The sequence below is a fragment of the Strongylocentrotus purpuratus genome, unplaced genomic scaffold (assembly GCF_000002235.5).
Source record: "Strongylocentrotus purpuratus isolate Spur 01 unplaced genomic scaffold, Spur_5.0 spur5_scaffold_20, whole genome shotgun sequence".
Taxonomy (NCBI): domain Eukaryota; kingdom Metazoa; phylum Echinodermata; class Echinoidea; order Camarodonta; family Strongylocentrotidae; genus Strongylocentrotus; species Strongylocentrotus purpuratus.
This window is the reverse complement of record NW_022145606.1, coordinates 36,375,687-36,447,775: the sequence shown is the minus strand read 5'-3', so window position 1 is coordinate 36,447,775 and position 72,089 is coordinate 36,375,687. Positions and strand designations below refer to the sequence as shown.

General features: G+C 37.0%; 1 long non-coding RNA gene across 1 annotated transcript; it reads left to right on the top strand.

Annotated features, from left to right (window-relative positions):
* The first annotated feature begins 23,670 nt into the window (after window positions 1-23,670).
* LOC115927116 lies at window positions 23,671-44,759 on the top strand. Its single transcript, XR_004065425.1, has 3 exons — window positions 23,671-23,766; window positions 42,975-43,002; window positions 44,350-44,759. It is a non-coding gene; the product is annotated as an uncharacterized LOC115927116 (long non-coding RNA).
* The last annotated feature ends 27,330 nt before the right edge of the window (window positions 44,760-72,089 follow it).

Below are 72,089 nucleotides of genomic sequence, written 5' to 3'. Positions count from 1 at the left end.
CCTAACACCCCTGTTCACACAATGTAAATTCATCGTATAGATTTGTATGTAATGTTAAATGTTGTGAACTGGAAGAAAAACATATATCAAACAAATTTCAAAACAAATAATTTTAAAAAGAAATGGTTCAATTTAAAAACGGATATTTCTTCGGATATTTCTTATATCACATTTATTGAAATTTCAATTTGTCATTTTTTTAAAAAGATTTCTTTCCTTCAAAGTACTGTGTTCTGATAACCTTTGGCCTTTATTTAGGGATATGGTTTCTTGGTAGTTTGCATATCATTTGTAGATATCCATCCACGTATTTGAAGTGTTCGCATTTTTTGCCAACTTATAGTGATAATTTTGTTCCCAGAGGAATGCCGATTTGTTTTGTGGATAAATATGAATGAAGGAGTTGAACGTGTTTTCATAAATAAATAATCATGTTGGAAAGGGAATAATTTATCGTAGAGTTATACCATAATCGTAGCTATGTCAAAGCCATATAGCTGTTCAATAAGTAATTAATTGATATCTAGTCCGAACGTCGTATAACAAAACGTCGTAAAAACATGATATCAAAGCACGTGTTTGAACATCATTTTGAACGAAAATTCAATAAAGCATGACATCGAGATCCTTTCTATATAGTAATAACATCGTATCGTACAAAAACCAATGAATGCACCATTTTCATAATGAAATAAAAAATAATGCCCAAATCTTTGCTAATTGCAATGTTACAAATTACTTCATTCACATGTCATGAATAATTGTATTTCAATAATCAGAATACGAATTGCATAAAGAACATGTTGTTAACTATATTGCCTTTCTGTATACGTCCCTTGTGCTATACGAAGTCTCTTTATACGAACTTTCCTCTAGTTTGAAGAGGCCATTGAATCCGGCTGTGCCTGTTCGAGAAATCTGATGTCTCAACGTGATTATTGAACCATGGAAGTATCAATATTTGCTGTAAATCACAGATCCGCTCCTTTTTGTTTGGGTTTTCCCCCTTATTGTACTCAACTGGCATTTATTGGAAAAATCATTAGGTCATATTATTCAACCAACTATTTTCAATAATCATTTATATTTAAAAGTGTATTTTACCCAGGTCAGTCAACTGCAACACTTAGTACACGCAATTAAAGTCACGTTGGGAAGATGATGGTCTTTACTTGTTGCTGTGTTTCCTTGTCTTGTGTGTTTTTGTAGTTTTTAAAAATTGTACATTTCTATTAACATCATATTTCGGAGAATCTAATCTTATGAAGTTCCTGAACTTGGCTTTTAATTGCGGTAAATGTCCTACATAACTGATAATAATAATAATGATAATAGTGTAAACTTATAGAGCGCACAAACTGTCCAGGGACGCTAATGGCGTTAGCTCAGCCACATTCCTTGTTAATACATGTACAAGTAAGGTCATTGTAAATGTTGATTTGATAATAGAGTTATACTATCAGAAACTCAAAACCAATTTTGAAACATTTGTCACCCATTTCAATCGTCAGCTCTGCTCGATGGGCCCGGTGCCCTCCAGCTGCTCCGTTCACTGACAATTCAAGGGACTATCCCAGTCAGCACATGATTGACAGGAGCTCTAGCATCTGATGCCACCAGGCCCCACATGGGCAGCCAAGGAGACTAAACGGTGATAACTATGAAGTTATACATTAATTATGGATTTTAGTAAAATAAAAATATACAACTTTAAAATAATGAAATACTGGGTTACATATGGAATAGGTAGGTCTTAAAGGGATCCGGTAACTCTGTCTCAGATTCTGAAACAAAATCTTGGATTTAGCTCATGCTGCAATGATAATCAAAACCTTTATGTCAGTCAGGGACCCTATGACTTTTACAAGCCGATCGCTTGTCTGATTATCGAGACAATTATGATTGGAAATCGAAATCAAGTTTTGCGTTTTCCTAACGTTTTTCATAACACTACAGTCAAAAATTTGTGCATTATATTTGATTACATTACTAAAAGGAACCATTGGATGATCCTCATCGTGATCGTGCACTGTCATGTGAACTGGCCTTTTCAAAACCAGTTACTCTTCCCGATGGTTTTTTGTGTTCTGCTTTTTCGTGTATAAGCCCCTTGTGCTATACGACGTTTCCTTGTACGAACTGTCCTCTTGTCTGAAGAGGCCATTGAATCCGGCTGTGCTTGTTAGAGAAACCTGAAGTCTCAAAGTGATTATTGACCCATGCAAGTATTACTATTTGCCCTAAATCACAGATCCGCTCCTCTGCGTTTTCTCCCGTACTTGTTGTATTCAATTGGCATCTATTACAAAATTGATCATTTACCATCGACTATTTTCACTATCATTTATATTTCTTAAGTGTATTTTACACACGTCAGTTTAATGCAATACCAACAGGATAGCCAGGCTATGTTAGGATCTAATGTTCCCTACTTGTTGTTGATTCTTTGTAACGTTTGTTTTTGTATTAAAACTAAAATACAACTTCTATTACTTTCATATTTGGGAGAATTTAATCTTTTGAAGTTTCTAAACTGGGCTTCTAAAGGCGCTTAGTATCCTACAAAATTCGAAATCCTAACTCCAATCCTGGACACGAAACCAGTAGCGAGAGGAAGAGCGGGAGAGAGGAAGGGATGAACATGGCAATGATATATTACGTAATCCGAAAGAAAGATTCACGAGGAAGCACCATTAAGTACTATTTTTGGGTAAATCTTTACCATCAGGTTCCAGTCAAGGCAGACAAGAAAAATTCGATTTCATTTCCATTACGTTTCTCACGCCAAGGCCACATATGTGGTATTTTGATAATCAAATAATACGTTTTGAATGTGGTTGACAGAGATAAATTGATTTTCGCACTGTTGATGGTTTTACAAAACAAACGTGTATCCAAATAATAACCTCGTGTACCTACCTAGTGATTGAATTGAAAACCATATAGTATGATATCTATTGTTTCTCAGCCATTCACTACGACTGACTGGCTCCGTGCACATCGACTCCGAACTGACCAATTCATGTCCATTCGAGATAATGCAATTAACGTCCTGGTTGTTATCGATCTCTTGGCGTTCTTGTCGGTGTGACTAGCATTAAAACTCAACGAAAATCACGTAATACAAGCTGATAACTGCTGCATACCGATTCTAAAGCAACTGACGATCGGACGTTCTGCAGTAGTACAACAATCCTCTCTTTACCCAAGGACAATTTTCAGGTAATATTACTTCTTCTGTTTTTAGTAAGTCACACTTTTGTGTTACTTATTGTTATTCAATTTTGTTTAATGAAATACGATTGTATGTTTTAACAGGAAAAATTAAAGCTTTAGTTTTTGTTTACACTCATTATTTATTTTTATTGAAACGTTTTATTTGTTAGAATATTAACACAAAAAGTACAAAGTATGTGTTACATTTGTTAATTTGAAAATGAACAGTAATGGTCATGTATAGATCTATGAACTTAACTTTAAAAAAGACGATTTTATTCATTTCAACTCGATATATAATCTTAAATTAATCATTTATTAACAGAAGATAAGACAACACAAGACACAACATGAAAAAGGAAACCAGTATTTCTTTAAAGTCTTTGAGCCGAAATATAATGTTACACCATACAACTTTTTTTGGTAAACCTATTGATATCTTGCCAGTAGAATTGTTCGGCGAAATATAATGTTTACAATATTTCATTCTGGGAATAACATCTTGATATTCACATCGCAAAATAAAATGTTTGCAAAGTAAATGTTTATGTTCAGTAATTTAAAAAAGGGGAGTCAACAGTAATTATTGCTGGGAAAGTGAAAGAATCAAAGCCTTGTTGCTTTAACATACTGAACTGTTGGTTAAGACGAGTACATTTCTGGGTTATTTAGTCTTACAGCGATATGGTAAACTTGCTTCGCTATTATATTTAAGATTTCGTTTAAGTTTCAATCAGAGTAACTAGAAGGAAATTGGTTTTAATCTGTAAAGCAGAATGGTGATTTTGATTCAATAAGAAATGCTTTTTCTTCAATTTCTTTATTGAATAAAGATTTTCCGTCTCATCTGAACCATTTATTATTCAAATAATTTTGGTTGGCACTAGTATTGTGATCCTAGAATATTCAAACATTTTACATCAAAAGTACAGTTGAAAACATATTCCCCGCCAACTGGTGACAATAATTGTAAGCATATTGATTTCTAACCTGTAGAGCTTGAAGTAAAACCTTGATTGAGAGCATGAATTGAATGTACGAAATGAAATGCATTGCATATGCTTTTTGCAGAAGCAAAGTCAAACACACACACACGCGCGCACAAATGTTCGTTGATATTTGATATTCGATATTTGATATGTGTGGCATGATTAATTTTGTTAGGGATGTTATTTGGATCTGCAAAGACCGAATTAATACCCCTATCCCAATTGTTTTATTCAAACATCATATAAGCAACTTTGGCGCAAGTCGATTTTTGAACTCTCGCAAACAATGCCTCCTTTTCATCCAAGCGTGAACACATACCAAACACAAATTATACCAAATGATTTGGGATAAAGCACTCTTTCATAAGATGTATAATTTTGATTCACACTGTAGAGCTTGAAGTAAATGCCTTGTTTTCCTTTTAATTTTCTGAGCTTGCATAATCGATATAGTACAAATCCTATTAAGACCTCCCTCTTTATGATCTCACAGACACTCAAAGTTTAATTCTGTCTTAAACTCCCCTTTCAAATTTGTATAACACTTTGTTTTTATGGATAAACACTCAGGAGTTGAAACTATACTGGTTACATGTAAGACATGTTTTATAGCAATAGTTTAGACTTTAACTTTTTTCCGTATAATTTATGGCTTTTCACAGGTTCACCTGGGATTTTATAGTATTATTTGGAGTTGAGCAATCCGATCTTCAAAACTGTGGGATTTGTCAATTTCAAGAAATGTCAAAACATTCACAAATTCGATGTTTATTATGCATGGTGGATTCTGTACATGAAATTATCGTAATACTAATGCATTGCCATGCACTGTGGTTAAAGGCATGCCAACATAGAGGATTTGTTTATGTTGGGGGTCCGGACGAATTGCAATGAATTATTGATAATTATTGCATTTTCTTAATTTTTTTTTATATTTGTGGGAACGGCGACATACCCTAGCCCCCGCTGCGTACAGGCATGATTCATTGCCTAAGCAATGGCCTCGTTACTCTGAGCCCCCAGGATCCAAAACCGTGTCGATGTGCTATATTAGTGCCCTTTTATGAGGCAATAATCATCATTGCTGTCAGTTATGACTTAAGGACGTAGGTCCTCTAGTTGATTAGCATAGTAGCACACACATGCTTTAGAAGGCACGTAAAGCAAACACTCATCAATTATTATTCAATAAGACCTGAGAATGTATACTATAATCTAGATCTATTAAGAATAAATCATTGTCAAAATCATTCCTCAAATTGGGGTAAAAATAATTATTCCACCATTACGACCAACAGTGTATATTGAATCTGGACTATGTTACTCATCGTCTTTAGAAGTTAATTAACTATAATCCTGTATACTACACTTCAAAGAAAGTCTCAGCACCTGTTTATTTATGTACCTCTCGACATTGCAATAACTATTAACACACCGATCCCAAACACGACAGATGGAAACTGACAACCCACTCCCTTTAATGTATCTGTCTTCCACAGTTGTCGAGCCCTTGCAGTTATGGCATCAAAGACTGTTATCAGTATGCTACTTCTACTCGCTGTTGTAATCACAGCCAGTGCTTCTCTGGAAACTGAAGGCGAATCTGCGGTTGACCGCGAAACCTACATCCAGGAGCCTGGGCTAGATACGGTGAACGTGGAGGAGACCCAATCTGATACTACTGATACTCCTGGTAAGTAGTTCCAGTCATAGTACGTGAGGTGTAGTTCAGATACTAGCGAGTTTTCGCAACCGGAGACGCGGCCTTCTCCAATGCTAATCTTAGCGGGGGGTCGCACTCAGAGCGAAAATGTACGCGTAGCACCCATACCTCCGACGGTATTTGAGCCGTACTAACGTCGGGAGTCGAGCTAGCTAGTACGGGGTGGCGAGTTCATTGAAATATCCCGTAGTCAGCATTTGCGTCGCCGTGCGAAAACTCGCCATTACGCAGCATACTACGGCGGATTAGATTCTTTGTTATTATGACGAGAAGTGTACTACGCTGTAACTTATGACATATAAAGCTCGGTGAATATGCGCAAATCCTTTCTTGCGCATTGCTTCCGTACATAGGCGTTGACAAGCCGCGGCTGTTCTTTGGTTGGGAGAAGGTTTAGCACGTCGTTAGTCCAGATTTAGTCCGTTCTCTGTTTTTATTCTTCTATCACACGCATATCTCACAGACAGCGCGGTCTCTCCACTGATCGCGCAATCCACCAAATGGTTACATCTACTTTCAACGTTGAGGGTGTGTTATTTTATCAGCTGATTGGGCGCTCGACACGGAAACGGTACAGAGTCTGGACTAGCACGTCATGTGAACGAGCCCTAACATAGTGTCTGAACTGAGAGACTTTTTTGCCTGCCTGGTCTGCTGCAACCAATAGGCTCGCTACTCATTAAGTTTACGGAGTTATTACACAGTCAGGAACTGAGAGCTAGGCTCCGTTCTAAAAATGTTAGGAATTGCATTTAAGTGTGAAATTAAAAGATTCATGAATATGGAAACAGTGACGGATCCAGATATCCCGCAAAGCAACAACAACAATAAGGAGAGGAAAGCGCAAAAACAAAATGTGAAAAAGGAAAGGAAAGATTGGACACAGAAAAAGAATGGAAGAACACAACCATGGAAGGAAAGAAAGAAATTCTTACAATCAAAACAACTCTTACATACAGCTGCTAATTGTCCAACCTTTCCACAGTTATTGCATTTGTACGACTTGTACTAACAAGTTGATGGAGGGTGTTGCCCCTGTTCACATCGATAACAAGCTCCTTATGATGTAAGTCTTCCCCTTGCCTTGCTTGCGACGCTTCACCAAATGGCGTTGGGGCTGTTTTTCACACGTCATGTCAAATGGAGAAGAGCGACCGGTTGCATTTGTTTCACGCACTCTAACCGGCAGTGAGAGAAATTATGATCAGCTAGACAAGAAAGCTTTGGCCCTCATCTTTGGAGTGAAAAAGTTTCACCCTTAAATCTATGGACTTCAGTTTATACCGATGACGGATCACAGGCCACTTGTTACCATATTAGGCCCGAAGTCTGGAGTTCCGACGATAGCAGGAGTTAGGATGCAGCGCTGGGCCTTAATCTTGTCTGCATACAGCTATGATATCAAGTACAAGAACGGTGCACAGCATATGAATGCAGATGGCCTGTCTGGACTTCCTATACAGGTGAATCATCCTAGGGATGAAGAAGAGAGCATTTTTCATTACACTCATCTAGATGAGTTGCCACTGACATCACAAAAGATTGCTACTGCTACAGCTAAGGACCCAGTTCTATCACAAATGGTGTAGTATACACAGAGAGGATGGCCCAACTCAGTGGATGATGGTCGTCTTAAAGATGAAGTTGAGTTCTGGTCATGCGATTGCATTGTGAAGGAAACGGTGTTGAACCGACCAGAAAAAGTTGATCATCTAGCATATAAGAATTTGTGTGTATTGCAAGGTTCTGGAATCATCAAAATGATAAGAAATTTGGCCAAGTCTTGGTAAAGTTACAAACACTGTACACGGAAAAATGTATATGGGTCTACACGAACACGTGGCGTAAAAAGCCGCCCCCCCCCCCCCCCGATGTTTACGATGTTACATGCATATTTAGAATATGAAGGCATTTGAAGAGCCATGCTTTTCAGGGAACATGTCTTATCTGATGTTCTTCCACACTTGCAAAATAAGAATGAGTAACGCTCACAAATTATTTTTCACCTCTTACCAGAACTCAACCTTCTCTTTAAACCATATTTTCATCGCCGACATGAGCTTTCAGTGGAGCAAGATGGCTTAATAGGGGGACTTCTAGTCATCATACCACATTGTCTGCAGACCAAGATGCTGACAGAACTACATCAGGGTCACATCGGTATGAGTCGTATGAAGAGCTTGGTTAGAAGTTTCTTCTGGTGGCCTAATTTGGACAAGAACATTGAATTCTGGCAAGGAATTGTCACACGTGTCTCAATATGAGGAGTCAACCCGCGGAAGCGCCGCTTCATTTATGGAAATGGCCTTCAAGAGTTTGGGAGCGAGTTCATGCAGATTTTGCAGAGCTAGATGGCCAGCACTTCTTCTTACTAGTTGATGTTTACTTATTATGGATGGAAGTCTATCCAATGAGAACTTCAACAACTAGTGCTATGGTGGATGTACTATGGCACATATTTGCTACCCATGGACTTCCTGAGCACTTTGTATCAGACAATGGACCGCAATTCATTTCTGCACAGCTCGCTGAGTTCTTCAAGAAGAATGGGGTGAATCACATTCGAGTTCCACCTTACCATCCCTCTTCTAATGGAGCTGCTGAACGTTGCGTTCAAACCTTGAAGCAGAATATGAAGGCATACAAGGAGAGTGGTTTGACTACTCAACATCAGATTGCCAACTTTCTCTTCACTTATCTCAACACTCCACATTCCCTAACTGGACGCACACCAGCGGAATTACTAGGGACTTTTAGTTTCGCACAAAGACAATATGGATTGCTACGGTCGACGTCCTTTTAATGCACTGCCTTGAATGGACGTCACACGTATCAGTCCTCGCAAATCTAAAAGTCCCTACTGTTGAAGAGACAACGACGTACCCGCATGAGTCTCATTTAACCTTCCTTGGCTGAAACAGTGGAACAGAAGCAGGCTGCTGCCAAGAGAACACACGGCAGAGGGCGTACCAGTATTCGTCAGTTTTCACCTGGTCAGCGTGTCATGGTACGTGCATACAGAGGAAAAAACAAGTAGGACGATGGAATCATTATGAAATTGGCATCCCATCCTCGTCGCCACTGTTTTATCTCTGATACACTATAACATGTGTGCTTTACCTGAGAGTTAAGGGAGTGTCCTTTCTACTTGACTGCTGGTAGCAGGCGCGTACGCAGGGGGGGGGGGGGGTTTGGGGGGTTAAACCCCCCCCTTTGGAAATTTTTTGTGTGTAAACCCCCCTAAAAAAAACCTAAAACCCCCCCCCCCCCCCCCCCCCCCCCCCCCCCCCCCCCCCCCCTTTTTTTTTTTTTTTTTTTTTTTTTTTTTTTTTTTTTTTTTTTTTAATTATTAAAAAAAAATAAAAAAAAAAAAATATTCCCATGGCCGACCTAAAAAAGGTGACCTTACCCCCCCCCCAACGGAGCAAAATGTCAAATTTCCAAATTTCGAGACCAAAAAAAAAAAAAAAAGTGTCCTCTTACCCCCCCCCCCCCCCCCCCCCCCCCCCCCCCCCCCCCCCCCCCCCCCCCCGCTTATTCAGCGGTCGGCTGAGTCGTTGCGATTTTTTTGGGACCAAAAAAAAAAAAAATTTGTCCTCTTACCCCCCCCCCCCCTCCCTCCCCCCCCCCCCCCTGCGTTTTTTACAGGCTGGCTGAGTCGTTGCGAAATTTTCGGACCGATTTATAAATGTTAAAACCCCCCCCTTGAAAAAATCCTGCGTACGCGCCTGGCTGGTAGTAAAGTGGCTTGGAAGTTCAAAGCAGTGACATTCTTCCCATAGTGGAAATGGTATGCTATTCAGGTATCCATCTATTGTCCTATTGTCACTGGCTGGTATGTATGTTACATTGGCATGTATGTTACATTGGCATGTGTATTACATTGGTATGCATTGCAGCTGGCATGTCTAATCTGTTGTTCTATATACATAACACAGGGGTGTGGGAGATCTGAAATAAGCTACAGGTGTTGCTATGAGGGTGGGCTCTTCTCGTACTCGACGTGTACTTCAGAATAGGTTTTGCCAGGGGCAGACGCTTTTATTGTGAATGTCTCACAATATTCATTGTTATTAAGGAGGCGCGATAGCTCAGCCGGTTGAGCAGTGGTCTCGCAATCCGATGAACCGGTCTCAAAACTAAGTCGTTGCGCTATTTCCTTTGGTAATGCATTAATCCTCATAACTAGGTCCATCGGAGAGGACTAAAGCCGTCGGGCTTCTGGTTGCTTACCAACAAGCATTTATTCCTTTCTTAGTTGTCAGGTAAAATAACCACTACTGGTTTGTTGACAAACCATGAGATAGCTGAATTGTTTTCCTTTTAATTCAGAAGACACCTATAGCTTATTTTACGTCTACCATAGCGTGTATGGAATTTATGCTAATTCTAGTTCAGAACGACGTCGGTTTGCAGATGCCATGTTTCTTTCGTTAGGAGAGAACCTTCAGGAGACGAAAGTCTCACTATGTTTTTTAGTTAGCCAGGAAATGTCGCCATAGAAGTAAGTTTATTCTTTAAAATATCACGCTTTTCATATGTGTTGATTAAAGAATGTGTTTTGGTCAGGAGAAAATGATATTACATAATCAATGTGTACCGAGTACGGTGCATAAATCGCTATGCACAAAACTGTATAATGATAGGGTCTACGTTTGTATGAGTTATATTGGAAGTCTATTGCTTTTAGAAATGACAATGCATAAACATACAGACGCGATGTTAAATATCGCTTCATCTATGTAGATATGTTTACATTCACAGTAACAAAATGAAACGGAATGCGTTTTTGCGGGTACTTGAGATTTAATAGAGGATGGAATCTTGTTACCCTGAATATCAACATCATGACAATGATAACAACTACGACACAAACTTTCCCAACTGAATATAAAATACTTTTACTATAAACGTTACACTGCTCCAATCCGCCCCAGGGCACGCGGTTATTACTTTCGAATCTTTTGATCAATTTATACAAGTATCTGCACCTGAAAACTACTGGATGGAGCGCACAATCCAAAGTACTTTCGAATCTTTTGATCAATTTATACAAGTATCTGCACCTGAAAAATACTGGATGGAGCGCACAATCCAGAGTACTCTCTGCATCAGGGCCACCAACAGACGAGCACTTGTGTAAAAAAAAACCCCACAGCCCGTAAAAAGGCGACACTGTTTCCTCATTAAAGAGGGCGAACAGGGTTTACCTCCTCATTTGGAACAGTGAGTACCACAAAGTGGGCTATACGTATAACACCCCTCTGCATACAAAGAAGGCCAACAGTTCCACTGCATTAAACAGGCGAACAGATGCCTAATTTACAGGCGGGTACATGTTATAAATAAACGACAGGACGGAATGCCTGTTATCATCGGGGGCCCCAACCGGAAACCAATAAATATTGAGCTCTGCAAGATACAATGGCCAATTAAAATAATTCAATTCATATTCTCAAGAACACAACCTTCCCATGAGGTGTTTGGCAGCAGTGTGTAATACACTTAATAACCTTTATATGTATATATTAACATATATATATATATATATATCTATATATATACACATATATTTATATATGCGAAGAGGCAAAACTGACAATTTCCGCCACGCGGGCACCGCCGCCGCCACTGAGAGTATATATTGATTTTACGTACTCAATTCAAAACTTTTATCAGCGTCAATTCTCTAAGTAAACTTCAACATCAATTTTCTTCCAACAGCTTGACGTGCAGGTTTATTCACGTCTGCAGACCTTTTACTTGCACTAAAGTGCATGGGTATTCGTATACATCAATTTTACGTAAATTACGTATTCCATTAAAAACTTTCATAAATATTAATTCTCTAAATAAACTTGAAAATTACATTTCTAATACAACAACTTAACATGCACGTATATTCACATCTGCAATCCCTTTACTTGCACTAAAGTGCTTAGGTTTTCGTATACGTTGCGTTTACGTATATTACGTATTCAATTCAAAACTTTTATAAATATCACATCTCTAAATAAACTTGAAAATAAAATTCCTTACATTTCTGATACAACAAATTAACATGCAGGTATATTCGCTTCTGCAAACCTTTTACTTGCACTATAGTGCCTGAATATTCGTAAATGCATACTCATATAATCATAAACTACCGTTAACTTCTTTATACTGCTCTTTTTTATACCTACTCCAAGATATGCATATATAACCGTATACAATAAACTATAAATGCTTATTTAATTTTACGAGCTCCACCCAACGCAAAAGGGGGTTCTCGAGCCTTTGAATGAAGCTCCGCGACATGTGCATTCATGCCAAGCCTAATATTACGAAAAATCGTCATATACGCTTATGCTAATAATCACATGTTGCACGTAAACAATCTACAATCCTGTTATACACAATACAAAAGTCCCCAACCTAACCACTATTCGTACAATTAAAATCTCTACCTAAAATTGCATCATAATCCAAATTAACTTGACATAACAAAAACTCAGCTTGACTGTGATATTAACCTTTCAGACTACCATCAATCTTTGCCCAATCCAAATTCCCATAGGCGCCGGAAGTGGGGGCAGGGGGGGGGGGGCAGTTGCCCCCCCCCCCCCCAGTCAAAAAAGAGGGGGCAAAACGCATTTTTGCCCCCCCCCCCTCCAAAAAAAAAGCAGTAAAGGAATAAACATGGTTTGTATTTTTAAACCAAAAGAACATAACAATAATAAAAACCTGAATTAAATCACATATACCATTCTATTCAAAGAAAAGGAAAGTTCACAGGAAATCAATTTCATAAATATTGCGCATGCTACCTATACGGTTTATAATAGCGATACGCGCATATCGTGGACATATTGTGAGTAGGAATAGAATAGGAAAGCGTGTCTGATTTGTTTTGTTTTGTTATAGGGGTGAGAAGACATGAGCTCCTGAACGCTGAGGTACTGATGGGGGAGGGGCGTATATCTGTACGATACCAGTTACAAATGTTGCTGTTATGACAAGATTTTTCGGTAAGTCATACCTTTTGGGGCGTTTGTTGGAATATAAGAAATTCCTAAATAACAATCGGGTGAAAAAATCCGCTTATTTAGAAGCCTTTATGTCATGGTCTGCAAAGTGGCTGGGCTCGAGCCCCCCCCCCCCCCCCCGGTCACTTTGAAAAAGTATGTTAAAGAGAAAAAGAAAGAAAGACGGAGAGAAAAAAATAAGTGACCTACCAATGTCACAAATAAGGTATAAAAGCTTCCGGGGGCTCTGCCCCCTGGACCCCACCAAGGGCTCTAAGGGGGGTCCCTGGATGCTCATCTGACCGTAATTAAATACCTAAAGCTCCTGGGGGCTCTGCCCCCTAGACCCTACAAAGGGCCCTAAGGCGGGCCTGTGGATGCTCATCTGACCGTAGTTAAATATTAAAACTTCCGAGCTTCTGGGGGCTCTCCCCCCCCCCCCCCCCTCTGGAACACGTCAATGGATTTAAAGAGGCCCCTGGATTCTCATCTAACCGTAATTAAATACCTTAAACCCATGAGCTTCCGGGGCTCAGCCCCTTGACCCCTGCCGAGGCTCATATGCCCTGGACCCCACGCCAATTAACGCTCTACCTGATCGTTAATACTCCACTTTGAAAAATGTTCCGCGGGACCTGCATGTAACGTGTAAGACTGGTGGTGATGCAGATTTTTCCATTGCCACGCAGTTAAAATGTCCAACAATCTATAAATATGAAGGAGAAGTGGGGGTGGGGGGGGGAAGGTTCGTAGATATCTGATCCTATTTTGGGGGCTGTACTAACTTTCTTTTTATTTAATGATTACACCATGGAGCGACAACTCAGCCTATTTTAGAAATCTTTTTCCCCAGAAGTTTGCTCAGTGTACCAGTACTATTTGCTTATACAAAAGCATAATATACCGGTATATAAATATTGAATAAGGCAGACTAATGGGACATGCATGGTTGCTACTCCGAGTTTCACGCCTTGCAAGCGATCATCAGACAACTGATAGCATTCTTCAAAGTACATGATTCCTCTACAACCTTGGTACAAATACGCTCAAAATAAGACTTAACTAATACAATACAATACAATAAGACTAATACAATACCTGAATACAATACAATAAGAATTACTCATGAGTAATTTTAATTGTATTTTATTAGTTAAGTCTTATTTTAGGAGTATTTGTACCAAGGTTGTAGGATAATCTGTACTTTTAAGAATGCTATCAGTTGCCTGATTATTGCTTGCAAGGCGCGAAACTCGGAGTATCAACCATGCATGTCCCATTAGTCTGCCTGCTCTGCCTAGGCATTGACCACTGTTCGGAAGGATATATAGCAAAGCATATATATAAGAGGAAGGGGAGAGCAGTCGGGTCACCGTGCCCCGGAAGAAGAATAACATCCCCCTGTCTTCCTTCGGCAATAATCGGGCAAAAAGTCACAATTTGGGGCCGAAAGGTAAATAAATTTAAACTGGGAAAGTGGAAAATAAAGCAGCGGTGAAATAACGACTGCAGAATATCCCTCGCTGTTCTTTTTTTCGATAAGCCTAATATAATTATAACCCGGGTGTAAACATAACAAACTTGTCACATGCCTTTGTTTTTATTTTATAACTCTAACATTTTTACCTCTGACATTTTTACCCCTGACATTTTTACCTCTAACATTTTTACCTCTGACATTTTTATCTCTGACATTTTTACCTCTGACATTTTTACCTCTGACATTTTTACCTCCGACATTTTTACCTGGCACCATATCCCCCCCCCCCACCCCCCCCCCCCCTCCCGGGATCGACACCAATGCTAGTCGGGTTCTCGTTTGGCTGTTCGTCATCATCAAAACCTGTGTAGGTCCTTCGTAGCAATACGTTGGGCCAAATGATGCGGGCATGGAGAGGAGGCGAAGGCGGCGAACAACCTATAACAGGAATAAAAGATGAACTTCCGGCAGCTTATTGTTTACCAACATTCGACTTGTGTCATATCTAGAACCCTTCCCACTCACGATTCTCCGTTTTTGCTCGGTTTGTAGAAAAATTAAATTATTATTGAGCAAAACATTACCCAAAGATAGGTGAAATTACTCCCAAAATTGGTCTGACACGTTATCCTGATGTTAGGAAATAATTGTATCCGTTATTTTGATGTTGACAATCTTCAAGTCATCATCACACAAGTGGCACAACATTCTCTAAGTGTCTATTAATTAGATGATAAGGATATGATTCAATTGCTAATATGTAAGCTTCATCGTTCATGTCCTAGACGATTTTATTTTTCACTTACTCCCATAATCATTTACGATATAAAATGTAATATTAATTGGTATTGTATAATTATGTTAATAAATGGGGGCACGCTATACAAGAATCCTATCTCGCACCCCGGGGCAACGTGTCTGACACGGCCGGTTGTAGCAACTACTCCGAAGATCATGATACTATCTAAGGAGACACAAACGAACTGCCATGAAATTTATTCGTTCAGAATTAAAATGATATTTAGCATCGTTGATCTTCGACCGCCTCTTGAAACATGTCAATTAATTTATACTGGTTATACGTAGAAGTGAATATGGATAAACAATCGATTACTTAACTCTCCACTCAGAGGTAACCTTCGTAGATTCCGAGAAGACACCCAAGTTTAAACTATCCACTACGCCGTAGAACCAAGTCAAATTAAATTATTTTGCCACCGAATAATGTCTACGTCCATCCTCTACAAAATCAGCAAGGTGAATGAGAATTCTCACGCCAACACCGTGGGAACCCAATACATCCCGGCTAAAACGATTCCATATATAGATTCGAAACATACCTCGCGCAAATTCTGTTTATAGATACGCGTACATGAAAGAAACCGCGCGGCTGAATCAAAGGGCTTTCATCGAAAGGGTGCGGTGCGGTGCGGCGCGGTGTGGTGTGCTCAACGCACCCATTCGATAAAAGAGGGGGGCCTTTTCTCGAAAGGGTGCGTTGAGAGCGGAGTACGGTTTTAACACACCCTTTCGATGAAAGCGGGGGGGCTTTTGTCGAAAGGGTGCGTCGACTAGTCTTTCGCATCAGTCGTTTAAAATGAGGATCTCGGACAGAAGGTAATAGTTGCCAATTTAAGTATATCGAAAATGTATTAAATAAAATGGAATGGTCTTGATTACAGAGTGGTCTCTTTCGTTATTACTATGTTGATGGGGGAGACAGAGAGAAGGAAAAAAGGGAAAGGGAAAGGGAAGATAAAAGGAAAGAAAGAAGAATAAGACGAGATAAGAGGGAAACGGGGGGGGCGAAGGATTCTTGCCCCCCCCCCCCCCGCCAAAAAATAAATCAGAGAGAGAGAGAAGGGAAAGGGAAAGGGAAAGAGAAGATAAAAGGAAAGATTGAAAGAAGAGGAAAAAGAAGAAAAGAGGTAAACGGGGGCGAAGGGCTCTTGCCTCCCCCCGCCAAAAGTAAATAAGAGAGAGAGAGAGAGAAGGGAAAGGGAAAGAGAAGATAAAAGGAAAGAAAGAAGAGGAAGAAGAATAAGAAGAAAAGAGGGAAACGGGGGCGAAGGGCTCTTGCCCTCCCCCCCCCCCCCCGCCAAAAATAAATAAGAGAGAGAGAAGGGAGAGGGAAAGAAAATATAAAAGGAAAGAAAGAAGAGGAATAAGAAGGAAAGAGGGAAACGGGGGAATGGCGAAGGGCTCTTGCCCCCCCCCCCCCCCCCCCCCGCCAACAAAATAAATAAGAGAGAGAAAGAGTGAAGGGAAAAGGAAAGAAAAAATAAAAGAAAAGAAAGAAGAGGAAAAAGAATAAGAAAAGAGGGAAACAGGGGCGAAGGGCTCTTGCCTCCTCCCTTCCCCCCCCCCCGCCAAAAAATAAATAAGAGAGAGAGAGAGAATCTGTTCTGATCCTGGTCCTGATCCTCAAGAGGGATATAAAGATGACCAATAAGAACGTTATCGTTCGAGAGAGAGTGTTTGTTGCTTCTAGAACATTTTAGAATTAAGTCCCATCACATTGCAGTTGTGGGGAGGGACTATGATTATTACCCCCTTGGATGGCTTCCCAGAGTCTGGCTTTGAAGGTTTCGACTGCGTCGCAGGCAAAGATGCTGGGGGGGGGGGGGGGAAGTAAATTCCAGGCCCGTATGGTTCTTGGAAAGAAGGTGAGTCGATATATCCGTCTTGCATCTTATGTTGGAGAAGGAGAGGGAAAGAGAAGATAAAAGGAAAGAAAGAAGAGGAAGAGGAAGAAGAATTTGTGTTCTGCCAGTGTCACAAATAGATATATAAATATGCTCATCTGACGATAATTTGATGTATAAAACCCCTCACCTTCTTGGGGCTCCGCCCCATGGATCCAACACCAATTTGTGTCCTGCCAGTGTCACAAATAGATATAAAAATATGCTCATCTGACCGTTATTTATTGCCCAAAACCCCTAAGCTTCCCGGTGCTCCACCCCCTGGACCCCACGCCAATTCGTGACCCCTGTGTCACATCTCTTATTTATTTTGTTGGCAAGAGCCCTTCGCCCCTTTCCCTCTTTTCTTATTCTTTTTCCTCTTCTTTCTTTCCTTTTAGATTTTCTTTCCCTCTCCCTTCTCTCTCTCTCTCTCTCTCTCTTATTTATTTTTTTTGCGGGAGGGGGGGGGGTGGGGAGGTAAGAACCTTTCGCCCTTCCCCTATCCATTTTCCTTCTTCTTCTTCTTTCTTTCCTTTTATATTTTCTTTCCCTTTCCCTTCTCTCTCTCTCTCTCTCTCTTATTTATTTGTTGGCAGGGGGGAGGCAAGGGCCCTTCGCCCCCTTTCCCTCTTTTCTTATTCTTTTTCCTCTTCTTTCTTTCCTTTTAGATTTTCTTTCCCTTTCCCTTCTCTCTCTCTCTCTGTTATTTATTTTTTTGGCGGGAGGGGGTGGGGGAGGTAAGAACCTTTCGCCCTTCCTCCGTATCCATCTTTCCTTCTTCTTCTTCTTTCTTTTCTTTTATATTTTCTTTCCCTTTCCCTTCTCTCTCTCTCTCTCTCTCCTATTTATTTGTTGGCGGGGGGGGGAGGAGGCAAGAGCCCTTCGCCCCCGTTTCCCTCTTGTTTTTATTCTTCTTCCTCTTCTTTCTTTCCTTTTATATTCTCTTTCCATTTCCTTTTCCCTTCTCTCTCTCTCTCTCTCTCTCCCTTTCGCCCTTCCCCCGTTTCCCTCTTTCCTTTTATATTTTCTTTCCCTTTCCCTTCTCTCTCTCTCTCTCTCTCTACTATTTGTTGGCGGGGGGGGGGGGGAGAAGGCAAAAGCCCTTTGCCCCCGTTTCCCTCTTTTCTTCTTCTTCCTCTTCTTTCTTTCCTTTTATCTTCTCTTTCCCTTTCCCTTTCCCTTCTCTCTCTCTCTCTGATTTATTTTTTGGCGGGGGGGGGGGGGGGGCAAGAATCCTTCGCCCCCCCCCCCCCCGTTTCCCTCTTATCTCGTCTTATTCTTCTTTCTTTCCTTTTATCTTCCCTTTCCCTTTCCCTTTTTTCCTTCTCTCTGTCTCCCCCATCAACATAGTAATAACGAAAGAGACCACTCTGTAATCAAGACCATTCCATTTTATTTAATACATTTTCGATATACTTAAATTGGCAACTATTACCTTCTGTCCGAGATCCTCATTTTAAACGACTGATGCGAAAGACTAGTCGACGCACCCTTTCGACAAAAGCCCCCCCGCTTTCATCAAAAGGGTGTGTTAAAACCGTACTCCGCTCTCAACGCACCCTTTCGAGAAAAGGCCCCCCTCTTTTATCGAATGGGTGCGTTGAGCACACCACACCGCGCCGCACCGCACCGCACCCTTTCGATGAAAGCCGAATCAAAGGGTGTCGGCATGTTATTGTTTTCTCTCAAGATGCCGCTAAATGTCATCACATCATCATAGTAATGATGTTTTTGATCACCTTTATCAGGACCTGTTATATTTTAAAAGCACATATAATGTACCCTTCAGCCTAGTAGGAGACTTTAATTCAAGGACTGGGTTACTTGACGACTTTATGGTAATTGACAATGTTATTTCTGAATGTTCAGGTTATTGTTCTTCAAATGAAAATGTTGATTTTAAGAGCTCACTTACTGATGATGGATATGATACTAGGAGGCATAATATGGATTATTCTATAAATAATAATGGTAGACAGCTTATTGGCATTTGTCAGAGTTTTGACTTGAAGATAGTGAAGGAAAAAAAAAGATAAAACGATTCCATATATAGATTCGAAACATACCTCGCGCAAATTCTGTTTATAGATACGCGTACATGAAAGAAACCGCGCGGCTGACTCAAAGGGTGTCGGCATGTTATTGTTTTCTCTCAAGATGCCGCTAAATGTCATCACATCATCATGAATGGGAGATTTGGTAGTGATAAGGGTGTTGGTAGCTTCACATGTTACAATAAAAATGGAGGGAAAAGTGTGGTTGATTATGTCATTGCATCTGTTAGTTTATTTCAATATATTACTCATTTTGAGGTTGACATTTTTGATAAGTGTGTTTCAGATGTACACTGTCCATTGAATCTGATGTTTTCAAATAAATTGATTTCTATAAATGAAGGTGTTGAATTGAGAAAAATTGAAAATAGGGTTGATGCTTCCAAAAAAAGTGAAATACACTTCATTTAAGTGTTCCAAAGAGAAGGCATCTGAATTTAAGTTGAAACTTGATCAAAGTATTCCAGTACTGATGAATGCATTGGAAATAGTTGAGAAGTCATCGACACAAGGTAATGTGGGTAACTTTAGTACTGCATTAGCAAATTCATTTTTGAAGACGGCAAAGGAAGTTGGTATATGTGAGGATAAAGTCTGTAAGAAGAATAATTCAAGGAAACTTATTGTGGAGAAGAAACCATGGTTTGACACAGAGTGTCAGCATGCCAGATCAAGTTATTTCAATCTAAAAAATAGAATTGAACGACAGTGCAAAGGTCTAACTTTGAGTGATAAAGAACAAAAGATGGCTGAAATTAATGCTGTTGCAAAAGATTATAGGAAATTGCTACGTAGAAAGGAAAAAGCGTACACCAGACTCTTACACGACAATCTTCATATACTTGAGAAGGATATAGTCCACAAGAATATTGGAAAATTTTGGATGGACCGAAGCGTAGCTCTTGTCCAGCCAAGGTCTCTTTAGATGATTTTGTGCATCATTTTAGTAGTTTAAATAATGTGCAATGTGCAGCATCTGACACACATTATGAGGATTTTGACCAGTCAATGGGCAATGATGAGCTGAATGCCCCTATCTCGGTTGATGAAGTTATAAAGATTATCCAGAAACTAAAGAATTATAAGGCATGTGGTGTAGATTTGGTTAGAAATGAGTTTTTGAAAAATTGTTCAGCAGCTGTAATTGGTTGTATTACTGCTTTTTTCGATAAGCTGTAAGATAAGATTTAATACTGGAGAGTGGTCTAGTACCAAAAGACTGGTGTCTAGTTAGTATACTTCCTATTTTCAAAAATAGAGGTAAGGATACAGACCCAGATAACTATCGTGGGATAACACTTTTAAGCTCTTTGGGAAAATTGTTTACTTCTATCTTGAATTATAGGATAACAATTTATTTCGAAAATGAATGCAAGCTTGGGAGAAGAACAGGCTGGCTTTCGTGCTGGCTATTCTACAACAGGCCATATTTTTGTTTTGAAATCCCTGCTTGATATTTACTTGTCTAAACGGAAGAGAATTTACTGCGCTTTTATAGACTATAGAAAAGCTTTTGATATGGTTGATAGGGTTTCACTTTGGCACAAATTATTGAGGTCAGGGGTGGATGGCAAGGTGTTCACAGTTATTAAGAATATGTATTCTCCAGCAAAATCGTGTGTGATAGTAGATGGTCAAATGTCTGAGGCTTTTCAATGTGATGTTGGTGTTAGGCAGGGTGAAAACTTATCACCCCTGCTCTTTGCAATATATATTAATGATTTCGAGGATTTTCTCAGTAAACACTTTAAAGGTCTCAAATTTTTAGTTGAAAATATATGTGCTGACATTTTAGATAAAGAAGTAAACAAAGATCTTTTTATACAATTATACACATTGTTGTATGCAGATGACATCCTAATATTGGCTGACACAGCAGAGGAATTGCAAGTGGCTTTGAATGCCTTATCTCAATATTGTAAAATTTGGAAGTTAAGTGTTAATGCTATGAAAACTAAAGTACTTATATTTTCAAGAGGCAAAGTACGTAAATTTCCAGTTTTCAGATTTGGAGAAGATGAAATTGATGTTATGGATGATTTTGTATATCTTGGGGTTCAGGTTAATTATAATGGAAGTTTTAAAAAGGCTATTTCAAAACAGGTATCACAGGCCAGGAAAGCCTTCTTCTCTATGTCATTAAAGGTTCAAAGACTCAAACTGCCACTGGATATTCAATGTGAATTGTTTGACCAACTTGTATTACCAATTACCAAATGGATGCGAAGTGTGGGGATATGAAGATTTGAGTCAAATTGAAATATTCCATAGAAAATTTCTCAGGTCAGCGTTATGTGTAAATAAATTTACACCAGATTGTATGATATATGGAGAAACTGGGAGGGCATGGCTAGCTAACAGTATCAAACATCGAGGGTTAGTTTCTGCTTAAGAACAGTAAAAGGTTCTCCCTAAATTTTTATTTTATGCAAAGGTTAATTAGTCAGAATGTAGATATGTCTACTTCTTTCAAGTGGTTATCTTGTATTAAAAAATATTGAACCATGCTGGTCTTGGTATTGTTTGGCTAAGCAAGGGGAAGAATTTAGCAATAGTTGGATACTGAGCACTCTGAAGTTGAGATTAAACGATATTTGAAAACAAGACGTGATGGCAACAATTTGGACAAACAGTGTGTGTCTGAATTATAGGATCTTTAAAAAGGATTGTCTCTTTGAAAGGTATTTAGTTTTGCTGAGTAAAAAAGATAGAATAACACTGAGCCGTTTTAGATGTAGGTCACACCGTTTACCAATTAATAATAACAGATTCAAAGAAGCTTTTAATGCAATTAGTATTGAATGCCCATGTTGTGATATGCATGAGTCTGGTGATGAATTCCATTATGTTTTTGTATGCCCTTTTTTCAGAAAGGAAAGAGAGTTATATTTAGGTCGCAAAGTAATAGTTAAACGCCCTTGCACATTACACATGTTGAATTTATTTTTATATTCCGGTATAGGACAGCTGAAGAAATTAGTACTCTTCTTAAGGGTAATAATTTCATATTTTGCTGGTCTATATACATGTAAATGTGAACAATCCAATCATATGTCACCCATAAAAAGGAATGTTACAACCCGAAGTGGTAGGTTAATTAAGCAACCAACAATTATTGATCTGTAGTACAGTCTTTCTTTAGGTCAAGTATAGTTTTGATGGTTTGTTTGTTCTTTTGTTCTTTTTTTGTTAGTATACTTTTTGTTTTTGTTTGTCTTATTACATTATATGCCATCCAATGGACGATTATGCCGTATTTTGTTAGTCTGCATAAGTCTTAACAATCCAATCACAAATCACTTACATGTACAAAAATGAAACTTACTAGTAATTTGTTATATAGTTAAGACAATAATGTATTTTTTTTTAATTATTCTTTGTTTTTATCTTTCTTTTTCTTCATGTTTGTATTTAGATTGTTCATGTGGTATTCTCCACTTTTCATGTATGCTTGCCATATTGTATATTGTGTTTATGTTTAGCATAGGCTAAGTTTACATCATTCCTATTTATCGTTATACTTTTATATTGTTGTTTTGTTGTATTCTGTATTCTTTGTATTATTAAGCTATGTTTGTATTCTTTATTATGTATCATTATCATGACATGTACATGTGTTGTACTCTCATACCCCAGAAGGGGGTCGAATGAGTCAATAAATTATATTCTATTCTATTCTATTCACAGAAGAGAAGCCGCCGCGGACTCGTGGTGTCACTGATGAATGTAAACCATTTATATCGCCCTACGTTCGATAAAATTCCATGTATTCAGGTGGTTTAATACATTATGTAAGCTGGGGCTTATTGTTGGCCATTTAGAGTGATAGTTTAAGTGGAAAAGTTGAGTTAGTAAATAAATGAATGAACGAAATAGAATAAGCTTATGAACTGAAAATGTTTGCTCTATAAATAGACGTTTTGTGAGTACTGATTAAATTAATTTTTTTTTAAATTAAATTTGATTAATGAGATGTTTTTTGGTGATGTTTAAATTAGTCTTTGTATTAAGCTGGGAAGTTTCCTTAGTCTTAATGAATTTGTTATAATGAGTTTACGCTACACATTTCAAGGAGTTAAATTAGTATTTTGACTTGATTTCAGTTTCAGAACAGAGCATAGAAACCGCACTGTCAGAAACTTCTAGATTTGTTTATTTGTTAATTCAATGATACTATATGTCGAGCTTGAAGTGGCTACAGTTATTTTGATGTAGACATTTAGCTTTCATTAACTTAATTGATGTTTGGATATATCAGTCTTCATTTATATGTGAAAAGATTGTATAAGTATTTATCATTTTGTGTCTCATTTGTATTCACAGATTGAATAAAATTGCAGATTGATTTTCAAGCTCTACCTAGGTAATTCAAAGCGGCATTCCTGGTTTAATTCCTTATCTTCAGTGATCCAACCAGCGTGCCTCTATATTTGTATAGTTGTTTTTAATTCATTACTAGTTCATTTAAATATTCTTTATCTTGCATATATATATTTTTTTTTTTACAGCCAGTGCTTCTCTGGTAACTCAAGGCGAATCTGCGGTTGTCCGCGAAACCAACGTCCAGGAGCCTGCTCCAGATCTGAACATGGAGGAGAAAACAGTTGTTTGTAAGTAGTCTGCATGCACAAACCCTTTTCAGTCAAAGTACGTAAGGTGTAGTGCAGATAATCTCGCTGCAAAACCGCGGCGTTTTAGGTTCTTTTTGTTATAATGACGTAAAGTGTACTTACTCTAGGCTAGGCCCCATAGAAAAATTGCCCGAACCTTGCTTTTTTTTTTATATCTACAATGTTTGTTGATGGTTTCTTGTCAATTCGAGGGTGCTGAATCCAAATCCGATGAGTGCCAGGCGTAAAACCTTGAGCATTTCTCGTAAAATGCGAAAATTCAAAATAGCCGCCGAATCATGAAAACGCTTATTCTTTGACAATTTAACAGGTTATTTGATGTTTTCTTGTCAAAATCGAGGGTGCTGAATCCAACTTCGATGAGTGCCAGACGTAAAACCTTCAGCATTTCTCGTTAAATGCGAAAATTCAAAATGGCCGCCAATTTATGAAAGCATTTATTTTAAACTGGGGTAGCACCTGGCTTTGAGTTCTGATCTTAAAACTGAATGCTTTATTTAGCGACTTGTATCACATGCTTTACATCTGTGAGAAAAGGATAAGATTACACTTGCTTACATTCTTCAGGGCAGTACTATATACAGCACTAGGCATTTTACAGCTTATTAGTTTATTGTCACTTCGATGGTGCTGATTCCAAAAGCGATCTGTGCCAAACGTAGAACCTTAAGGATTATTCAGATAATAAGAAAATTCGATACGGTCACTTTGCTGGATTTTCAAAACTTCTGTTTGGGAAGAAATTTCCTCAGAATTTCAGGGCACTTCGATTTGTCATTGATTAGATATTAAGATCAGTAATGGAAGACCATCACTGACTTCAATGAGTTGATTGAAGTAGCCAGCAGGAAAGGCAGTCGAACTACTAAACCGTGGATGAACTGTTCAGCCCATGATCATCTTTATGGCTTTTAAGAGCTGAAAGGGAGGGTGATTGGATCCGATCAGATGAACTAGTACAAAATAAAAAGTTGCCGAAAGTGTTTAATGACACAATTACGAAGAAACTCAAAGGCTTCTGATATGTCATCAAGAGATGAGGTGTCTTTACTTGCCAAAACAGGGATGATCTACGCCCGAGTAATCGAGATCGTTGCTACATCAAGGGAAGCGATTTCAACCAAAAACTTATTCTCTTATGAAGTGGCTCCCTATCCATCCGCCCTGTCCAACAAGAATGGTGCTGCACATTCCACAAGTAAGTCTGTCCTGAATTCAAGTATCAAAGTTGAGTGTAGTCAACAAAATGCAGAGGTGTCAGATGTTATCATTCTTGATGGATGTGCTCTTCTTTGGACCGTTCTTTGGCCTGCTTCTCCAGCAAAGGTCATGAAATATGTCAGATGTCCAGTTATTCATGTGGTTTTTGACAGATACTACAAGAGCGGCATCAAGTCCGTTTTCCGAACAGCACTTGTAAAAGGTTGCAGCCCTGTAGCTAAACAGTGAGTATCATGTGCCAAAACAGAAAGTCATCCTAAATGTAACTGCAAACAAGCAACAAGTTATCAAGATGATCGTAGATAAGTTGTGTTCTATGCAATCACACTCGAAGGGCAAACGATTGATCGTAACTGAACCTGATCCGCATCCAGGTGCGCCGGAAGCAGTTTGGGATTGGGGGGGGGGGGCAAACATTCCAGGGGGCTCACCTTCCAAGGGCAGTGACGTAATGAGAAAAAACGTTCGAAGGGGGGGGGGGCAGACGAAAAATCTGCATCACCACCAGTCTTACACGTTACATGCAGGTCCCGCGGAACGTTTTTCAAAGAGGAGTATTAACGATCAGGTAGAGGGTAAATTAGCGTGGGGTCCAGGGCATATGAGCCTCGGCAGGGGTCAAGGGGCTGGGGCCCCGGAAGCTCAGGGATTTTAGGTATTTAATTACGGTTAGATGAGCATCCAGGGGCCTCTTTAAATCCATTGACGTGTTCCAGAGGGGGGGGGGAGCCCCCAGAAGCTCAGAGGTTTTAATGTTTAACTACGGTCAGATGAGCATCCAGGGACCGCCCTAAGGCCCTTGGTGGGGTCCAGGGGGCAGAGCCCCCAGGAGCTCAGGGGTTTTAGGTATTGAATTATGATCAGATGAGCATCCAGGGGCCCGCCTAATACGGCCCTTGGTGGGATCCAGGGGGCAGAGCCCCCGGAATCTCAGGGGTTTAAGGTGTTTAATTACGGTCAGATGAGCATACAGGGGCCCGCCTTAGAACCCTTAGTGGGGTCCAGGGGGCAGAGCACCCGGAAGTTCAGGGGTCTTAGGTATTTAATTACGGTCAGATGAGCATCCAGGGGCTGCCCTAGGGCCCATGGTGGGGTCCTAGGGGTAGATACCCCGGAAGCTCAGGGGTTTTAGGTATTTAATTACGGTCAGATGAGCATCCAGGGGCCGCCTTAGGGCCCATGATGGGGTCCAAGGGGTAGAGCCCCCGGAAGCTCAGGGATTTTAGGTATTTAATTACGGTCAGATGAGCCTCCAGGGGCCGGCCTAAGAGCCCTTGGTGGGGTCCCGGGGGCAGAGCACCCGGAAGTTCAGGGGTGTTAGGTATTTAATTACGGTCAGATGAGCATCCAGGGGCCCCACTTAGAGCCCTTTTGGGGGTCCAGGGGGCAGAGCCCCCGGAAGATCAGGGTTTTAGGTATTTAATTACGGTCAGATGAGCATTTTTTTTACCTTATTTGTGACATTGGTAGGTCACTTATTTTTTCTCTCCGTCTTTCTTTCTTTTTCTCTTTAACATACTTTTTCAAAGTGACGGGAGGGGGGGGGGGCTCGAGCCCAGACACTTTGCAGACCATGACATAAAGGCTTCTAAATAAGCGCATTTTTCGCTCGACTGTTATTTAGGAATTTCTTATTTTCCAACAAACGCATAAAAAGGTATGACTTACCGGAAAATCATGTCATAACAGCAACATTTTTAAATCACTGGTATCGTACAGATATACGCCCCCCCCCCCCCCACATCAGTACGCCAGCGTTCAGGGGCTCATGTCTTCTCACCCCTAAAACAAAACAAAAAACAACAGACACGCTTTCCTATTCTCGCACAATATGTCCACGATATGCGCGTATCGCTATTATAAACCGTATAGGTAGCATGCGCTATGTTTATAACATTGATTTCCTTTGAAGTTTCCTTTTCTTTGAATGGAATGGTATATGTGATTTAATTCAGGTTTTTATTATTGTTATGTTCTTTTGGTTTAAAAATACAAACCATGTTTATTCCTTTACTGCTTTTTTTTTTTAGGGGGTTGTTTTTTTTGGGGGGGTACCTGCGTTTTGCCCCCCCCCCCCCCCCCACTTTTTTGACTGGGGGGGGGGGGCAACTGCCCCCACTTCCGGCGCCTATGTCCGCATCCATTTGTTGTTGGTGTTGGGGCACTTGAAGAAGAGGCAGATGTATGCCCACATGACAAAGGAGGCTAAGAATGGTCACTCATCTATCAAAGTTGTGTGCGATGACACAGATATTCTGTTCATTCTTGCACATCATCTACATTTCCAAACTAATGGCTACAATGGAATTAACATCTCCCACTCTAGCAGTCATATATATCAATGAGGTTATCAAGAAACACAAGAAAATCATCCCTAATCTATGTGGAGCCCATGCATTGACTGGATGTGACACCGTTTCCTGTTTATATGGAGTAGGAAAGTCGTCTGCACTGAAGAACTTGGAGCCCTAGCTATCCTGATTCTCTACTCCTTGGGAATACTGAAACCCCTCTCGATGAATTAATAGAATCCTGCTTGACATACGTGGCATCTCTTTAAGGAGAAGAACCAAATGATTCTCTTGACACGATGCAAAGGATCATTTTTGCAAGGAAGGCTGGTGGCAAGCGTCTATAGTCCTTCCCAAATTAATGAGTCAATCTTCAACCAAATGACCGCTTTTCGGGCACATTACCAGCGGCCATTATGAAGTGGCGTTGTGTGTGGCTGCTGGCAAGCCAGTACCCCCAGCCCTAGACCCATTGCAGAATGGATGGAGGAAGAAATCTTCTATGATTCAACCTGTACATATCGAAAATGATCATCCAGTCGCAGCGGAAGAGTCCTCAATATCAATAAGTGTAGGAGCGACGTACTGCAGAACAACCCAGTGCAGGTCACCTAAAAATTCACTTCACTGCCGCTGTATAAAGGGCGATGTACAATGCCAAAATCCAATGAACAAGACATCACAAGAGAGTGACAGTGACATTAGCAGTTGTGAAGACTAGCGCGATTTGACATTGTTCGGCACTGTTATTTTGAAGGAGCTAAACAATTCTCCAATTTATGTTAATAATTGTCTATAATGGACAAAGATATGGTTTACAGTGAATATCTATATCATATATAAATTCATTTATTCATTTTTTTTATTCATATATAACTTTTCCATTACACAAAATATACTTTGTTGTTTTCTAGCTAGTCTGCTGGGTTCACTGTACCGGTATCCACGGCAAAATGCATATATCGGACCACTCGCATAGATACAATGCTGTTATCACTTGTGTGAGTAACATCTAGATAAAGCACACACTCAGTATACCATTTATATTCCATCGGTTGGCATACATTTTGGTAATACGTTAAGGTAAACAATTTGTATACTATGATGATAAGAATTAAGAAACTGCGTAATAATATGTGATGTAGTGAGATTCGCATTTAGTTCGCATCTGGCAATCATCGGTACTAGAATCAGCGCCCTTGATTTGTCAAAAGACCATCAAGCAACATGATAACTGTCCTTACAATAAACGTTTTAATGATTTGGCGGCCATTTAGAATGTTCCTATTTTGCGTGAAATGCTCAAGGTTTTGGATTCAGCACCCTCGAATTAACAAGAAAATATCAAAAAACCTGTTAAACGGCCAAAGAATAAGCGTTTCATGATTTGGCGGCCATTTCGGTGGACATTTTGAATTTTTGCATTTTACGAGAATGCTCAAGGTTTCGCGTCCGGCACTCATCGAATTTGGAAACTGCACCCTCGAATTGACAAGAAATCATCAAAAAAACCATTGTATATATATATATATATATATATATATATATATTTTTTTTTTTTTTTTTTTTTTTTAAAGCAATGTTCCTTGCTCTCTAGCCTGGCCTAACTACGCTGTGAACTTATGGCACATAAAGCTCAGTAAATATGCGCAGGTCCTTTGTTGCGCGCTTTTTCCGTAGAGACTGTTAAAAAAAAGCCGCGGTTTTTTTTTTTGAGGGGAGGGGGGAGGGCGGTTGACAGAAGTTTAGCGCGTCATACTTATGTGAACGAGCCCTAACATAGTGTATGAACTATAGCCGCCTGCCTGCTCAGTATTCATTGGCCCGAATTCACAAAGGAGGTTTGTCAACAAACCTAGGTTTATGTGCGTCATAATTATGACGCATATCGACGCGTTTTTACAAACCAGGGGGTATTTCACAAAGATCCCAAGTCGAACTTCACTCTATGTTGGACTTAAAAGTTATGGAGAGCCATCTGTAGCCTTTAAATTGAATATTTCCCAAGTGACAATTCAAGTATTTTAGACTTCATAAATTCCACATCGAGAACATGAAATATCATTGATAATAGAAAATGAGGAAACAGTGATGGATCCAGAATTCTGACAAAGCAACAACACAAAGTAGAGGAAAGGAAAGAAAAGAATATATTTAAAAAAAGGAAAGGAAACATTGGACACAGACAAAGAATGGAAAAACACAAAACTGGAGAGAAAGAAAGAAATTCGAGGGGTGTGGGAGATCCGAAATAAACAACAGGTGTTGCAATGAGGGTGGGGGTCTTCTTATACTCGACGTGTACTTCTGAATAGGTTTTGCTAGGGCAGATGGTTTCATTCTGAATGTCTCACAATATTCTTTGTTATCAAGGAGGCGCGATAGCTCAGCCGGTTGAGCAGTGGTCTCGTACTCCGGTGACCCGGTCTCAAAACCAAGTCGATTCGCTATTCCCTTTGGTAAGGCATTAATCCTCATAACCAGGTCCATCGGAGAAGACTAAAGCCGTCGGGCTTCTGGTTGCTTACCAACAAGCATTTATTCCTTTCTTAGTTGTCAGGTAAAATAACCAATACTGGTTTGTTGACAAACCATGAGATAGCTGAATAGTTTTCCTTTTAATTCAGAAGACACCCGTAGCTTATTTTACGTCTAACATAGCGCGTATGGAAGTTATGCTAATTCTAGTTCAGAGCAACGTGTTTGCAGATGCCATGTATCTTTCGTTAGGAGAGAGCCTTCAGGAGACGAAAGTCTCACTATGTTGTTTTAGTTTAAATAGCCAGGAAATGTCGCCATAGAAGTAGGTTTATCTTTAAAATATCATGCTTTTCATATGTGGTGATTAAAGAATGTGTTTTGGTCAGGAGAAAATGATATTACATAATCAATGTGTACCGAGTACGGTGCATAAATCGCTATGCACAAAATTGTATAATGATAGGGTCTACGTTGTATGAATTACATTGGAAGTCTTATTGCTTTTAGAAATGACAATGCGTAAACATACAGACGCGATGTTAAATATCGCTTCATCTATGTAGATATGTTTAATACCATGTATTCAGGTGGTTTAATACATTATGTAAGCTGGGGCTTATTGTTGGCCATTTAGAGTGATAGTTTAAGCGGGAAAGTTGAGTTAGTAAATACATGAATGAACAAAACAGAGTAAGCTTATAAACTGGAAATGTTTGCTTTATAAATAGAACTGTTGTGAGTTATGATGTAAACAAAGGACGATGGGTTTAATCTTCAATTTGATTAATGAGATGTTGTTTTGGTGATGTTTAGATTAGTCTTCGTATTTAGCTGGGAAGTTTCCTTAGTCTCAATGAATTTGTTATAATGAGGTTACGCTACACATTTGAAGGAGTTAAATTAGTATTTTGACTTGATTTCAGTTTCAGAACAGAGCATAGAAACCGCACTGTCAGAAACTTCTAGATTTGTTTATTTGTTGATTCAATGATAGTATATATGTCGAGCCTGAAGTGGCTACAATTATTTTTGATGTAGGCATTTAGCTATCATTAAGTTAATTGATGTTTGGATATATCAGTCTTCATTTATATGTGAAAAGATTGTACAAGTATTTATGATCATTTTGTCTCTCGTTTGTATTCACAGATTGAATAAAATTGCAGATTGATTTTTAAGCTCTACATATGCAATTCAAAGCGGCATTCCTGGTTTTAATTCCTTATCTTCAGTGATCCAACCACCGTGCCTCTATATTTGTATAGTTGTTTTTAATTCATTACTAGTTCATTTAAATATTCTTTATCTTCCATATATTTTTTTTTTAAGGAATCAAACTAATTGATATGAAAGTGAAACAACGATGTAGTTTGCCATACTCGATCCAAGTGAGGTTGATGGATACCTGACAGGACTTTATTGGTTTAAATGCTAGAGCACCATACTTGCAGTCATGCCGAAGCCGGCATAATAATCGACAGTGTGGAGCGCCATGAGTGTCAAAGCTGACAGATATGACTTCTATACGTGAGCCCGCGATGGTTATAAATATTATTACTTTCAATCATTAATGTAAATATCAGTTTTACTATAACTATTATTAGGTGGTCTGTCAACGACAGATCACCTATTGTTTTCGTCAGAATTTTCTTTATTTATTATTCTTTATTTTTATTTCTTCCCGTTTTTTGTTTATCGTTTAACTCAAGATCGGTTGTGTTAATTTCTTTCAATTTTGACACAGTCATAGGTCTTTGTCATGAGACGTTACAGGAACATTTTCAAGGTCATCAGGTTATCGTGACGTCATCCAGGCGCCATTTTGTGAAATCACGTTATCCATCATATCTCCATGATGCATTAGCAAAGGTCATTCATATTCATATCACATATACTTCAGGTCAAGGGTCAACAGGTCATGTCATCAAAGGTCACATAAAGGTCATGACGCGCGCGTACGTGTGCGTCAAAATGTTAAAAAGCTCAAAATCACTTAACTACTAAAGGAGAGTACGAATCAGGTCATTTTAAGCATTTCAAAATTGTCCGTCCGTACATGTCCCCGCGCGCGTTGCGCGCGCTCATGACGCGCGCAAAAAGTCAAATTCAAAATGTTTACATGGTTTGGATTCCTCTTAACGTAATTGACAATTTACATTAATTTCAGTCACTCTTCATATTACATAAGGCCGTGAGCGTGCGTCAAAGTTCAAAATCCGCGCGTACTGCTATGGGCGATATAATGCAAATTTGATCAAAAACATGCCATTTTAAAAATCGAAATAGCTCTTCAGATAGTCCGTTGACCCCCAATTTTTATATCATGGTTGGAGAAAGCATGAGTTGTAGATATGATTTAATACCACCCTGACTCGTACAAAGTGAAACAAAGTCATCATATTGGCATCTAAACTCAAACAAATGTTTTTTGTTGATGACGTTATTTTTGTCTTTGTTTAATTGAGATTATCTCACTTATCGGTGATCGATTTTCTCCCAGAATTTAATATGTTGTAGCTGAGATAATTCTCTATCAATAATATGCCATTCATTTTTCATTTCGATGACGTCATCATAGTTAAATATTCCATTAAAGGCGACAATGCATAATTTGTCATGTTTGCGTGTTATGTCTATGGGAGGTCACTTTTTTCAAAACATGAATCTGCATGACAAGGTGCTTTGACCAGTATCTCGGTTGTTATTCAACAGTTTTCTCACAAATTTTAGTATGTTGTAGCTGAGACTATTTGCTATCTAATATTTCCTCATTTTTTTTAATCAGTTGTCAGGATTATGCTTATGGTCATCATCATCATTAACATTATCGTTTTTATCGTCATATAACATTATCATTATCATCATCACCTTTACTATCATGATCATCACCATGTTCATCATGATCATCATTGTTTACATGTCTATATAACTTGTCCCATTCTCAAATCTATCATAAGACTTAGACAGACCACCTTATTCGTCTTCGTGACGAATTAAATTCTAGTTAGGTGGTCTGTTGAAAACAGATCACCTATTGTTTTCGTCAGAATTTTCTTTCTTCTTTATTATTATTTATTTATTCTTTATTTTTATTTCTCCCCCTTTTTTGTTCAGAGGATAACTGAAGATCAGTTTAATCAATTTCTTTTAATTTTAGCACAGTTATAGGTCATTGTCATGAGACGTGACAGGAACATTTTCAAGGTCATTAGGTTATCGTGACGTCATCCAGACGCCATTTTGTGAAATCACGTTATCCATCATATCTTCATGATGCATAAGCAAAGGTCATTCATATTTATATCACATATACTTCAGGTCAAGGGTCAACAGGTCATGTCATCAAAAGTCACATAAAGGTCATGACGCGCGCGTACGCGTGCGTCAAAATTTTAAAATGCTCAAAATCACCTAACTATTAAACGAGAGTACGAATCAGGCCATTTTAAGCTTTTCAAAATTTTCCGTCCGTACGTGTCCCCGCGCGCGTTGCGCGCGCTCACAACGCGCGGAAAAAGGTCAAATTCAAAATGTTTACATGATTTAGATTCCTCTTACCGTAAATGACAATTTACATTAATTTCAGTCACCCTTGACCTTTCATAAGGCCGTGAGCGCGCGTCAAAGTTCAAAATCCGCGCGTGCTGCTATGGGCATTATAATGCAAATTTGATCAAAAACATGCCATTTTAAAAATCAAAATAGCTCTTCAGATAGTCCAATGACCCCAACTTTTATATCATGGTTAGAAAAAACATGAGTTGGAGATATGATTTCATGTCTCATTTGACCCTCAATTAATTCATGACGTCATCCTAATGGCCTCCCAACTCAAAATTTCAATTTGCATATTATGACGTCAGCAGATTTCTGGAAAATTGATTGTATCTCTGTAAATATTGATCGATTTTCTTCCAAATTTCGATATGATCTAGCTGAGACAATTCTCTACAAATGCAGTTGCCCCACTTTTTCATTTTGACAAAGGTATCATGGCGTATTTTTGTGATTAAAGGTGGCATGTCAATTTTTCACATTTTGCGTGTATTCTCTATGGGACATGACTTTTTCTCAAAACTGGATTCTACATCCTGTCTTTTGCGAGCAATATCTCCGTCGTTTTAGCTTTGTTTTCGCTGAGCTTCGAGTATGTTGTAGCTGAGACAATAAGCTATCACAAGTGTGCCCTTTATTTTTCGATCAGATGCCGGGATCATGCTCATATCTCACTTGCAAAGTGGGATTTGATCATTCCATTTTCCGTTTACGTGTAATCTCTATGGAAAATGTTTTGGTATATCGGTAACGCACTTGACTTCCGACCTCGAGGTCCCTGGTTCGAGTCCGGGGGTCTCCAACAAATTTTTTTTTCACTTTTTTTTCTTTTTGACCTTTTACTGTACCATCTCCTTTAAATATTAAAACACGTACAATCGCAAATAATGTAATAGACAACCATATTTACTTTATTATTACCCTATTATCACTTGATCCATTACTTTTTGCATGTAATCCTTATGGGAGATGACTTTTTCTCAAATCTGGATTCTACATTCTTGTCTTTTGATAGCAATATCGCCATTATTTCGGCTTGATTTTTGTTGATTTTTGAGTATGTTGTAGCTGAGACTATACGCTATCTCAACGTCCCCTCATTTTTTTAATCAGATGTCATCATGGTCTGTTGATGATCATCAACATCACCATCATCATCATCATCGTCATCACCATTACTATCAAGATCATCATCATGATCATCATTCTTTACATGTCTATATAACTTCTCCCTTTTTCAATATAGTAAATATTGAATTAAAGATGAGCATGAACATAGGAATTAAAGACAGACCACCTAATTCGTCCCCATGACGAATTAAATTTCTAGTTATTATTATTATTATTTATTTTTATTTCTCCCCGTTTTTTGTTCATCGGTTAACTCAAGATCGGTTGTGTTAATTTCATTCAATTTTGGCGCAGTCATAGCTCATTGCCATAAGACGTGACAGTAACCTTTTCAAGGTCATCAGGTCATGATGACGTCATCCAGGCGCCATTTTGTGAAATCACATTATCCATCATATCTTTATGATGCATAAACAAAGATCATTCATATTCATATCACATATACTTCAGGTCAAGGGTCAACAAGGCATGTCATCAAAGGTCACATAAAGGTCATGACGCGCGCGTACGTGTGCGTCAAAATTTTAAAAAGCTCAAAATCACTTAACTACTAAAGGAGAGTACGAATCAGGTCATTTTAAGCATTTCAAAATTTTCCGTCCGTACATGTCCCCGCGCGCGTTGCGCGCGCTCATGACGCGCGGAAAAAGTCAAATACAAAATGTTTACATGATTTGGATTCCTCTTAACGTAATTGACAATTTACATTAATTTCAGTCACTCTTCATATTTCATAAGGCCGTGAGCGTGCGTCAAAGTTCAAAATCCGCGCGTACTGCTATGGGCGATATAATGCAAATTTGATCAAAAACATGCCATTTTAAAAATCGAAATAGCTCTTCAGATAGTCCGTTGACCCCCAATTTTTATATCATGGTTGGAGAAAGCATGAGTTGTAGATATGATTTCATACCACCCTGACTCGTACAAAGTGAAACAAAGTCATCATATTGGCATCTAAACTCAAACAAATGTTTTTTGTTGATGACGTCATTTTTGTCTTTGTTTAATTGAGATTATCTCACTTATCGGTGATCGATTTTCTCCCAGAATTTAATATGTTGTAGCTGAGATAATTCTCTATCAAAAAATTTTCATTCATTTTTCATTTCGATGACGTCATCATAGTTAAATATTCCATAAAGGCGACAATGCACAATTTGTCATATTTGCGTGTTATGTCTATGGGAGGTCACTTTTTTCAAAACATGAATCTGCATGAAAAGGTGTTTTGACCAGTATCTCGCTTGTTATTCAATAGTTTTCTCCCAAATTTTAGTATGTTGTAGCTGAGACTATTTGCTATTTAAATATTTCCTCATTTTTTTCAATCAGATGTCAGGATCATGCTTATGGTCATCATCATCATTAACATTATCGTTTTTATCATCATATAAAATTATCATTATCATCATCATCACCTTTACTATCATGATTATCATCATGTTCATCATGATCATCATTGTTTACATGTCTATATAACTTCTCCCATTCTCAAATCTGTCATAAGACATAGACAGACCACCTTATTCGTCTTCGTGACGAATTAAATTTCTAGTTAGGTGGTCTGTTATCAACAGACCACCTATTGTTTTCGTCAGAATTTTCTTTCTTTATTATTTTTATTTATTATTATTATTTATTATTCTTTATTTTTATTTATTGTTCCCACTTTTTTGTGAACAGGATAACTCAAGATAGGTTTAATCAATTTCGTTCAATTTTGGCACAGTCATAGGTCATTGTCATGAGACGTCAGTGTAACATTTTCAAGGTCATCAAGTCTTCATGACGTCATCCAGGCGCCATTTTGTGTTTTTTTTGGTACTTTTTACTCATGATCATATCTTCATAACGAAAAGGCATTTCTCATTCATATTTATCATGATTAAGGTCAATATCCGTCCGGTCAATTTCAAGTCAGAAAACGCACGCGCATGCGTACGTCCGCGCGTCAGCGCGCGCGCAAAAAATAAAAATGCTCAAAATCGTCCTCAATTCATTTTGCATACGTTTCAGGCCATTCTAAGCATTTTGCAAAAAAACGAGCGCACGCACATGCGCGCGCGTTTTCGCGCGTACTGGTGTTTTTCAACATAGAATCGCCAAATTTTCTCTGTCATCATATTTGGCACATTTTCCCAAGCATTTTGATACCTTTTTCACCTTTTTCTGCCCATTAATAACGGAATGAGCGTCCGTTTAAGATAATTTCCGTGCGTGCGAGCTCTTGTAATACATAGCATACATGGGCAAAAACATGCCTATACAAAATCCATTGTAGCGCTTTAGGATGGAAGACGAACCCAATTTTGTTTTCATATTTTGATAGAGTATGAATTGGAGATATGATTTCATGACTCATTTGACCCTCAATTAACTCATGACGTCATCATAATGGCCTCCCAACTCAAAATTTCAATTTGCATATTATGACGTCAGCAGATTTCTGGAAAATAGACTGTATCTCTGTCAATATTGATCAATTTTCTTTCAAATTTTGATATGATCTAGCTGAGACAATTCTCTACAAATGCAGTCACCACGATATTTCATTTTGACAAAGGCATCATGGCGTATTTTTGCGATTAAAGGAGGCATGTCAATTTTTTACATTTTGCGTGTATTCTCTATGGGACATGACTTTTTCTCAAAACTGGATTCTACATCCTGTCTTTTGCGAGCAATATCTCCGTCGTTTTAGCTTTGTTTACGCTGAACTTTAAGTATGTTGTAGCTGAGACAATAAGATATCACAAGTGTGCCCTTTATTTTTCAATCAGATGCCGGGATCATGCTCATATTTCAATTACAAAGTGGGATTTGTGCATTCCATTTTCCGTTTACGTGTAATCTCTATGGGAAATGTTTTGGTATATCGGTAACGCACTTGACTTCCGACCTCGAGGTCCCTGGTTCGAGTCCGGGCGTCTCCAACAATTTTTTTTTCTTCACTTTTTTTTCTTTTTGACCATTCACTCTACCATCTCCGTTGAATATTAAAACACGTACAATCGCAAATAATGTAATAAACAACCATATTTACTTTATTATTACCCTATTATCACTAGATCCATTACTTTTTGCGTGTAATCCTTATGGGAGATGACTTTTTCTCAAATCTGGATTCTACATTCTTGTCTTTTGCGAGCAATATCGCCGTTATTTCGGCTTGATTTTTGTTGATTTTTGAGTATGTTGTAGCTGAGACTATATACTATCTCAATGCTCTCTCATTTTTTTCAGTCTGATGTCATCGTGGTCTGTTGATGATAATCATCAACATCATCATGATCATCATCATCATCATTATCGTCATCCCCATTACTATCAAGATCATCATCATCATCATGATCATCATTGTTTACATGTCTATATAACTTCTTCCTTTCTCAATATAGTAAATATTATAATACATCATAAGACTTGAAGACAGACCACCTAATTCGTCCCCATGACGAATTAAATTTCTAGTTAGGTGGTCTGTCAATGACAGATCACCTATTGTTTTCGTCAGAATTTTCTTTCTTTATTATTATTATTCTTTATTTTTATTTATTTCTCCCCACTTTTTTGTGTAAAGGATAACTCAAGATCAGTTTGATCAATTTCGTTCAATTTTGGCACAGTCATAGGTCATTGTCATGAGACGTGACAGTAACCTTTTCAATATCATCAAGTCTTCATGACGTCATCCAGGCGCCATTTTGTGTTTTTTTTTGTACTTTCAACTCATGATCATATCTTTATAACGGAAAGGCATTTCTCATTCATATTTATCATGATTAAGGTCAATATCCGTCCGGTCAATTTCAGGTCAAAAAACGCGCGCGCATGCGTACGTCCGCGTGTCAGCGCGCGCGCAAAAAATAAAAATGCTCTAAATCGTTTAAAATTAATTTTGCATACGTTTCAGGCCATTTGAAGCATTTTGCAAAAAAAACGCGCGCACGGACATGCGCGCGCGTTTTCGCGCGTACTTGCATTTTGCAACGTAGAATCGCCAATTTTTTTCTGTCATCATATTTGGCACATTTTTTCAAGCATTTTGATACCTTGTTCAACTTTTTTTGCCCATTAATAACGGAATGAGCGTCCGTTTAAGATAATTACCGTGCGCGCGAGCTTTTGTAATACATAGCATACATGGGCAAAAACATGCCTGTACAAAATCCATTGTAGCGCTTTAGGATGCAAGGTGACCCCAAGTTTTTTTTCATATTTTGATAGAGTATGAATCGGAGATATGATTTCATGTTTCATTTGACCCTCAATTAACTCATGACGTCATCATAATGGCCTCCGAACTCAAAATTTTAATTTTCATATTATGACGTCAGCAGATTTTTGGAAAATTGATTGTATCTCTGCAAATGTTGATCAATTTTCTTTCAAATTTTGATATGTTCTACCTTAGAATATTCTCTACAAATGCAGTAACCACAATATTTCATTTTGACAAAGGCATCATGGCGTATTTTTGCGATTAAAGGAGGCATGTCAATTTTTCACATTTTGCGTGTATTCTCTATGGGACATGACTTTTTCTCAAAACTGGATTCTACATTCTCGTCTTTCGCGAGCAATATCTCCGTCGTTTTATTTTTGTTAAGGCTGAGCTTTGAGTATGTTGTAGCTGAGACAATAAGCTATCACAAGTGTGCCCTTTATTTTTCGATCAGATGCCGGGATCATGCTCATATTTCACTTACAAAGTGGGATTAGAGAATTCCATTTTCCGTTTACGTGTAATCTCTATGTGAAATGTTTTGGTATATCGGTAACGCACTTGACTTCCGACCTCGAGGTCCCTGGTTCGAGTCCGGGCGTCTCCAACAATTTTTTTCTTCACTTTTTTTCTTTTTGACCTTTCACTGTACCATCTCCTTTGAATATTAAAACACGTAGAATCGCAAATAATGTAATAAACAACCATATTTACTTTATTATTACCCTATTATCACTTGATCCATTACTTTTTGCGTGTAATCCTTATGGGAGATGACTTTTTCTCAAATCTGGATTCTACATTCTTGTCTTTTGCGAGCAATATCGCCGTTATTTCGGCTTGATTTTTGTTGATTTTTTAGTATGTTGTAGCTGAGACTATATACTATCTCAAAGTTCTCTCATTTTGTTCAGTCTGATGTCATCATGGTCTGTTGATGATGATCATCAACATCATCATGATCGTGATGATCATCATCATCGTCATCACCATTACTATCAAGATCATCATCATCATGATCATCATCATGATCATCATTGTTTACATGTCTATATAACTTGAAGGCAGACCACCTTATTCGTCCTCGTGACGAATTAAAATCTAGTTAGGTGGTCTGTTATCAACAGACCACCTATTGATTTCGTCAGAATTTTCTTTATTATTATTATTATTATTATTATTATTATTATTCTTTATTTTTATTTCTCCCCGTTTTTTGTGGCCCGGATAACTCAAGTTTGGTTTAGTTAATTTCATTAAATTTCGGCACAATTAGAGGTCATTGTAATGAGACGTGACAGGAACATTTTCAAGGTCATTAGGTTATCGTGACGTCATCCAGGCGCCATTTTGTGAAATCACGTTATCCATCATATCTTCATGATGCATCAGCAAAGGTCATTCATATTCATATCACATATACTTCAGGTCAAGGGTCAACAAGTCATGTCATCAAAGGTCACATAAAGGTCATGACGCGCGCGTATGTGCGCGTCAAAATTTAAAATTGCTCAAAATCACTTAACTACTAAAGGAGAGTACGAATCAGGTCATTTGAAGCATTTCAAAATTTTCCGTCCGTACTTGTCCCCGCGCGCGGTGCGCGCGCTCACAACGCGCGGAAAAGGTCAAATTCAATTTGTTTACATGATTTAGATTGCTCTTACCGTAAATGACAATTTACATTAATTTCAGTCACTCTTGACCTTTCATAAGGCCGTGAGCGCGCGTCAAAGTTCAAATTCCGCGCGTGCTGCTAAGGGAATTATAATGTAAATTTGATCAAAAACATGCTACTTTATAAATCGAAATAGCTCTTCAGATAGTCCATCGACCCCCAATTTTTATATCATGGTTGGAGAAAGCATGAGTTGGAGATATAATTTCATACCACCCTGACTCGTACAAAGTGAAATAAAGTCATCATATTGGCATCTAAACTCAAACAAATGTATTTTGTTGATGACGTCATTTTTGTCTTTGTTTAATTGAGATTATCTCACTTATCGGTGATCAATTTTCTCCCAGATTTTGATATGTTGTAGCTGAGATAATTCTCTATCAGAAATACGCCATTTATTTTTCATTTAGATGACGTCATCATAGTAAAATATTCGATTAAAGGCGACAATGCATAATTTGTCATATTTGCGTGTTATGTCTATGGGAGGTCACTTATTTCAAAACATGAATCTGCATGACAATGTGTTTTGACCAGTATCTCGGTTATTATTCAACAGTTTTCTCCTAAATTTTAGTATGTTGTCGCTGAGACTATATGTTATCTAAATCACCCCTCATTTTTCCGATAAGATGTCAGAATCATGCTCATGATCATGATCATCATCATTATCATAATGATGATAATCATCCTCATCAACATCATCATGATCATCATCATCATAATCATTACTATCAAGATCATCATCATCATAATCATCATTGTTTACATGTCTATATAACTTCTCCCTTTTTCAATATAGTAAATATTATAATCTATTATAAGACTTGAAGACAGACCACCTTATTCGTCTTCGTAACGAATTAAATTTCTAGTATTTTAATTGAATTTGTACAAAAACACAATTCAATTAAAATAAACTTGTGACCACTTTTTTGTGTGCACGATTACTCAAAATTGAACCGTCCAATTTCTTTCAAATTTAACACAGTTATAGGTCATCATCTTAAGACGTGACAGGAACATTTTCAAGTTCATCAAAATATCATGACGTCATCTAGGCGCCATTTTGTGAAGTGCTCTGAGAATCAACTCATGATCATATCTTCATAACCGTAAATCATTTCTCATTCATATTTATAACGATTATGGTCAATATCCGTCCGGTCAACTAAGGTCAATAAACGCGCGCGTACGCGTCCGTCCGCGCGTCGGTGCGCGCAAAAACCAAAAAATGCTCATAATCACTTTTTGATCAAATTAGAGTACGTTTTAGGCCATTTCAAGCATTTCGAGAATTTTGCGTGCGCACACCTTTCCGCGCGCATAAATTTGCGCGCCCGTTTTTGTTCGTAATGGTCGAACGCAACCTTAAATATTAATTTTATGTCTATCATAGTATTTCCCATTTTTTTCCGATCAATTCGATACCATGTTTATCTCTTTATGACCATTAATAAGGAAATGAGCGTCCGTTTAAGGTAAATGTCTGTGCGTGCGAGCTCTTGTAATACATAGCATAACATGCCTATAGATACGAAATACATTATAGCTCTTTAGGATGCAAGTTGACCCCACAATTTTTTGCGTGTCAAACTCGTGAGAAATAATCGAGCCAGTTGTAAATAACATCGCGCACCAGCTGCTGGTGACAATGACAATGTATATTACGCGTATAACAAAATGCGCACCATACACGAACTCTATTGTGACGTCACAATCAGACCCATATCTCCGTCGTTTTATCTTCGTTTACGCTGAGCTTTGAGTATGTTGTAGCTGAGAAAATAAGCTATCACAAGTGTGCCCTTTATTTTTCGATCAGATGCCGGGATCATGCTCATATTTCACTTACAAAGTGGGATTTGATAATTCTATTTTCCGTTTACGTGTAATCTCTAAGGGAAATGTTTTGGTATATCGGTAACGCACTTGACTTCCGACCTCGAGGTCCCTGGTTCGAGTCCGGGCGTCTCCAACAATTTTTTTCTTCACTTTTTTTTCTTTTTGACCTTTCACTCTACCATCTCCTTTGAATATTAAAACACGTACAATCGCAAATAATGTAATAAACAACCATATTTACTTTATTATTACCCTATTATCACTAGATCCATTACTTTTTGCGTGTAATCCTTATGGAAGATGACTTTTTCTCAAATCTGGATTCTACATTCTTGTCTTTTGCGAGCAATATCGCCGTTATTTCGGCTTGATTTTTGTTGATTTTTGAGTATGTTGTAGCTGAGACTATATACTATCTAAATGTTCTCTCATTTTTTTTTCAGTCTGATGTCATCGTGGTCTGTTGATGATAATCATCAACATCATCATGATCATCATCATCATCATCGTCATCACCATTACTATCAAGATCATCATCATGATCATCATGATGATCATCATTGTTTACATGTCTATATAACTTTTCCCTTTCTCATTATAGTAAATATTATAATCTATCATAAGACTTGAAGACAGACCACCTAATTCGTCCCCATGACGAATTAAATTTCTAGTTATTATTATTATTATTATTATTATTATTATTATTATTATTATTAATCATATTGCCATTATACTTTGCATTTTCTTTTAGCCTGCCTCATAGACGGTGAATGGGTAAGGTAAGTACAATATTGTAAACCGAACCACACTTGCTTTCATCTTGTGAGAGAATACTATACGAAGTCATACTATACTAGAAACACTTCCTAAAATCACCTCTAGCGCCATCTCAGGTCAGCTGTAGTATTATTGTCCCGTATCGCTGTTGGTTCTTGCAGCACGCCCTCTGTCGGCGAAGTGGACATTATGTATTGGGTTTAGCACTGATAGCAAGTTAGCCATGAGATGGCAATAAACAGCACACTTGGGCAGAAAGTTAAGTATCGCATTAATGCTATGTCAAGCACACCTCCTCCAAGGACATTATGTATTGGGTTTAGCACTGATAGTAAGTTAGCCATGAGATGGCAATAAACAGCACACTCGGGCAGAAAGTTAAGTATCGCATTAATGCTATGTCAAGCATACTTCCTCCAAGTCCTTCCATTGTGTAGCATCACGCCTATAAACAAACTCCCTGAACTGCAGAAAGCATCTGAAAACATACCTCTACAATAATTTTCTTTTCGACAAAGGGTAGTCCCCAGTGACCTCTCAAAAAGGCGCTTTATCAATCCAAATTAAACGTCAATCGGTGGAAAGAAATGGAATGTATTTAGAGGTTTTTTGTTAAAGAGTACCCAACTTTGCGGACATATTGGCCAGGTAGTCAAGGCTACTGGTTCCCAAGAAGTTGATGCTAAGCAATGGTGGATGTCGTTGTTGTGATCACACAAGCGCCCTAACACTGAATTTGCCCTGCTCTAGCCCGTCGCTTGAATGCTTCTGCGGTGAACCTCATGCGCAGGCTCAGTTGATTAGAACCATTAACCTGGACGAGGTGCGAACTTGACGTTAGCATTTCGGTTCTTTTAAGAGGGACCTAAAATGTCACTGATCTATCTTATTTCTTGATGATGTCATCAAATTGGCTAAAAACATGGTCTAAGCTTCAGATTCGATTCCGGTTTTTATTTTCAGTTCTCACGCAGCATAAATCCATGTGCTTTGATTTGATGCACTTTACAATTCATTAAATGAATCTGCAAAGAAAACGTTTACATTTGCTGTAAATAATGAATGCTTATTTTAATGAAAAATGTGGAAACGGAGGGATCCACCAAGAAGTAGGGCTCGTAAAATGTGGATCCCTAAAAAAAATAATCCTATATTTATGTAATAGGCCTACATACGTATATCAAATTTTTAAGCACAAAGCGAAACAAAGATTAATTAATCTGCAAGTGTGGAGTGGTAAAACAAATATAATGAGGGTGAATCTACCTATCAATTCAATCATTTCAGTCGATGGCTGCAAATGGAACAATATTGTAAATAAATTACATCTTCTTGCTTTCCTCCGACAGATGCGCTTGAGTGATAATTCGTGGTCGAGCAACAAACTACAACACCGATAATCATCAAAATCGACAACATGCAAAACCGACAACCCTGGAGGCTGATAATTATACTAATAATAGTAATTACCTATGTTTAATACATAAAATTAAAGCAAAACATTTTCCATATTCTTAGCTTATACAAAGTGAAGATAAGTATGTACAGGTAGCTTTTTATCCGTTAATAAACGGACATAATTTAATACTTTACTATTATTCATATTCCATGCCGAAATTACAAAGCACAATAGATTTCACACACCAAAAAAAAAATCGATATTTCTTTATATTATGCATGTATTGAAGTAAATAATCCTGAATCAGAGTAATTTAACCCATTGCTTACTGGAACCTGGTGGTCTCTGTGTTAAGTCTATGGGAATTAGATAATGCAGTAGTCAACGGGTTAAAAACAGCAAAGATTGTTCTGTAAATCATAAAATATGGAATTGAAAAGTGTACCTACTTAAAAGCTAGGCTTGTTGCGTGTATGTAAACCAATTATATGATATAATAACATTTCCGTACAACACAATTACTGCATGACAATAAAGAAAAACAATCATTGATTTGTTTTCTCAACATCATAAATATAGAGAATTGTCTTGAGTTATGGAACTGATGCTTGGAAGTATCGGTGTCAAGATTTAATACGTAACAGGTTGCAGCCAGAAATTCTGATGTGATCGACGGTGATCGAATTCTGTATCCGTACTTGATATATAAGATGGAGTTTTTTCACGAGAATCCTTTCTTTAAAAACATAAGCATTACATTAGTAAACACAGGTTTAATTGGTTTTTTTCATGATTTTTTAATATTTCAAATGAAATAAATTTCCACACCTGTCTGATATACATAGGTTTCACTGATGTATCATGTTTGGTTTTGATTTGATTACATATGCGCATATTAATTAGGCGGACTTAGTCTAGTTATTTTCACAACTTTTTCATATCTGCATATTCGCAAAATGGCAAAAATGACTTATTTTGTTGGCTTCTGTTTTCAAAACGGTAATAGGTATATGAATTTTCTTTTTTGTAGTTTTTACCACAAATATGATATTTTAGTGTCTGATAGTTTAATTTATTATTTGTATCCCAGAAAGTGATGAATTAAGTTGTCAACTTTGTCGAATTTTGCCATTTTTGCCAATTTGACCATTTCTGGCAGGTTTTTCGAAAATTTTGCGATATCAAAAAAATAATATAAAATCACAACGCATTGACCGATTTCAATTATGTTTATTTGTTTTTTGAAGCTTTTATAAAGCTTGATCATTTGCAAACATCAGATAACATGTGTCTGTTGTACTTATTTTTGGTGTGCTATACCTAATATAAGAGCATCATAACAATAAATGACAAAATTGAGTGACCGTGATAGATTTAAAAGTTCAAATCTTTCTTATTTTGTATTTCTTCTAACTTTCAATCATTCCCCCCCCCCCTTCCCCCTCCCCCCCCCCCCCCCCGTGCTGTGTCGTTCACCATTCCGAGACAAACTGGGCTCAATTGATGATATACTGTTCCTCTAAATTGGCAACAAAAACAATTTTCTTATATTGCTACATTGTTCAAATAAAATGCATGTTCTCCGAAAAAAAAAGTAAATGGGTGCGAATATTGCCGTAGAAAGAAAAAAAATCTAGATTTTAGTCGGAAAACAACGACTTTAAATCTTTAAACGTGTTGCCAATTCAAGGATTTTAACGCTCATTTTCGGTTCTTTGTTTTAATATTCCTGGCATCAAACGCATGTTATAGTCGTGAGAAAAAAATAGATGAAATGTAGGTATGATTTTCTGCCTTTCCACTCATACGTCTCGCATATTTTCTAAGGCTCTAAATCAGAAGTTATTGAGCCAAACCTCAAAGGGTGGAATGATTGTCACGATAGGGTTAAAATCAAAAAGTGTCTAAGGTGAATATGCGATGAAGACATAGATTTAGGACGTACGAAACAAATATGTATTATGGCAAAATGGTCAAACAAAGACAATACAATTAAAGCAAGAAAAACAAAGAGAGACACTGGGTGAGAGACATAAAGGAATGAAAACAATAAATACATTAAGGGAGATATTAGTACCGAGAGAGAGAGAGAGAGAGAAAGATGGAGAAGGCGACAGGATAGGAAGGAAAGTGTAAATTAACAGTTGGGATGAGAGAGAGAGAAGGAGAGAGAGAGAGAAGAGTTGAAATACGTTGATGCTTTTACATTGCTGCTTTTCAAACAAAATATTAATTTACCATGTACACAATAAGTACGTATATACTCTACAAAGAGGACTGTACTCAATGGAAGAAGATGAATAATAATAAATAAATTGTGAATACAAATACGAATACAAACATTGACATAATGATCAACACTCCGAGTACTCAACTGCTAAACTAATAATGCCCCTTTAGTAACAATTTAAAATCATTAAAATTATTTATTTCATTTATATCTAGAGGTAGTTCTTCCAGACTGTTGCATCATCTTTACATATTGAACTATTTTTAATATGTTAATGCCTTAGACAATCATAAGATTAAAATTTGTACATTGATAGGCCAGTTATGTACCGGTTAGAAAAATTCTATTTAATAGTTAATGCTCATTCTAGATGCAGATCTTTCGTAATCACATGCCATCGGAACCGGTTTAAACTGCTCCTCATATCCATATATACAAAGACAATGAAAATGAACAACCCGGTTTAAACTGGTATTCACACATATCATCAATACATATCTTGAATACAATTACTCCAACATATGCGATCAGTAATAACAATGAATCCAGCTTTTTAGTGAAGAGATATGGATAAAGTCTCCTAGACTTATGGCGACATCTTAAAGAGTGCAGCGCTTTTGATATTACAAGGAAAAGGCGTTATTTTAACTATCAAATAATCTACCTGGGGGGGGGGGGTGGATACATTTTATCTAGAAAAGGATTACAGGAGAACATGGTTTTCTATTCGATGGTTAAAATCTTACCTAATGTCAGGAAAAGTTTCCCCAACAAACAAGCGTGTCCCCTTTTTACTCAATAACTGTTTCAATTTTGCGCCACTTTTTTTTTTGGAGTGTATAATATACCATTAGTTTTTGTCAGAATAGGAGGACCAATAAACACATTCAATTCGTTTACATGATCGAAGATCTCTTGTTAGTCTGTTTGCAGTGAGTATGCATTGTTAGTCTGTATGCGTTTAAATATATAAAAAACATACATGCATTTGTCAACTTCTGACAGACATGGCGCAAAAGATATCCTACGTTAAAAATGACTGACATTTGAACGCCATCGCCGCGTCTCAACACAAGATGATTGGGGACTATTAGATTGAGTGGACGAGAACGGCGTGAACGTCCACTGATCATGCGTGTCCATGGCAAGCTATTTTAAAATGTATTCCTATTTCGTGATAAAGAATTCAATTTTGGGTGGAAAATATATCATTTTCTGTTGTAAAGCAATGGTAATTCTTGATATCAATAAATGATTTTCTGTTGTTAAGCAAAGGTAATTCATGATATCAAGAAATAGGAATAAATGTTAAAACAGCTTGCCATAGATATGCATGATCAGTGGACGTTTACGTCGTTCTCGTCCACTCAATCTAAAAGTCCCTGGTATGAATCCGAGGACGATATAGATTTCGATTGGATGAGAATTAGCATGATAATTACCCAATTTTTATTTCCAGGCAAAAGTTGGGATTACTAAAAACAACAACATTTTAATCGTTCAAAACGTAAAATTAGTGCAACAAACACCAGGCACGTACGCAGGGGGGATGGGGGTTAAACCTCACCCCCCCCCCCCCCTTGATGGTTTGTTTTTGTATGTTTTTCGGAACCCCCCCCCCCCCTTTTGAGTTTTTTTGTTTTTTTTATAAAAATAAAGAAATAATAATAAACTAGAAATTTAATTCGTCATGGGGACGAATTAGGTGGTCTGTCTTCAATTCTTATGATCATGCTCATCTTCAATTCAATTAATTTATAAATTGATATTAATGTAAAATTATGTATTAAGATATGAATTGATGAATGAAGTACTGATAAACTGATAAACTGATAAATTGAACTGATGTAAAATGAACTGAATTGATGAGCTAAACGGATGAACTGATGAACTGAACTAAACTGATGAGCTTAACTGATGAACAAAATATTGAGCAATTATGATGATGCATAATTAAGTAATATTGACTGCCTTCTGGGCAATATGACGTATATCGCCTGAACCTAAGGTGAGGATGATATATGGCAAGTCGTATTGCCCTGAATTAGGCAGTAAATATTTCTATTATTAACCACATCAGATATCTAGAGCAAACAAGAAACTCTTACTATCTTATACTATATTATCAATTATAAATTACTATCTTATAAATTATGTAGCCTACACTCCACAGGATTTCCTAGCATTAGAAGTTGCAAAAACATCGTCAAACAAGCACTGTGCATCCAGTGCTTGACGAATTTTCGATACACTGCAAATAGTGTGCAAAGGGTCTGATTGTGACGTCACAATAGAGTTCGTGCATGGTGCGCATTACATTGTCATTGTCACCAGCAGCTGGTGCGCGATGTTATTAACAACTGGCTCGATTGTTTCTCACGAGTTTGACACGCAAAAAAATGTGGGGTCAACTTGCATCCTAAAGAGCTATAATGTATTTCATATAGGCATGTTTTTGACCATATATGCTATGTATTACAAGAGCTCGCACGCAGAGACATTTACCTTAAACGGACGCTCATTTCGTTATTAATGGTCATAAAGAGATAAACATGGTATCAAATTGTTCGGAAAAAAATGGGCAATACTATGATAGACAAAAAATGACGATTTTAGTTTGCGTTCGATCATTACGAACAAAAACGTGCGCGCAAATTTATGCGCGCGCAAAGGTGTGCGCACGCAAAATTTTCGAAATGCTTGAAATGGCCTAAAACGTACTCTAATTTGATTAAAAAGTGATTATGAGCATTTTTTATTTTTGCGCGCACCAACGTACGAACGTACGCGTACGCGCGCGTTTATTGACCTCAAGTTGACCGGACGGATATTGACCTTAATCGTTATAAATAAGAATGAGAAATGATTTACGGTTATGAAGATATGATCATGAGTTGACTTTCAGAGTACTTCACAAAATGGCGCCTGGATGACGTCACGATATTTTGATGAACTTGAAAATGTTCCTGTCACGTCTTAAGATAATGACCTCTGACTGTGTCAAATTTGAAAGAAATTGGACTGTTCAATTTTGAGTAATCGTGCACACAAAATAGTGGTCACAAATTTATTTTAATTGAATTGTGTTTTTGTACAAATTCAATTAAAATACTAGAAATTTAATTCGTCATGGGGACGAATTAGGTGGTCTGTCTTCAATTCTTATGATCATGCTCATCTTCAATTCAATTACCCCATGAAATTATGTTAATGTAAAATGATGTATTAAGATATGAATTGATGAATGAAGTACTGATAAACTGATGAACTGATAAATTGAACTGATGTAAAATGAACTGAATTGATGAGCTAAACGGATAAACTGATGAACTGAACTAAACTGATGAGCTGAACTGATGAACGAAATATTGAGCAAATATCATGATGATGCATAATTAAGTAATATTGACTGCCTTCTGGGCAATACGACGTATATCGCCCGAACCGAAGGTGAGGATGATATATGGCAAGTCGTATTGCCCTGAATTAGGCAGTAAATATTACTAATATTAACCACATCAGATATCTAGAGCAAACAAGAAACTCTTGCTATCTTATACTATCTTATAAATTATAAATTATAAATTGCTATCTTATAAATTATGTAGCCTACACTCCACAGGATTTCCTAGCATTAGAAGTTGCGAAAACATCGTCAAACATGCACTGTGCATCCAGTGCTTGACGAATTTTTGATACACTGCAAACAGTGTGCCAAGGGTCTGATTGTTACGTCACAATGGAGTTCGTGCATGGTGCGCATGTTGTTATACGCGTAATATACATTGTCATTGTCACCAGCAGCTGGTGCGCGATGTTATTTACAACTGGCTCGATTATTTCTCACGAGTTTGACATGCAAGAAATTGTGGGGTCAACTTGCATCCTAAAGAGCTATAATGTATTTCGTATAGGCATGTTTTTGCCTATATGCTATGTATTACAAGAGCTCGCACGCACAGACATTTAACTCGAACGGGCGCTCATTTCGTTATTAATGGTCATAAAGAGATAAACATGGTATCAAATTGTTCGGAAAAAAATGGGCAATACTAGGATAGACAAAAAATGGCGATTCTAGGTTGCGTTCGACCATTACTAACCAAAAAGTGCGCGCAAATTTATGCGCGCGGAAAGGTGCGCGCACGCAAAATTCTCGAAATGCTTGAAATGGCCTAAAACGTACTCTAATTTGATCAAAAAGTGATTATGAGCATTTTTTATTTTTGCGCGCACCGACGCGCGGACGGACGCGTACGCGCGCGTTTATTGACCTTAATTTGATCGGACGGATATTGACCATAATCGTTATAAATATGAATGAGAAATGATTTACGGTTATGAAGATATGATCATGAGTTGATTCTCAGAGCACTTCACAAAATGGCGCCTGGATGACGTCACGATATGTTGATGAACTTGAAAATGTTCCTGTCACGTCTTAAGATGATGACCTATGACTGTTTTAAATTTGAAAGAAATTTGACGGCTCAATTTCGAGTAATCGTGCACACAAAAAAGTGGTCACAAATTTATTTTAATTGAATTGTGTTTTTGTACAAATTCAATTAAAATACTAGAAATGTAATTCGTCACGAAGACGAATAAGGTGGTCTGTCTAAGTCTTATGATAGAATTGAGAATGGGAGAAGTTATATAGACATGTAAACAATGATGATCATGATGACCATGATGATGATCATGATAGTAAAGGTGATGATGATGATGATAATGATAATGTTATATGATGATAAAAACGATAATGTTAATGATGATGATGAGCACAAGCATGATCCTGACATCTGATTGAAAAATAACGAAATATTTAAATAGCAAATAGTCTCAGCTACAACATACTAAAATTTGGGAGAAAACTGTTGAATAACAACCGAGATACTGGTCAAAACACCTTGTCATGCAGATTCATGTTTTGAAAAGAGTGACCTCCCATAGACATAACACGCAAATATGACAAATTATGCATTGTCGTCTTAAATCGAATATTTAACTATGATGAAGTCATCCAAATGAAAAATTAATTACATATTTTTGATAGAGAATTATCTCAGCTACAACATATCAAAATCTGGGAGAAAATCGATCACCGATAAGTGAGATAATCTCAAATAAACAAAGACAAAAATTACGTCATCAACAAAATACATTTGTTTGAGTTTAGATGCCAATATGATGACTTTATTTCACTTTGTACGAGTCAGGGTGGTATGAAATCATATCTCCAACTCATGCTTTCTCCAACCATGATATAAAAATTGGGGGTCAATGGACTATCTGAAGAGCTATTTCGATTTTTAAAATGGCATGTTTTTTATCAAATTTGCACTATATTGCCCATAGCAGTACGCGCGGATTTTGAACTTTGACGCACGCTCACGGCCTTATGAAATATGAAGAGTGACTGAAATTAATGTAAATTGTCAATTACGTTAAGAGGAATCCAAATCATGTAAACATTTTGAATTTGACCTTTTCCGCGCGCTGTGAGCGCGCACACCGCGCGCGGGGACACTTACGGACGGAAAATTTTGAAATGCTTAAAATGACCTGATTCGTACTCTCGTTTAATAGTTTAGTAATTTTGAGCAATTTTAAATTTTGACGCGCACATACGCGCGCGTCATGACCTTTATGTGACCTTTGATGACATGACCTGTTGACCCTTGACCTAAAGTATATGTGATATGAATATGAATGACCTTTGCTGATGCATCATGAAGATATGATGGATAACGTGATTTCACAAAATGGCGCCTGGATGACGTCACGATAACCTAATGACCTTTAAAATGTACCTGTCACGTCTCATGATAATGACCTATGACTGTGCCAAAATTAAATCAAATTGACATAACCAATCTTACGTTATCCGACACACAAAAAAGTGAAGAAATAAATAAAAATAAAGAAATAATAATAATAATAATAATAAAGAAGAAAGAAAATTCTGACGAAATCAATAGGTGGTCTGTTGATAACAGACCACCTAACTAGAAATTTAATTCGTCACGAAGACGAATAAGGTGGTCTGTCTTCAATTCTTATGATTATGCTCATCTTCAATTTAATTACCCCATGAAATTATGTTAATGTAAAATGATGTATTTATTGTATTAAGATATGAATTGATGAATGAAGTACTGATAAACTGATGAACTGATAAATTGAACTGATGTAAAATGAACTGAATTGATGAGCTAAACGGATGAACTGAACTAAACTGATGAGCTGAACTGATGAACGAAATATTGAGCAATTATCATGATGATGCATAATTAAGTAATATTGACTGCCTTCTGGGCAATACGACGTATATCGCCCGAACCTAAGGTGAGGATGATATATGGCACGTCGTATTGCCCTGAATTAGGCAGTAAATATTACTATTATTAACCACATCAGATATCTAGAGCAAACAAGAAACTCTTACTATATTATACTATCTTATCAATTATAAATTACTATCTTATAAATTATGTAGCCTACACTCCACAGGATTTCCTAGCATTAGAAGTTGCAAAAACATCGTCAAACAAGCACTGTGCATCCAGTGCTTGACGAATTTTCGATACACTGCAAACAGTGTGCCAAGGGTCTGATTGTGACATCACAATAGAGTTCGTGCATGGTTCGCATTTTGTTATACGCGTAATATACATTGTCATTGTCACCAGCAGCTGGTGCGCGATGTTATTTACAACTGGCTCGATTATTTCTCACGAGTTTGACACGCAAAAAAATGTGGGGTCAACTTGCATCCTAAAGAGCTATAATGTATTTCGTATAGGCATGTTTTTGACCATATATGCTATGTATTACAAGAGCTCGCACGCACAGACATTTACCTTAAACGGACGCTCATTTCCTTATTAATGGTCATAAAGAGATAAACATGGTATCAAATTGTTCGGAAAAACATGGGAAATACTATGATAGACAAAAAAATGATGATTTAAGGTTGCTTTCGACCATTACGAACAAAAACGTGCGCGCAAATTTGCGCGCGGAAAGGTGTGCGCACGCAAAATTCTCGAAATGCTTGAAATGGCCTAAAACGTACTCTAATTTGATCAAAAAGTGATTATGAGCATTTTTTATTTTTGCGCGCACCGACGCGCGGACGGACGCGTACGCGCGCGTTAATTGACCTTAAGTTGACCGGACGGATATTGACCATAATCGTTATAAATATGAATGAGAAATGATTTACGGTTATGAAGATATGATCATGAGTTGATTCTCAGAGCACTTCACAAAATGGCGCCTGGATGACGTCACGATATATTGATGAACTTGAAAATGTTCCTGTCACGTCTTAAGATGATGACCTATGACTGTGTTAAATTTGAAAGAAATTGAACGGTTCAATTTTGAGTAATCGTGCACACAAAAGAGTGGTCACAAATTTATTTTAATTGAATTGTGTTTTTGTACAAATTCAATTAAAATACTAGAATTTAATTCGTCACGAAGACGAATAAGGTGGTCTGTCTATGTCTTATGACAGATTTGAGAATGGGAGAAGTTATATAGACATGTAAACAATGATGATCATGATGAACATGATGATAATCATGATAGTAAAGGTGATGATGATGATAATGATAATGTTATATGATGATAAAAACGATAATGTTAATGATGATGATGAGCATAAGCATGATCCTGACATCTGATTGAAAAAATGAGGAAATACTTAGATAGCAAATAGTCTCAGCTACAACATACTAAAATTTGGGAGAAAACTGTTGAATAACAACCGAGATACTGGTAAAAACACCTTGTCATGCAGATTTATGTTTTGAAAAAAGTGACCTCCCATAGACATAACACGCAAATATGACAAATTATGCATTGTCGCCTTTAATCGAATATTTCACTATGATGACGTCATCAAAATGAAAAATAAATGACATATTTCTGATAGAGAATTATCTCAGCTACAACATATTAAAATCTGAGAGAAAATTAATTACAGATAAGTGAGATAATTACAATTAAACAAAGACAAAAATTACGTCATCAACAAAATACATTTGTTTGAGTTTAGATGCCAATATGATGACTTTATTTCACTTTGTACGAGTCAGGGTGGTATGAAATCATATCTCCAACTCATGCTTTTTCCAACCATGATATAAAAAATGGGGGTCAATGGACTATCTGAAAAGCTATATCGATTTTTAAAATGGCATGTTTTTGATGAAATTTGCATTATATTGCCCATAGCAGCACGCGCGGATTTTGAACTTTGACGCACGCTCACGGCCTTATGAAATATGAAGAGTGACTGAAATTAATGTAAATTGTTAATTACATTAAGAGGAATCCAAATCATGTAAACATTTTGAATTTGACCTTTTTCGCGCGCTGTGAGCGCGCACACCGCGCGCGGGGACACAAACGGACGGAAAATGTTGAAATGCTTAAAATGACCTGATTCGTACTCTCGTTTAATAGTTAAGTGATTTTGAGCAATTTAAAATTTTGACGCGCACATACGCGCGCGTCATGACCTTTATGTGACCTTTGATGACATGACCTGTTGACCCTGGACCTAAAGTATATGTGATATGAATATGAATGACCTTTGCTGATGCATCATGAAGATATGATGGATAACGTGATTTCACAAAATGGCGCCTGGATGACGTCACGATAACCTAATGACCTTGAAAATGTTCCTGTCACGTCTCATTACAATGACCTATAATTGTGCCGAAATTTAATGAAATTAACTAAACCAAACTTGAGTTATCCGGGCCACAAAAAACGGGGAGAAATAAAAATAAAGAATAATAACTAGACATAATACTTGTTTCGAACAAGTATAGGTGGGCTGGTCAACTAAAATTTGAGACAAAATAGAGCAAAAATGAGCGAGATACTGCTAAAAAAACAATGTCATTGATGTAGTGATGTAAACTAAATTCTCCTTCCATAGGCATAACACGCAACGTAAGAAATTTCTGATATGTGCCCTTTAATCGTAATTTTCACTATGATGACGTGATCAAAATTAAAAATGGTGTTGACTGAGCTTGTAAAGAATTGTCTTAGCTACAACATATCGAAATTTGGAAGAAAATCGATCAATATTTACAGAGATACAATCAATTTCCCATAAATATGCTGACGTCATAATATGCAAATTCGTATTTTGAGTTCCAAGGTCATTATGATGATGTCACGATACACTTAATGGCCAAATGAGACATGGAATCATATTTCCGACTCATACTCTATCTAAATATGAAAAAACATTGAAGGTCACGGTTCATTCCAAAGAGCTATAATGGATTTTGTATAGGCATGTTTTTGCCCATATATGCTATGTAATAAAAGAGCTCGCGCGCACGGACATTTATCTTGAATTAACGTTCATCTTGTTATTTATGGCCATAAAGAAATAAACATGGTATCAAATTCCTTGAAAACATATGAGAAATATCATGAAAGAAAAAAAAATGGCGATTCTATGTTGTGTAATGGTGTAACGCGCGAAAACGCGCGCGCATGCTCGTACGCGCGATTTTTTATAAAATGCTTAAAATGACCTGAAACGTATACAAAATAAATTTGAGACGATTTTGAGCATTTTGAAATGTTGCGCGCGCATTGACGCGCGGACGTACGCGCACGCGCGCGTTTTTTTACCTGAATTTGACCGGACTGATATTGACCTTAATCATGATAAATATGAATGAGAAATGACGTACCGTTATGAAAATATGATCATGAGTAATTTTTCAGAAAATTTCACAAAATGGCGCCTAGATGACGTCATCAGTCAAGGTCAAGGTTGAAAAGTTTGCTGTGTTTTGTTCATATGCCTATACATATGTGTGTTAAATTTTAAGATATTTGATAGAGCCATTTTCAAATTATCTTGAACACAAAAAAGTGGGTCGAAATAAAAAAAATAAATAATAAACTAGACTTTAATTCGTCACTTAGACGAATTAGGTGATACGTATGATATTGGTTTACCTAACAAAGAATGCATTACACGATATCATATTATTTTATAAAATGCTCTTCCCATAATGATCTATCCATATGTCAAGTTTAAATTGTGTCGATCCCTTGATCATTATGGATATAGGGAAGATAGATTGAGACAATATATGACCATTGACTCTGTGCAGTAACCAGTTACACCTTTGACTCTAATTTACATCATGAAGAACGCATTTTGACGATTTTTATCTTATTCAAAGAAATGAAAATATAATTGATAAATAAGAGCTTATGCCTGAATAATTAAAAATGTTTAGTGTATAACGTCACGATGTTCCGGCGTAAATGAAAAGTGTGAGAATACATTAGCGATCATTTTGAGTTGTCGACGTGAGATTCACTAGTTGCTTGAAAATAAAATCTTTAAATATCGGATGGATATATACTGTCACTGTATAAGGAATGTGGATTAGAGGGATATTAATCCGTCAGTCTTTCTTGAAGGCTTGTCAATTAAAGGAATACAAAGATTTGAATGTATTTCGCTCAAGAAATTACATACAGCATTGCCAGTAAATTTCACGGGATCAATGTTAAAATCTATTTTATAAACCTGTTTGTGTTCAGTATGTGTTTTTTGTAAAACATTTTCAAAGACAGGGATGAAATCATTGATATTTGATTGGGGTTTCCTATATATGACACCTACAATAATATTCTTATGTCTCGGCAAATTGCTTTCAATAAACAGTGATTCATAGTTGTATGATGGGTATAATATAAATATATCATTGTGTATTTCATATTCAAAATTGTCAGCGACCAATAGACCAACACCTCTACTCTTTTCTACTTGGCGATTAAAATGTATAAATGAATGACCAGACACATTGAATAATAGTGGCGTACTATCATTAACCCACGTTTCTATACATAAGTACAGATGAAATCGGATAAAGCATTACAATGTATGTTTAAACTACGCGAATTAAAAAGTAAAATACTAAAATGATAGTTAATGTTACTGAATTCAGTCGTAAAATCCTCATCAATATAATATTTAAAGTTCAGAAACCTACTGAAATGAAACTCATATTCTTTTTCGGATAAATAGTTTAAATCATTGATATCAGTATAAGTATCTGTAGTATTACTACCAAACATTGAATGAAGTTCGTCATTATTCAAGTCCTGAATAGGAAATGAACAATGAGAACAGAGTGGGTTATTAATGTAGCCGAATGCTCATGTTCTCTATAACGCTCATTTTACGTATTTTATTACCAGAGAAAAAAAGATGTCAGTCAGTCACTCAATAGTGTCTGAGAGTAAAGTCTAGAAAGTAAAAGGGTTTCCTTACATAATTTCAATACGAGGACACTGCTAACGTTTAAGTTTCACAAATAGGACATACGTGACATATTCATCATTTCAACATTCAACTGAAAATTGTGATATTATCTCATCATCTGATCAAAAAACTAAAAGCACCGTTTTTATAGCCCATGGTCTCAGCTATAACATACTCCAATTTGGGAGAAAACAGAGCACACATAAGATAGATAGTGCTCATAGATGAATGCCATGCAGATTCATGATGTGAACGAAATTCACCTTCCATAGACATAACACGCAAATGACGAAAATTCTGACATGTGGCCTTTAATTGAATTTTGTACTATGATGACCTCATTAAAATGAAACTTAGTGAGAAGTGATCTTGTAGAGAATTGCCTTATCTACAACATATCGACATTTCAAAGAGAATCGATGAATATTGAGAGAAATACACTACATTTTCCATAAATACAATGACGTCATAATATGCAATTTTGTATTTTTGACTTCCAAGGCCATTATGATGACGTTAAGATGTACTTAATGGCCAAATGAGATATGAAATCATACCTCCGACTCATACTCTATCTAAATATGAAAAAAAAATTGGCAATCCCTATTCATCCCAATGGACTTTTCATAGGCATGTTTTTGCCCATATATGCAATGTATTACAAAAATCGCGCGTACGGACGGTTATCTTGAACAGACGCTCATTCCGTTTTTAATAGTGATAAAGAGCTAAACATGGTATCAAATTTTCCGAAAAAATATGAGGAATATTCTGTCAAAAGTTTTTGCTGGGGGATTATTTTTCGTTCGGCCGTGACGAACGAAAACGTGCAAAAATGCGTGTTTTGCGTGATTTTTTATGAAATGCTTATAATGGCCTGAAACGTATGCAAAAAAAATTTAAGACGATTTTGAGCAATTTAAAATTTTACGCGCGCATTAACGCGCGCGCCTACACGTACGCGCATTTTTGCGCGCATTTATTGACCTCAAATTGACCCGACGGATATTGATCTTATTCATGATAAATATGAATGAAAAATAACTTTCCGTTATGAAGATATGATCATTAGTTGATTTTCACAAAATGGCGCCTGGATGACGTCACGATGACTTTGAGTCCTTGAAAAATCACGCAGTTCTAAGTTAGACTAAGATCTATCATCATTGAAAGTTTCATGACAATGGTTTTATTCAGTCTTGAGATATCCTGCGAACAAAATCGAGGAAGAATAATAGGAAGAAGAATAATAATAAAAATCTTGACGAAATCAATAGGTGATACGTAGACTTCGTTACGTATCACCTAATGATACGTACCACCTAATGATTCCGTCAAAATTTGCAATTTCAACTTTCGATTGAAAATTCCGACATGATCCCAACATCCGATGAAAAAACAAAGTACACCGTTTTTATAGCCCATGGTCTCAGCTATAACATACTCCAATTTGGGAGAAAACAGAGCACACATAAGATAGATAGTGCTCATAGATGAATGCCATGCAGATTCATGATGTGAACGAAATTCACCTTCCATAGACATAACACGCAAATGACGAAAATTCTGACATGTGGCCTTTAATTGAATTTTGTACTATGATGACCTCATTAAAATGAAACTTAGTGAGAAGTGATCTTGTAGAGAATTGCCTTATCTACAACATATCGACATTTCAAAGAGAATCGATGAATATTGAGAGAAATACACTACATTTTCCATAAATACAATGACGTCATAATATGCAATTTTGTATTTTTGACTTCCAAGGCCATTATGATGACGTTAAGATGTACTTAATGGCCAAATGAGATATGAAATCATACCTCCGACTCATACTCTATCTAAATATGAAAAAAAAATTGGCAATCCCTATTCATCCCAATGGACTTTTCATAGGCATGTTTTTGCCCATATATGCAATGTATTACAAAAATCGCGCGTACGGACGGTTATCTTGAACAGACGCTCATTCCGTTTTTAATAGTGATAAAGAGCTAAACATGGTATCAAATTTTCCGAAAAAATATGAGGAATATTCTGTCAAAAGTTTTTGCTGGGGGATTATTTTTCGTTCGGCCGTGACGAACGAAAACGTGCAAAAATGCGTGTTTTGCGTGATTTTTTATGAAATGCTTATAATGGCCTGAAACGTATGCAAAAAAAATTTAAGACGATTTTGAGCAATTTAAAATTTTACGCGCGCATTAACGCGCGCGCCTACACGTACGCGCATTTTTGCGCGCATTTATTGACCTCAAATTGACCCGACGGATATTGATCTTATTCATGATAAATATGAATGAAAAATAACTTTCCGTTATGAAGATATGATCATTAGTTGATTTTCACAAAATGGCGCCTGGATGACGTCACGATGACTTTGAGTCCTTGAAAAATCACGCAGTTCTAAGTTAGACTAAGATCTATCATCATTGAAAGTTTCATGACAATGGTTTTATTCAGTCTTGAGATATCCTGCGAACAAAATCGAGGAAGAATAATAGGAAGAAGAATAATAATAAAAATCTTGACGAAATCAATAGGTGATACGTAGACTTCGTTACGTATCACCTAATGATACGTACCACCTAATGATTCCGTCAAAATTTGCAATTTCAACTTTCGATTGAAAATTCCGACATGATCCCAACATCCGATGAAAAAACAAAGTACACCGTTTTTATAGCCCATGGTCTCAGCTATAACATACTCCAATTTGGGAGAAAACAGAGCACACATAAGATAGATAGTGCTCATAGATGAATGCCATGCAGATTCATGATGTGAACGAAATTCACCTTCCATAGACATAACACGCAAATGACGAAAATTCTGACATGTGGCCTTTAATTGAATTTTGTACTATGATGACCTCATTAAAATGAAACTTAGTGAGAAGTGATCTTGTAGAGAATTGCCTTATCTACAACATATCGACATTTCAAAGAGAATCGATGAATATTGAGAGAAATACACTACATTTTCCATAAATACAATGACGTCATAATATGCAATTTTGTATTTTTGACTTCCAAGGCCATTATGATGACGTTAAGATGTACTTAATGGCCAAATGAGATATGAAATCATACCTCCGACTCATACTCTATCTAAATATGAAAAAAAAATTGGCAATCCCTATTCATCCCAATGGACTTTTCATAGGCATGTTTTTGCCCATATATGCAATGTATTACAAAAATCGCGCGTACGGACGGTTATCTTGAACAGACGCTCATTCCGTTTTTAATAGTGATAAAGAGCTAAACATGGTATCAAATTTTCCGAAAAAATATGAGGAATATTCTGTCAAAAGTTTTTGCTGGGGGATTATTTTTCGTTCGGCCGTGACGAACGAAAACGTGCAAAAATGCGTGTTTTGCGTGATTTTTTATGAAATGCTTATAATGGCCTGAAACGTATGCAAAAAAAATTTAAGACGATTTTGAGCAATTTAAAATTTTACGCGCGCATTAACGCGCGCGCCTACACGTACGCGCATTTTTGCGCGCATTTATTGACCTCAAATTGACCCGACGGATATTGATCTTATTCATGATAAATATGAATGAAAAATAACTTTCCGTTATGAAGATATGATCATTAGTTGATTTTCACAAAATGGCGCCTGGATGACGTCACGATGACTTTGAGTCCTTGAAAAATCACGCAGTTCTAAGTTAGACTAAGATCTATCATCATTGAAAGTTTCATGACAATGGTTTTATTCAGTCTTGAGATATCCTGCGAACAAAATCGAGGAAGAATAATAGGAAGAAGAATAATAATAAAAATCTTGACGAAATCAATAGGTGATACGTAGACTTCGTTACGTATCACCTAATGATACGTACCACCTAATGATTCCGTCAAAATTTGCAATTTCAACTTTCGATTGAAAATTCCGACATGATCCCAACATCCGATGAAAAAACAAAGTACACCGTTTTTATAGCCCATGGTCTCAGCTATAACATACTCCAATTTGGGAGAAAACAGAGCACACATAAGATAGATAGTGCTCATAGATGAATGCCATGCAGATTCATGATGTGAACGAAATTCACCTTCCATAGACATAACACGCAAATGACGAAAATTCTGACATGTGGCCTTTAATTGAATTTTGTACTATGATGACCTCATTAAAATGAAACTTAGTGAGAAGTGATCTTGTAGAGAATTGCCTTATCTACAACATATCGACATTTCAAAGAGAATCGATGAATATTGAGAGAAATACACTACATTTTCCATAAATACAATGACGTCATAATATGCAATTTTGTATTTTTGACTTCCAAGGCCATTATGATGACGTTAAGATGTACTTAATGGCCAAATGAGATATGAAATCATACCTCCGACTCATACTCTATCTAAATATGAAAAAAAAATTGGCAATCCCTATTCATCCCAATGGACTTTTCATAGGCATGTTTTTGCCCATATATGCAATGTATTACAAAAATCGCGCGTACGGACGGTTATCTTGAACAGACGCTCATTCCGTTTTTAATAGTGATAAAGAGCTAAACATGGTATCAAATTTTCCGAAAAAATATGAGGAATATTCTGTCAAAAGTTTTTGCTGGGGGATTATTTTTCGTTCGGCCGTGACGAACGAAAACGTGCAAAAATGCGTGTTTTGCGTGATTTTTTATGAAATGCTTATAATGGCCTGAAACGTATGCAAAAAAAATTTAAGACGATTTTGAGCAATTTAAAATTTTACGCGCGCATTAACGCGCGCGCCTACACGTACGCGCATTTTTGCGCGCATTTATTGACCTCAAATTGACCCGACGGATATTGATCTTATTCATGATAAATATGAATGAAAAATAACTTTCCGTTATGAAGATATGATCATTAGTTGATTTTCACAAAATGGCGCCTGGATGACGTCACGATGACTTTGAGTCCTTGAAAAATCACGCAGTTCTAAGTTAGACTAAGATCTATCATCATTGAAAGTTTCATGACAATGGTTTTATTCAGTCTTGAGATATCCTGCGAACAAAATCGAGGAAGAATAATAGGAAGAAGAATAATAATAAAAATCTTGACGAAATCAATAGGTGATACGTAGACTTCGTTACGTATCACCTAATGATACGTACCACCTAATGATTCCGTCAAAATTTGCAATTTCAACTTTCGATTGAAAATTCCGACATGATCCCAACATCCGATGAAAAAACAAAGTACACCGTTTTTATAGCCCATGGTCTCAGCTATAACATACTCCAATTTGGGAGAAAACAGAGCACACATAAGATAGATAGTGCTCATAGATGAATGCCATGCAGATTCATGATGTGAACGAAATTCACCTTCCATAGACATAACACGCAAATGACGAAAATTCTGACATGTGGCCTTTAATTGAATTTTGTACTATGATGACCTCATTAAAATGAAACTTAGTGAGAAGTGATCTTGTAGAGAATTGCCTTATCTACAACATATCGACATTTCAAAGAGAATCGATGAATATTGAGAGAAATACACTACATTTTCCATAAATACAATGACGTCATAATATGCAATTTTGTATTTTTGACTTCCAAGGCCATTATGATGACGTTAAGATGTACTTAATGGCCAAATGAGATATGAAATCATACCTCCGACTCATACTCTATCTAAATATGAAAAAAAAATTGGCAATCCCTATTCATCCCAATGGACTTTTCATAGGCATGTTTTTGCCCATATATGCAATGTATTACAAAAATCGCGCGTACGGACGGTTATCTTGAACAGACGCTCATTCCGTTTTTAATAGTGATAAAGAGCTAAACATGGTATCAAATTTTCCGAAAAAATATGAGGAATATTCTGTCAAAAGTTTTTGCTGGGGGATTATTTTTCGTTCGGCCGTGACGAACGAAAACGTGCAAAAATGCGTGTTTTGCGTGATTTTTTATGAAATGCTTATAATGGCCTGAAACGTATGCAAAAAAAATTTAAGACGATTTTGAGCAATTTAAAATTTTACGCGCGCATTAACGCGCGCGCCTACACGTACGCGCATTTTTGCGCGCATTTATTGACCTCAAATTGACCCGACGGATATTGATCTTATTCATGATAAATATGAATGAAAAATAACTTTCCGTTATGAAGATATGATCATTAGTTGATTTTCACAAAATGGCGCCTGGATGACGTCACGATGACTTTGAGTCCTTGAAAAATCACGCAGTTCTAAGTTAGACTAAGATCTATCATCATTGAAAGTTTCATGACAATGGTTTTATTCAGTCTTGAGATATCCTGCGAACAAAATCGAGGAAGAATAATAGGAAGAAGAATAATAATAAAAATCTTGACGAAATCAATAGGTGATACGTAGACTTCGTTACGTATCACCTAATGATACGTACCACCTAATGATTCCGTCAAAATTTGCAATTTCAACTTTCGATTGAAAATTCCGACATGATCCCAACATCCGATGAAAAAACAAAGTACACCGTTTTTATAGCCCATGGTCTCAGCTATAACATACTCCAATTTGGGAGAAAACAGAGCACACATAAGATAGATAGTGCTCATAGATGAATGCCATGCAGATTCATGATGTGAACGAAATTCACCTTCCATAGACATAACACGCAAATGACGAAAATTCTGACATGTGGCCTTTAATTGAATTTTGTACTATGATGACCTCATTAAAATGAAACTTAGTGAGAAGTGATCTTGTAGAGAATTGCCTTATCTACAACATATCGACATTTCAAAGAGAATCGATGAATATTGAGAGAAATACACTACATTTTCCATAAATACAATGACGTCATAATATGCAATTTTGTATTTTTGACTTCCAAGGCCATTATGATGACGTTAAGATGTACTTAATGGCCAAATGAGATATGAAATCATACCTCCGACTCATACTCTATCTAAATATGAAAAAAAAATTGGCAATCCCTATTCATCCCAATGGACTTTTCATAGGCATGTTTTTGCCCATATATGCAATGTATTACAAAAATCGCGCGTACGGACGGTTATCTTGAACAGACGCTCATTCCGTTTTTAATAGTGATAAAGAGCTAAACATGGTATCAAATTTTCCGAAAAAATATGAGGAATATTCTGTCAAAAGTTTTTGCTGGGGGATTATTTTTCGTTCGGCCGTGACGAACGAAAACGTGCAAAAATGCGTGTTTTGCGTGATTTTTTATGAAATGCTTATAATGGCCTGAAACGTATGCAAAAAAAATTTAAGACGATTTTGAGCAATTTAAAATTTTACGCGCGCATTAACGCGCGCGCCTACACGTACGCGCATTTTTGCGCGCATTTATTGACCTCAAATTGACCCGACGGATATTGATCTTATTCATGATAAATATGAATGAAAAATAACTTTCCGTTATGAAGATATGATCATTAGTTGATTTTCACAAAATGGCGCCTGGATGACGTCACGATGACTTTGAGTCCTTGAAAAATCACGCAGTTCTAAGTTAGACTAAGATCTATCATCATTGAAAGTTTCATGACAATGGTTTTATTCAGTCTTGAGATATCCTGCGAACAAAATCGAGGAAGAATAATAGGAAGAAGAATAATAATAAAAATCTTGACGAAATCAATAGGTGATACGTAGACTTCGTTACGTATCACCTAATGATACGTACCACCTAATGATTCCGTCAAAATTTGCAATTTCAACTTTCGATTGAAAATTCCGACATGATCCCAACATCCGATGAAAAAACAAAGTACACCGTTTTTATAGCCCATGGTCTCAGCTATAACATACTCCAATTTGGGAGAAAACAGAGCACACATAAGATAGATAGTGCTCATAGATGAATGCCATGCAGATTCATGATGTGAACGAAATTCACCTTCCATAGACATAACACGCAAATGACGAAAATTCTGACATGTGGCCTTTAATTGAATTTTGTACTATGATGACCTCATTAAAATGAAACTTAGTGAGAAGTGATCTTGTAGAGAATTGCCTTATCTACAACATATCGACATTTCAAAGAGAATCGATGAATATTGAGAGAAATACACTACATTTTCCATAAATACAATGACGTCATAATATGCAATTTTGTATTTTTGACTTCCAAGGCCATTATGATGACGTTAAGATGTACTTAATGGCCAAATGAGATATGAAATCATACCTCCGACTCATACTCTATCTAAATATGAAAAAAAAATTGGCAATCCCTATTCATCCCAATGGACTTTTCATAGGCATGTTTTTGCCCATATATGCAATGTATTACAAAAATCGCGCGTACGGACGGTTATCTTGAACAGACGCTCATTCCGTTTTTAATAGTGATAAAGAGCTAAACATGGTATCAAATTTTCCGAAAAAATATGAGGAATATTCTGTCAAAAGTTTTTGCTGGGGGATTATTTTTCGTTCGGCCGTGACGAACGAAAACGTGCAAAAATGCGTGTTTTGCGTGATTTTTTATGAAATGCTTATAATGGCCTGAAACGTATGCAAAAAAAATTTAAGACGATTTTGAGCAATTTAAAATTTTACGCGCGCATTAACGCGCGCGCCTACACGTACGCGCATTTTTGCGCGCATTTATTGACCTCAAATTGACCCGACGGATATTGATCTTATTCATGATAAATATGAATGAAAAATAACTTTCCGTTATGAAGATATGATCATTAGTTGATTTTCACAAAATGGCGCCTGGATGACGTCACGATGACTTTGAGTCCTTGAAAAATCACGCAGTTCTAAGTTAGACTAAGATCTATCATCATTGAAAGTTTCATGACAATGGTTTTATTCAGTCTTGAGATATCCTGCGAACAAAATCGAGGAAGAATAATAGGAAGAAGAATAATAATAAAAATCTTGACGAAATCAATAGGTGATACGTAGACTTCGTTACGTATCACCTAATGATACGTACCACCTAATGATTCCGTCAAAATTTGCAATTTCAACTTTCGATTGAAAATTCCGACATGATCCCAACATCCGATGAAAAAACAAAGTACACCGTTTTTATAGCCCATGGTCTCAGCTATAACATACTCCAATTTGGGAGAAAACAGAGCACACATAAGATAGATAGTGCTCATAGATGAATGCCATGCAGATTCATGATGTGAACGAAATTCACCTTCCATAGACATAACACGCAAATGACGAAAATTCTGACATGTGGCCTTTAATTGAATTTTGTACTATGATGACCTCATTAAAATGAAACTTAGTGAGAAGTGATCTTGTAGAGAATTGCCTTATCTACAACATATCGACATTTCAAAGAGAATCGATGAATATTGAGAGAAATACACTACATTTTCCATAAATACAATGACGTCATAATATGCAATTTTGTATTTTTGACTTCCAAGGCCATTATGATGACGTTAAGATGTACTTAATGGCCAAATGAGATATGAAATCATACCTCCGACTCATACTCTATCTAAATATGAAAAAAAAATTGGCAATCCCTATTCATCCCAATGGACTTTTCATAGGCATGTTTTTGCCCATATATGCAATGTATTACAAAAATCGCGCGTACGGACGGTTATCTTGAACAGACGCTCATTCCGTTTTTAATAGTGATAAAGAGCTAAACATGGTATCAAATTTTCCGAAAAAATATGAGGAATATTCTGTCAAAAGTTTTTGCTGGGGGATTATTTTTCGTTCGGCCGTGACGAACGAAAACGTGCAAAAATGCGTGTTTTGCGTGATTTTTTATGAAATGCTTATAATGGCCTGAAACGTATGCAAAAAAAATTTAAGACGATTTTGAGCAATTTAAAATTTTACGCGCGCATTAACGCGCGCGCCTACACGTACGCGCATTTTTGCGCGCATTTATTGACCTCAAATTGACCCGACGGATATTGATCTTATTCATGATAAATATGAATGAAAAATAACTTTCCGTTATGAAGATATGATCATTAGTTGATTTTCACAAAATGGCGCCTGGATGACGTCACGATGACTTTGAGTCCTTGAAAAATCACGCAGTTCTAAGTTAGACTAAGATCTATCATCATTGAAAGTTTCATGACAATGGTTTTATTCAGTCTTGAGATATCCTGCGAACAAAATCGAGGAAGAATAATAGGAAGAAGAATAATAATAAAAATCTTGACGAAATCAATAGGTGATACGTAGACTTCGTTACGTATCACCTAATGATACGTACCACCTAATGATTCCGTCAAAATTTGCAATTTCAACTTTCGATTGAAAATTCCGACATGATCCCAACATCCGATGAAAAAACAAAGTACACCGTTTTTATAGCCCATGGTCTCAGCTATAACATACTCCAATTTGGGAGAAAACAGAGCACACATAAGATAGATAGTGCTCATAGATGAATGCCATGCAGATTCATGATGTGAACGAAATTCACCTTCCATAGACATAACACGCAAATGACGAAAATTCTGACATGTGGCCTTTAATTGAATTTTGTACTATGATGACCTCATTAAAATGAAACTTAGTGAGAAGTGATCTTGTAGAGAATTGCCTTATCTACAACATATCGACATTTCAAAGAGAATCGATGAATATTGAGAGAAATACACTACATTTTCCATAAATACAATGACGTCATAATATGCAATTTTGTATTTTTGACTTCCAAGGCCATTATGATGACGTTAAGATGTACTTAATGGCCAAATGAGATATGAAATCATACCTCCGACTCATACTCTATCTAAATATGAAAAAAAAATTGGCAATCCCTATTCATCCCAATGGACTTTTCATAGGCATGTTTTTGCCCATATATGCAATGTATTACAAAAATCGCGCGTACGGACGGTTATCTTGAACAGACGCTCATTCCGTTTTTAATAGTGATAAAGAGCTAAACATGGTATCAAATTTTCCGAAAAAATATGAGGAATATTCTGTCAAAAGTTTTTGCTGGGGGATTATTTTTCGTTCGGCCGTGACGAACGAAAACGTGCAAAAATGCGTGTTTTGCGTGATTTTTTATGAAATGCTTATAATGGCCTGAAACGTATGCAAAAAAAATTTAAGACGATTTTGAGCAATTTAAAATTTTACGCGCGCATTAACGCGCGCGCCTACACGTACGCGCATTTTTGCGCGCATTTATTGACCTCAAATTGACCCGACGGATATTGATCTTATTCATGATAAATATGAATGAAAAATAACTTTCCGTTATGAAGATATGATCATTAGTTGATTTTCACAAAATGGCGCCTGGATGACGTCACGATGACTTTGAGTCCTTGAAAAATCACGCAGTTCTAAGTTAGACTAAGATCTATCATCATTGAAAGTTTCATGACAATGGTTTTATTCAGTCTTGAGATATCCTGCGAACAAAATCGAGGAAGAATAATAGGAAGAAGAATAATAATAAAAATCTTGACGAAATCAATAGGTGATACGTAGACTTCGTTACGTATCACCTAATGATACGTACCACCTAATGATTCCGTCAAAATTTGCAATTTCAACTTTCGATTGAAAATTCCGACATGATCCCAACATCCGATGAAAAAACAAAGTACACCGTTTTTATAGCCCATGGTCTCAGCTATAACATACTCCAATTTGGGAGAAAACAGAGCACACATAAGATAGATAGTGCTCATAGATGAATGCCATGCAGATTCATGATGTGAACGAAATTCACCTTCCATAGACATAACACGCAAATGACGAAAATTCTGACATGTGGCCTTTAATTGAATTTTGTACTATGATGACCTCATTAAAATGAAACTTAGTGAGAAGTGATCTTGTAGAGAATTGCCTTATCTACAACATATCGACATTTCAAAGAGAATCGATGAATATTGAGAGAAATACACTACATTTTCCATAAATACAATGACGTCATAATATGCAATTTTGTATTTTTGACTTCCAAGGCCATTATGATGACGTTAAGATGTACTTAATGGCCAAATGAGATATGAAATCATACCTCCGACTCATACTCTATCTAAATATGAAAAAAAATTGGCAATCCCTATTCATCCCAATGGACTTTTCATAGGCATGTTTTTGCCCATATATGCAATGTATTACAAAAATCGCGCGTACGGACGGTTATCTTGAACAGACGCTCATTCCGTTTTTAATAGTGATAAAGAGCTAAACATGGTATCAAATTTTCCGAAAAAATATGAGGAATATTCTGTCAAAAGTTTTTGCTGGGGGATTATTTTTCGTTCGGCCGTGACGAACGAAAACGTGCAAAAATGCGTGTTTTGCGTGATTTTTTATGAAATGCTTATAATGGCCTGAAACGTATGCAAAAAAAATTTAAGACGATTTTGAGCAATTTAAAATTTTACGCGCGCATTAACGCGCGCGCCTACACGTACGCGCATTTTTGCGCGCATTTATTGACCTCAAATTGACCCGACGGATATTGATCTTATTCATGATAAATATGAATGAAAAATAACTTTCCGTTATGAAGATATGATCATTAGTTGATTTTCACAAAATGGCGCCTGGATGACGTCACGATGACTTTGAGTCCTTGAAAAATCACGCAGTTCTAAGTTAGACTAAGATCTATCATCATTGAAAGTTTCATGACAATGGTTTTATTCAGTCTTGAGATATCCTGCGAACAAAATCGAGGAAGAATAATAGGAAGAAGAATAATAATAACTAGACTTTAATTCGTCACTTAGACGAATTAGGTGATACGTATGATAATGGTTTAAATAACGAATAATGTATTACACGATATATTATTAAAATGCTTCTCCCATTATGATTTATCTATAAATTATGTCAAGTTTAAATTGTGTCCCCTTGATCATCATGGATCTCGGGAAGATAGATTGAAACAATATATGACCGTTGACCCTGTACAGTAACCAGTTACACCTTTGACTCTAATTTACATCATGAAGAACACATTTCTACGATTTTATCTTATTCAAAGAAATGAAAATGTAATTGATAAATGATTATCATCATTATGATAATGATGATCATGATGATAATGATCATGATCATGAGCTCGATCCTGATATCTAATTGAAAAAATGAGGAATGATTTAGATAGCATATAGTCTCAGCTACAACATACTAAAAAATCAACTAAATCCCAGCAGAAATAACGGCGATATTGCTCGCAAAAGACAGGAATGTAGAATCCAGATTTGAAATAAAGTCATCTCCCATAGGGATTACACGCAAAAAGTAATGGATTAAGTGAGAAAAAAAAAGGGGTAATAAGAAGGTAAATACGGTTGTTTATTACATTATTTGCGAATCTACGTGTTTTAATAATCAAAGGAAATGGTACAGTGAAAGGTCAACAACAAAAAAATGAAGAGAAAAATTGTTGGAGACACCCGGACTCGAACCAGGGATCTCGAGCTTGGAAGTCAAGTGCGTTACCGATATACCAAAACATTTTCCATGGCGATTACACGTAAACGAGAAATAGAATTCTCAAATCCTACTTTGCAAGTGAAATATGAGCATGATCCCGGCATCTGATTGAAAAATAAAAGACACTTTAGTGATAGCTGATTGTATCAGCTACAACATACCCGTTAAACAACGGAGATATTGCTCACGAAAGACAGAAATGTAGAATCCAGTTTTGAGAAAAAGTCATGTCCCATAGAGAATACACGCAAAATGTGAAAAATTTACATGCCTCCTTTAATCGAAAAAATACGCCACGATGCCTTTGTCTAAATGAAGAATTGTGAAATTGTGTTTGTAGAAAATTGTCTCAGCTAGAACATATTAAAATGTGGAAGAAAATCGATCAATATCTACAGAGATACAATCAATTTTCCAAAATATGCTGACGTCATAATATGCAAATTAAAATTTTGAGTTTGGAGGCCATTATGATGACGTCATGAGTTAATTAAGGGTCTAATGAGACATGAAATCATATTTCCAACTCATACTCGATCCAAATATGAAAGAATATAAGGAGTTTCTATCTATTCTAAAGAGTAACCATGAATTTTGTATAGGCATGTTTTTGCCCGTGTATTGTGGGTAAAGATAACGCAGGCCAGCGCGCGCTGTCAACTTTGACGGACGCTCATTGCGTTATGAAAAAGTGAACAAGTTATCAAAATGCTTTGAAAA